The sequence below is a fragment of the Ascaphus truei genome, chromosome 5 (assembly GCF_040206685.1).
Source record: "Ascaphus truei isolate aAscTru1 chromosome 5, aAscTru1.hap1, whole genome shotgun sequence".
Lineage (NCBI taxonomy): Eukaryota > Metazoa > Chordata > Amphibia > Anura > Ascaphidae > Ascaphus > Ascaphus truei.
Genome location: NC_134487.1, coordinates 54,797,884 through 54,862,176, shown reverse-complemented (window position 1 = coordinate 54,862,176; position 64,293 = coordinate 54,797,884). Strand labels below are relative to the sequence as shown.

General features: G+C 43.7%; 1 protein-coding gene across 1 annotated transcript; it reads left to right on the top strand.

Moving 5' to 3' along the window:
• Window positions 1-17,517: 17,517 nt before the first annotated feature.
• On the top strand, window positions 17,518-36,838 carry LOC142494645 (uncharacterized). The gene is made up of 4 exons (XM_075599078.1): window positions 17,518-17,793; window positions 18,614-18,762; window positions 31,473-32,182; window positions 35,773-36,838. Exons 1-4 carry the CDS (start codon window positions 17,518-17,520, stop codon window positions 36,087-36,089), a joined length of 1,452 nt encoding a protein of 483 aa, XP_075455193.1. The 3' UTR covers window positions 36,090-36,838.
• The last annotated feature ends 27,455 nt before the right edge of the window (window positions 36,839-64,293 follow it).

The following is a 64,293-nucleotide window of genomic DNA, read 5'->3' as shown; positions in this document are numbered from 1 at the left end:
AATTCAATGACACACATATGTGTTTAATACATGTTCCATAGTACATGCATATGCAGAACTTCAATGATCGGCATATGCGTTCCATAAAGGTTCCATAATACTTGCACACGCAGTTTATTGGTAGTGCACTTCCACACAGTGTAATTTATGCATCTATGTCTTCTCGATTATTAATAAATAACAATCTCACAAATATTTTACAGGCAACTGTACAAAAGACATCCATACGATGTCAGTTGAAGACGATTATATTATTGTAAGAAGATTGAAGAAGATTGTATTTTTTTCACAGGTCTTTTTTATTTATCTCTAAACTGTAATTTACTGTAATCTAATTTAAAAAAATCATACTTTAAAAATGCTTTTTAGTCATCTGAAGTTTTTCTGGGAATATATGATGGGTTACTTTGAAATAAATGGGATATAATATCATATGAAATTAATGGGAATAAGTGATAGGTTACATTTGCATTTAGATTAAAGACACACCAGCACACTAGTACCACCAATAATTACTGCAGAGCACTATGGCGGCCGCTAAATTTCATTTCTGCACAATAGAATAGGAAGGGAAATACTTCCCCCGAACCGGTGCTCTAGAGCATACTGGTGATAACCATATGGTTGTTATAAAGCTCAAAAACAAAACAGAGTAAGTCCAGATGGCCAAATGGTGGAGCGGATATAAGCCAAAGTCAATAATACTCACAGTGTACGGAGAGAAACCCTTGAATAACAGTATAAAGAGGGGCTGTCAATAGAATGCCACAAGATATAAAAGAGGAAAAGTTGTGTTGAGCACTGCAAAGAATTCGGACTGCAGCCAGGTTTAAAAATGAACTATTTATTCGGTATTGTGCCTAAAGCCATACAAGTGATCCTGTGATGCGTTTCCATGCCCTGACGGCACTTCATCAAAGAGTAACCCCCTGCTCAGACATCACTTCTTAAATAGGCAACCAACTGACTGCAATGGCTTCATGTCTCCACCCCATCTCCAGCAATTAGCCCGATCACAGGTGAGGATCAACCAATGAAGATGACAACATGCAGTCAATAGGAATGCTGAAACAAGGAGTACAAAAACACTTAATACACGTCATTAAAATATAGGTATAAACACATAAGCACAACTAACTATAACATCTTGGGTGTCCCTAAAGAAACAACCTGCTTACTATAATTAATTTAGAGAGGACACACCATAATACCCATATATCAAGTATGTGTGTTAGGTAGCACTTCACAAAAAGAGAATACGAAAAATATAATAGAAAATGAATTTGGTGCAAGGGAACAGGAAGGAACCTAGACCCCCCCAAAAACTAAATCACAAATATATACAATGGCTCCCAGCACACAATCAGAGTCAGACAAGATGGCAATAACAAAAATAGCAAATTGTATTGAATATAGAAGCAAGTACAGTACAAAGCTAGCTTCAATGTGGGCCTGGAAGAAAATCCTCACGGAGCAGAACACTATGTAACAATAGAAAGGAGAGGGGAGGGGGGTGGAGGGGAGACAAGGGAAATTACAGAAATAAAAAGGGGGCGGAAGGAGGGTGAAAACGCATAAAACACGTAATGGATCAGGTGAAAAAAAGGCTAGCTTTGTACTTGCATCTATATTCAATACAATTTGCTATTTTTCTTATTGACATCTTGTCTGACTCTGATTGTGTGCTGGGAATCATAGTATATATTTATAATACCCATACATAATGCAGAGCTAAACTTAAGTCGCAACACACTGCAACTTTGCAACAAGATACAAAATAGTAATAGTTGAACCAATTTTAAAAAAAGTCTGAATTTACAATAAACAAACACACATGTACTGACAGGAAATATCTTAAATAGATACGCGTGTATCTAAATACAACATACACTGGCGACACACTTTATTCGAGCTCGGCTAGTCCCACGAATTCGGGTATACCCGGGTGTATTGAGGTTTGTGACTGTTTTCTGCCCGAGTGCATTGGGTTATTTTCCAGGCAGGGATTGAAGCATTTTATTCCCACTGGCTGCAATACTGCACAGTATATATATATATATATACTGCATTACAATTCATGAATTTATGCCATCTGGTAGACACGCGAAGCATTGCAGCCTATTAAATCCTAATCATTATCATTTAACAGATCAGCCGCCCGTCAGCCAGGCATGAACCATGGCTGGGAAGGCAAACGCAACGGGGCTTGTCAGAGGTGAGGAGCGGCGCATTCCAGGTATCTGCCAGGTACATACTGGGTATTTGCTCGAATAAAGTGTGTCGGTGCAGTATACAATTCTATTGATACAGCTAATAAATAACTGTATCCATAGAACCAGTAAATATAGAAAGAAAACCCTTTATCTATATGAGATATTCTATGGCGGAAATAGATAGATAATATAAGGTAAATATATAAATATCCACATAATCAAATTTCAGGATAGGCTTATAACAAGTAACTGAATATAAGTCCATATATAGCCGATAAAGAACGGACAGGACAGAGATCATACTCTATACAGCTCCCACAAATATATTCTAAGTTGTTAAGCTGACATGAACATACATTTATATATAAAACTACACTTTCAACTGGAATCTTGGATCCAAAATATGTTCACACTACATGATGTAACACTTGCGCGAGCCCACAAATGAGACCTGACCCCAGCACTGAGGTGGGAAGGACTATGTCATGCACCCACAGTAGTTGGGGCATGTCCAAAAGGTGGTTTATCAGCGTTGCTGGGTCTGGGTATGAGAGAAAGGATAAACTGATACTTGCCGGTGTCCGTGGGTTGGAGAGATACACATAGTAGATGTCCGTAAACCAAAGGTCTGGGATTGGAGAGATACACGTAGTTGGAGTCCGTAAGCCAAGAGTCAAGGAGTGGAGAGGTACACGTAGTTGAAGTCCGTAAGCCAGGGGTCAAGAGCCAGAGAGAGTCCACAACAAGCCGGTTCAGTACACAAATGGTTAACTGCAGGAAACTAGACAGGACAGGACAAGGCAAGGCAAGACAAGGCACACACAAGGCTACACTTCGTTATGTTTAGCAAGGTATGACAGGAAGAGGCAGTCCTTTATAGGAGACAGGAACCAGTAGAAGGGGCGGAGCGGAGCCGGGGCCTCTGCAGATGCCAAGGATAGGCTGCAGGAAACAAGGGCTCATTGCTAAACTTGCCACGCAGCTGGGGCTCATTGCGCGCCGTCATGCGCGTGTACAGCGTACAGCGGAGGTGCGGCGCATCCGAGGGGGCGGAGCTATGCTCCGTGACCGTGCATAGAAGGAGCGGGTGCGCGCGCTCTGTAACAGGAGCGGGGATGTGCACATCAGCGAGGGGCGAATCTTCTGCCGCTGCAGTACTATAGGCAAGCGAGGAGGGAACGCGCCGTAAGGGATGCGTTACCCGATTCCTCACACATGAACATCAATGTATAGCTTCATGGAGATCTATAGAGACGACTCTCCTATCCGGTATCTATGGTCCAGAAACCTATGGAGAATGAGAAGTACAAAGATGCATTTCTCCAAAACACTTAAATGTCACATATACATATAGTGTGAACACATAATTGTACGTGCAACTGATGATATATATCTCAAATGAGATTACAACACCGTTATCAATATAGGTGAAAATACACCTAATAAAGGTTCAATGTATACTGAGCACAACCCATATGTACTAAATATGGTAGTGATGTAGCACCTATGTACAGAGCTTCAAAGGGGGGAGGAAGAGGAATGGGGAAAACGGAGCGGGAAATCTCAGAACATGGCCCATCACACTAAAAAGTGTGTGAGCTCCCAATCTACACTCATACCTGCTGGGCATAATGTGTCCATACTATATATCCAGAGCATTTAACGTTTGTTGAGCATGTTCAATCTATCACCCCCGCAAGGGGGTGTGGGAACATGCTCAACACCCGTGACAAAAGGTTCTAGATTCCACCCAAATGACAATTCGTAAAATTTCTGGAGACTGGATGTAGCAAATCTCCCTTTTTAATCAGACGGACATGCTCCATAATTCGCTTTTTCAGGGGCCTAATTGTGCGTCTTATATAGTGCTTGCCACATCCACATCTCAAGACATATATAACATAACTTGTTTTACAGTTAATAAAAGTTTGTATCCTTTTTTGTCCTTTAGGTTTGACACGTTCAATTTTCTTCATGGGAAAGGCATATTTACACATCGTACAACATCCACATTAATGGAGCCCCTTCGAGATACCCCAAACCCCACTGAAACCAGATTTTGTAAATAAAATCATGAATCAAAACTAAAATAATTATGTGTGAGAAGAAATGTGATAGATTCCACCAAAAATGTGCACAGTGCAGGTGCCAAATTAGAATGATCCAAAAAGTGTTGGATAGCAATAATACCTTGTTCATATTTAATAATCGAATATAATGATACAATTGATGGACCCAACATCTGTCAACAAATCATTAGAATCCTTTAAATAAGATGGTGAAGCACACACTAGGGGCTGTAAGAATTTATCGATGTAACGTGAGAGACCATCTCCCAAAGATCCAATGCTTGACACAATAGGCCTACCCGGGTTATGTGTCATAGATTTATGGATCTTTGGGGGATGGTAGTAGATGGGCATGACTGGATGTAGCAGATACAGGAAGTCAACTCTTTTTTGTTAAGGACATACAGTACTTCCCCCATTTCCAAAAGGGCCATAAGTTCCTGCTGGAACACTTCAGAGGGATCTTTTTTCAATTTCTTGTAAGAATTGACATTACTTAGTTGTCTCAATGCCTCTAATCTATAGTCAGCGGCGGATTGTACAACAATCGCTCCCTCTTTGTCTGTATTTTTAATAACTATGGACTTGTTGTTTTTTTAGATTATAAAGTTCTTGTTGTTCAGTTGGAGTTATATTTTCTCCTTGGGAAGGACTGAAATGCCACAAGATGACAGACTTAGACCCATTCATAACATACAAAGTTCCTTCTCCTGGAGTTAGACTTAGAAAATAAAAATATATATCCAGTTACTCACGACTATGTAGTTTGGTGTCCAGAGGTAGCGTGCTCCCTGCTTGCAGTTGAAAACGGAATTGAAGTCCCGTGGGGGAAGAGATAAGTGGTGCACTGCTAAAGAATGATAAGGCTGGATCACTAAAAATGTATAAAAATATTATTTATTAGGCCAGTCGCTGGCAGCCGCACGTCATCCCCATACTCCCCTGTCCTGCGGATGCGGCGGCAGGGATCTTCGCTCCAGGGCTTGCCAAGCTACTACGAGCGCCGACATGGGAGCTTGTTTTTATGCGGGAGCTTTGAAAAAACTGAGTGAAGGTCTTCAACGACAAATCTCTGCCAACCAGCAATCACGGTTCCCCCGCTGTTTGGATTGGGGAAGGATAGACCGATCATGACAGATACCCCTCGCTGTACCTGTACTTACACTTAGCCGTGTAAGTATCGCTAGATATATATATTATCTCCCCTCCTCCCTTGTACCTGACCTCATTGTAGGTTAGGTATGTGTTTTCTTCGTGTGTAGAACTCTTTGTTATTGTTCCTTAAACCTTGCTCCCCTTGTTCTTTGTTTTACATATAAGGTACAGCATGTTAACAGACTGTTAAGTATATGCTAATGAGGAACTTAACGCCCATTGTTTTTGCATAAAATTAGCACTGCGGATCGACGTTAAGCTCAGGGAAACTAATGTCCGTTAACAATTTTGACCATTAGGAGCCCTGACTCAACAGACCTCTGTGGATCTGGGCCACAGATAGAGATAAACCCAGGGCTGTTATAACAGCATTATAGGCCCCCGGGCAAAGCAGAGCACTGGGCCCTGCCTACACAACCACTCACAGGAATAAAAATGAAAGCCGTTAATTGCCTCCTGCGAATCCGTTACAATATTCTGCTTCCATAACATTGCAAGCAATCAAAACGTAAACATTTCTCTCGCGAATGCAGACATGCCAACTCTCTGCTACAAGTTTTAATTTTTCTCCTTCTACCGAGTAAGCGGGAGATTTGAATGTTGAGGCGGGTGATCGGAAAATTTGTGTTAAATTCTGGTCTGTGCATAGATTAGCATGGGGCCCCTGTGTTAAGACGACACTGGATAGACCCATATTTCAGAATCTGGGCAAATAGAATGTTTAGGACGAATTTAATAATAGTGGCCACCAGCAGAATTGCATATATTCACACAGATTATTTAACAAAAAACACACAGACGGATATTCATCGGTGGTACGAATATTAACAAAAATGTGTCGAATATTTGGAGGCTGAAATACTGCTAAAACACACAAAACAAGCACGGTAAACCTCAGCTTATTTTCCACCACGTGGATTAATTATTTTCCTTCAACAAGATACAGTGATTATAAAAATGTTTTGTAACATGCTTATCTTCCCAATTAGTTCACACTAATATTTAAAAATATAAGGAAGTATGTTTTCCTGTAAGGAAAATGTATATGTCAAGGAAACGGTGTATGAGAAACAAGCAGCCATCTGTTTATACCATTCCTTCTCTCCTGTGATCATGTAAAGCTTCAGTATGACAATTCTATTTGTTCCCCTCAGGCATCAGAATCATTAGTAAGCCTTAGAAAATACATGTAAGTCAGCACAGAAGTGTTTAAATTGCAACAGTACTATTTAATCAATTACAAAACTGTGCTCTCTTTAAGGTGTTCATTCAATAAATCCCAAAGCAGCAGATCACACCACAATCGACCTAATACTTACATTCAAGTCAATGGGTGTTTATAGGCGATTACATTGCTTTGGGCTTGTTAAATATTGTACTGACTATTTTTTTAATCCATATAAATACATACATTTTGTGTGATAGTTTACTTTAATAGAATATTCGTTGGTGTTAAGTGTAAGCTGTGTTAAAAAAAACAAAAAAACAAACAAAAAAAAACACATTACTTGTAATTGTTAAAGGAATAAAAAATATACAGTAATGCGTTTAATGGGTCAAAAAAGTGTATTCTGAAAGCTGTCTTATGTCATAGCACATAGAAGCCATAGGCTAAGCACGGGCACCCTGACACATACAATGATATCCCCAGATTTGCATTTGCACAAACACATGAATACGGTATATACCAGTACAGTATATGCTATGTAAATAGAGTTGCCACCTTTTAAAAGTATTTGACCCGAAGATGAGATCGGGGAACGATGTTACTTCCCCCTGTAGGGGGAGCTACCCTAGGTGTGGCTCCCTAGCTCCCAGGAGGAAGGGGGAGGGTGATTACCTCACAGGAAATGTTTTTAAGTTGAGGCTATTTTGGGAGAAAAAAAATTTGGAGTACCTCCCTACTGTGTGCTGTTTTTTTTTTTTTTTAATTACATTTATTTAAAGTAGAACAGTACACAAAGATTAATATTGGAGAGGGTGAGCTAGGTTAAAGAAAAACTAATTTCTTGAAGATACTGTATTTCTTATTTGTTCCATAATGAAAAATAAAGTAAACAAGGCTTTGTTGAAAGACACTATACAGCTGAATAGTGTAACAGTATGATGTATTGAACCTGGTACACATGTATGGGAGGGGATGTTAGCGACGTATACCTTGCACAATAGTAGCACCCCTTTCTCTAAAAGAAAAAAAATCCCCCATTGGAAGTAGTCAGACCTCTTTCATCTGAGTTGTCAGAGTGAATTTGATGTGTGCAGCTTGTCATTCATTTTGCTTTTGAGGACATTTCTTGAGCATGAATTGTACTGATAATTTGATACACTTGCACACACTCAATCACAATACACACACAATCACAATAGACACACACTTAATCCCAACACACACATTCACTTTACACTCCTTTACTAGGGAGGAGAGGGCTGCTCCAGGCTTGTCTGTGTGTGAGCTGCTTCAGAATTGGGCAGGGAAACAGGCAGGGTGAGGAGGAAATGCCTGTGTACAGTGATTGTCCCGCTCCTGCAGAAAGGAGGCAGCAGCAGCAGCAGCAGCCCACGAAACAGACTGTTCCATGCCCTCTGTAGGCGGCCAGGAGAAATCATAATGAAAACCTGAGACTTCAGGTGGTAACTCTATAAGTAGACCTGAACATTTTAACTTTTATGGGTGCCACAGAATGCTATTGGCTTAAAACAAACAATACAATCAACAGTACAAAGAAACCAGTCTAGCACATTAATTTATTATAAAGTGTTAGGCCGGGGCCATGGTAAAAAATAGAGCGCTGAGCCGCGCTTAGCTAGGAAACTTACCTCCTGCATACGACATGTGTGGGTCTTTGGTAGAAGCTTCTGCACGCTTCCGCAGGTGTGTGGAGGCGTGTGGAATTGCAGCGGACAGATTAATTTAATTTTTCACGCTGAGGGAAGCGGAGGGTCGGTCACGTGACCGGCAAAATCCAATGGCACTCCGTGACGTCGGCGACGTGGCGCGCTAGCCCCGCATCCCACCCCCCACCCGCCTCGCTGACGTTCATGCTCTCTTGCTCAAGCAGGAGCTTTTTTGTGTCTTGGCTCAGCGCTGTATTTTTTACCATGGCTCGGCCTTAGATTTATTAAAGGACAAAAACACTACTTTGCTCAAAAAATTATGGTTTGCTCTAGCATTTTTTTTCTTCCCTACAATGCAAAATACTGTAGCTTTTTGAAATGGCAAACACTTTATTTTGCTCATGCAAAAGGTCATTTATTAAGCCCAGATCCACAGAGGTCCATTATTGACCTAATGAGGTGTTAACCTAAGTCAGAAAATTGTTTTGTGCTAACAGGAATCTTCAAAGCTCACTAACTCAGTTCAGCTCCTTGTAATGGGCCTTGTATTGACTTTAACATCTGTTAATGCTAATGATGGGCACACGAGTTCCATCTAAAAAGACTCATCCACAGAGGTCCAGTATAGTTACTGCAGGTAGTTAACATTATGTTATTTAGGTCATATCACTTCAAATACAACATGTGGAGAAATATAAACAGTACACACAAAGGGAGCACAACTGAGACTTATGTTCCCTTCTTCTGGGGAAAACCACGGGAATGCTACTGCTACATTCGCTGGCAACAGGGATTAATCCTGAGGGGGTTCAATAAGGAGACTATACCCTCTGCCGATGCCCGCAACTTTTACGTACCACAAAGCTGTAGGCTTTATTGTGCCATGGCTCCAGGGAAGGTACATCTGGCTTCGTGTATATACAGTATATGCCACTGGACTTGGATTAAGTGAAAACTCAGATGGGCAAGTTCAGAGAGTGGTGCAGAGGGAGGAGATTTGGATTCTGTGAATCCTTAACCACCCATCCTTATTAGTAGAAACGTAAAAGAAAGATTGGTTCTCTGTAAAAAAAAAAAACAACTAACAAAATGTTTAAATGATTTTCTTTCCTTATTATTAATAATTGCGTGATATTTTCAATGCCAAATATTCTCATACTGTAGAATAAACACAAAATAATCAAACATATTACTTGACACTGTCAGGGTGCTGCTAGGAAGTGGCAGTAGAGCATCTACCTAGAATCATTAAAGCATGCAGAAAGTCATACAACTGATGTTTGATGATCCTGATGAAGCCAGGAGGTAGAAACATGTAATCTTTCACGATGTTAGAAATAAAGACAGCAACGTTTATTTTGCAGAATGAATTATGTGCCCCATGATTTCCTTTGTGCCATTCTGTCCTTTGTGCCATCTTAGGTGAGTTTCCTTATTTTTCCAAAATAGAAATTTGATAATGGTCCGAATAATAAATGATTAGATTTCAGCAATTTATAAAATGTTATTAAAAATGATTTTTTTTTTTAGATGTTTATGACATTTAATCCCCAAAGAGTTTGGGATAGAGATTTCATCTGTACCGAAATGTTTGGATTCATTTAACCATCTACTGCAAAAACAGTGCAAAGAACCCTCATACACCATAATCATCATGTACTATGTTCTTCTTTAATGTTTTTTGGTAATTTGATGGGAATTTGCAAGACATCTGTATTTTTTTTATCCACAGTTGATTCAGGCATGTAATCCCTGATTTTTAATAAAAAAAAACCTCAAGGTAACTAATTGGTTCATAAAAATCAGACTGTTATTTTCTAAGGGTAAGAAGCTAATGTTTGTTGGGAATACCAAATCATTTTTGTCTATTTTTTCCAGAGTGGCAGACTTAAGAAAACGTTATCATTTATTTTTCTTTCGGTCTCTTAATGTGATTCTCACTGGTATACAGTATAAAACATACTGTATATTATTAAGTGAAGAAGGATATTCTTCATGAAACTTTGTGAAATATTTGCAATTAAATTGTTGATAGAGAAATTAAAAAAAAAGCCTGATGGGATGATACACACATCTTTCGGTGCCTATCAGAACGCTCACATTTTGTTTTTAATCTAGATTGTGACACTTGTGCCAGAGATCAGAAAGGAACGTTCCAATCAGGTCTGATGGACTGATTATTTTAATTGTGTTACATGAGATATCATAACACATGCAAGACTTCTCAACATTAGAGTTGTAGAGCTTAATAAAGTAAATTGTTTCAGTGTTGCAAATGCAAGCTGTCCCTCAGGGTATTAGGCTGCTACACTGAATGAAAGTAACAGAAATAAATGCATAATTACCGTAACGAAAAAGAAAAAAAGATTAAGGTCTATTGAAGCCTAGCAGAGGATTGGGTCCAGAATCTTGAACAGATGGTATGCGAGAGCCCACCATTCTCTTGGAAACTATTGCGTGGGGAGAAAAGGCAGATATGTAGCAATTAGAAGAAAGTGATAAAAAGACAACTGAGTATTCCCAAACATCTGTTTAAAGAATAACAAATGACTGCTTCTAACCATAAATTGTAGAAATCTAAAATTATATATTTTATTTTCAGATTGATACTTTGAATGTATTCATAGTTGAAGTTGATATATTTATTACATAAATTATGCAAGTAAAATTCTGTTTATAAAATTATTTTTTCTTTACCTTCAAAAACGGAGGATGTGTTATAAAAACCATCTGTTTTTCCTGCCTGAAAATCATATTTCGATTCTATTTTCAGAATACTGTACATTTCTTTGCATGTTTTTTTACATTTATTTTTTATCCAAAATATCAAGCAAAAAGGTTTTCACTTAAAATCATAACAATGTTGTACTAAATTAGGTGAAATGTTCCATTTGAAATGGTCGGGGAATGTTATATTGCAGGCTAATCCCTAATCCTCCTGGAAAGTAACAGATGGTAGGTGGCCTTTGACAAATGCATTGACATGTAGACACAAAAATTCTAATATGGACACACCTAATATAAAAATACAACATGAGAGCATCCCTGGTAAGTAACAAATTACAGAAACTATGTATTTATGATTGCGGGTGGCATACATTTACTTATGCACACATATATGTAGTATATATATGTATATATGTATATATGTAGAAAAGAAAAGAGGAGAGAGCGCACGCCCCATAGCGTAAAATGGTAACAATTTATTGGAAATGGGGAGGGGAGGAGGGAGGGATAAGAATCGCACTCACAAGATAACAAATAAAAATGCACAGTTGTGAAATCATATATCACCGCCAAACTGATATGTCCACCGCAGTCCAAAGAAGAAATCCACTGGAAAGATGGTAATCCGTGTTGGCAGGTAGTGAAGGGTTGCTGAATCGCAAGATGTAGCCCTTTTACAGATGCATGGCAGCTCGGCTAAGTGTCTCACAAGACTCAGGAAAACACACGGTCTATAGAAACGTCTTGCGCGACCCGACCTGATCGCGCACTTCCGTGATGATGTAGTGTCGTGACGTGATGGCGTAATGATGTCCCTGTATATGTATATATACATATATATGTAACGGTTTTTCTGGACCCTCCTGACCCACCCAATCTCAGATTGGCCCCTGTGGTCTAACCGGTCCACATTACATGGATGTGTCTGGTGGTGCACCTGTTGGCAACAGGACTCCTGAGTCTCCCGCATGATGGTGTATGGGGAATGTCAACCCAGACAGGCAGCTGAGGTAGTGTGCGTGAGTCCTACCTACATACAGTGCAGCGCCTCCACCTCATCAGGATCTCTACGTTCGCAAGGAGATGGTTTTGATGAGGAACTCCTCTATGGTGCCTTCCTCTGTGGAGTAACTTCACACTCACACATGGGGGTTCTTGTGAACAAGGGCATCTTTATTGATGGTATAGGCAGACTGCCCCTCGCAGCAAACAGCTTAGCCGCTCATCTTGTACAGCACTCTCCTTTCTGAAGATCTGCCCTCCCAATGGAGTTGGATCACCTCTCCCCTCAGGGAGATCACCACCTGTGCCAGGTCCCTGGACATAGTGTAGGCTCTGCCAGCCTTACTGCTGCAGGTCTGACTACTTGCTGTTGAACCACTCTCTGGAACTCTCAGTTAACACACTTGACCTTGAACATAGAGACACTCAGTTCCTACATACTTGACACACTAACTTTGGGCAGTGCTGTGTCTTATATAACAAAGGGAATAGCTCCACCTCCTGTGTCACTAACAATGGACACAAGCATGTTACCACTCCCCTGATGTTCATATGACACCTCACCAGGGTGTGAGGGCAAACCTCCATGATTGATGCTGGCAATCCTGTATACTTACCAGGTTTACGGCCAGCATGAGAGAGAACTGTATATCATTTTTAAAACATGGCTACATATATATATATATATATAAGTAATACGATACCGTTTGAGCGAATATCAGAGGCAGCACTCCACAAGGTTGTCAAAAAAAGTTTTGTATTTAGTGTGACATAGTGTGACTTTTTTTGACAACCTTGTGGAGTGCTGCCTCTGATATTCGCTCAAACGGTATCGTATTACTTATTTGATTTATTTAGGATTTGCACCACCTTTATCTACCTGACGGAGTGCCTTGTTCTCATCTATTCACTATATATATATATATAATATATATATTAATTAAACCAGAACAGATGGCACTCCAAGCAAAATAGGAAAATAGGGGCAAAGTTCAAGGTGCCTGCTTCATAATCACAATACATGTAACAGCTGCTATCACCAAAGTGAGAGCAAAGAAACAGCACTCTCAGGTATAAGGAAAATAATGTATTAGGCAATACAAAATGAACACAGAGACAAACCAATGTTTCGGTCCTCTAAGGACCTTCCACACTACCCTGAGGAAAGTCCTTAGAGGACTGAAACGTTTGTTGTCTCTGTGTTCATTTTGTATTGCCTAATACATTGTTTTTGTTATACCTGAGAGTACTGTTTCTTTGCTCTCACTTTGGTGATAGCAGCGCACACACACACACACACACACACACACACACACACACACACACACACACACACACACACACACACACACACACACACACACACACACACACACACACACACACACACACACACACACACACACGTAATGCAGTTCTGAAACAAGAAGATATAATTGCTTTATGTGAAGTGAACCATGTGTAGCTTATTGCCATTAGCCCATGAGGCTGAGCACACATCTTCCTCCCAGCAGGGAGGAGACGTCTCCAACACTCTCCCACCCCATGCAGGGGCAGGCTGGAAACCAACTGAAGGTCTCACCCCTAAGGGACTGAACTTCAATCTATAATTTAGGCACTTCCTTCCTGAAGCTCAAAGAGGGAGGGCCCAGTGTCTGTACCACCATTAGCTATCACAGATCCCTGTTTCATCTCCACTCCTGTCACTCAGGAAGTTAGCATGAAGGGGAAAAACCCATAGGATAGCCTGTCGCTGTCTACATCTTATTAAAACTTACGTGACAGGAAAGTTAGAGAGATAGCTGGACCAGCCATGACTATACATGGATCTGTGCTAAATGATAAAGAGGGCCATGAATCACTACAGAGCATTGGTTGTTAGTGCAACAGTGCAGTAACTTACATCCAATGCAATGTAACTTTCCCTGTCCTATTATTCCTTAAATCAGGGGTGTACAAACCTTTCTATACATGCCCCACCTGTCTGCTCTACTCCCCGGCTCCGCCCCCCCCCCCTTACCTGCTCTCTGGCTTCGGCGGTGTCATATGATGTCACAACATCATGTGACGTTGCGTTGCCATGGCAACACATTGCCATTTAACCCTGCAGTGTTATTTGATGCGACGTTGTCATGGCGACTCATCGCCGAAGAGCCTGCTAAGAGCAGGTAAGAGAAGTTACAGAGGTCTATGCCTCCCCCGGCATTTAATTGAAATGCCTTGGGGAAGAGCACGGGCCTCTGTAACTGCCATGCCCCCCCCCCCCCAAAGAAAATCCTGCCGTGCACCCCCCAGTTTGCGCACCCTTGTTCTAGGGGATGATCTGTCTAATTGCTCTGCTTCGGTCAGCCGAGTGGTAGTGTTTGTCATGTGATTACTGCTGAAGTGATTTTATGTCTGCAAATGCTGGAGGTTCAGTGGTACTCTGGTGGTACCAGACTTCTGGCACTGAAAAGGTACAATTTAAACATACAAACGAGACCACGACTATTCTAAAGTCTGCCTTAAACTAGCCCGGTTACATTCTGGGTATGTGCTGGGTGTAACCTGGCTAGTTTAAGGCAAGTTTAAGGCATTTCTGCATTGACTAATGACGCATAGGATTAACACAGCAGGGTCCCTGGCAGTCCCATTCAGTTCGAATGGGACTGCCAGGGACCCCCGCTGTTAATCTGATGGGCCATTAATCAATGCAGAAATGCTGGGTCTAGTTTAAGGCAAGATTAAGGCATGTTTCCTTCATGTACCTGGGTCTTTTTGGTGATTGCCACTGGTTTGTGTTAGAATAGACGCAGTCGCTGCTGTAAGCATTACCACTCGGTGTTAGAGGGACATGTAATATATTGCCAGGTACACTATATTCAAATATACAGGGGACTTTATATCAAGAGAATTTGGGAGAAAATGGTGTAAAATTATCAATGCACTTCACCTTACTATTAGTATTAATGGGGGAAGGGGTTAGGGAGGAGTTATATTGCACATACTGTACACCTACTGCAGTTTCAGTGTCTGCAGCCCCCTGTTAATTGGTTATTAAAAATCTCAGAAATTGTGCTACTACGTGGAGGGTATAGCATATAATATTACATATATAAAAAAATTGCAAGTTTTGCTAATATTTTAATAATATCATGAAGTATACATTTTTGGTTTCATGGTGGTTTAATGTCAATTCTCATAACTAAATCCAAAAACGATAAGTAGTGCAGGGGTTAAGAATGCTGAAGATTGTAAGTACTGCATGATACTCCTTGTGCATACAAAGATCTATGTACTGTATAGTGCTGCATGCATTGTCAGCACTATATAAGAAAATAAATATATTCTTAAGGAGTTTGTGTATCAATGTACCAAACAATTGTCTGACACACAGCAATTTTTTTTGCTAAATTTCTGCTTACAGCTGCATTAAATATATGTTTATTTTATTGGATACAGACCATTAGCAGTTTGTTTGTGCCACTTCAGACTTAGTTTAATTTTTTCTGCTAAGGAAATAAACACAGAAATTGCTCCAATCTATTATTTTAAAATAATATGCCACTTATCGCTTCCCTTTCTCTTTCGAAGTCCTATGAACAAGACAAAACAAGCTCTAACTGCATTGACACATGATTCCACACACAAAATCCTGCCACCTAAGAATTTTACCTAGGGGGGGAGGAGGGGGCATAGGTCCTGGCTGTGTTTGTGTGGGAGCTGCTGTTTCAGTAGGTGCTCGGCAATGCAGACGACAAACGCTAGGGACAACAGGCAGAGGGAGGAGAAAACAGGCAGAGTGCCACGGGAGACCGGGTTATTTACACCTTTTTACCAGGATCATTCAAAACAAGGCTGAGAAATAAATTGCAATTTATTCGGCATAAATTCGCTTACACACAATGAAACACAAAAATACAGATGAAGAGACACACTTACTTTGGGGATGGGGTTGAAAACTAGACTTTCCTAGGTGCAGGGGACTCTTTGGGAGAGTTTTACCCTGACCGGGACTTAGCATGGAATCTCCTGGAACCCAAATCGGCATAAAAATCCATACGCCATCGATACGTTCTTTTCTGAGATCTTGGTCCCTCCTTACCATGAGTTAGTCCAAATCTCCTGGAACTCAAATTAGCATAAAAACCCAGTGGCGTCCGCTACGTTCATTTCTGAGAACTTGGGCGCACAAATCGGGACTTAGTCTCTGGTGGGCAGGCTTTTCAGGCTTGAAATCGAAGCCGGTTGCTTTGCTATGACAAACAAAGCATCTTTGAAAAGCCCACCGCGCTCTTTCAGCTCAGACTCAAGGGGAACACACCATCTGATTGGCATACAGCTTCTTATAGTATTCTCTATTTCATTAACAAAAAGGAAGCAGATCGGACAGCCAATCAGCGCATGGGAACTTTCTCAAGCAGCCAATCAGAGACAAGCCAGGTAGAAAAGCCGGGTCAGCGGGAAATTTGAAATACATAAGGGACATGCACAAGCCTGCCACATCTCCCCCCAGCTATCCCAATGCCACCTGCTGGGCAGACGCCCCTAGGTCTGGCAGAACAAGTGGCATCCCGGGTGACTGCCATTGATCTCTAGACCTGGTACTCCGCCTTTCCCCGCTAACCAATTGCTGTTCGCACCACTGGGCATCCTCTGGCTGCTTTGAACTCTGATGTCCAGCAGACATACCGGCACCTATGGGTTTGCACGGGCTGCCTGTTTGGACATCGGTTCCGAATGTTTAAACATATTAAAACTATATTTTAATACACTCTTAGTCTCTGGGTACAGGGAACAGAAAGGAAAAACATTTTGTCATTTTATTTCTGTATGCCTTAGTCCTCACACACATTCCCTTGGACTCAGTTTGGACTTTGAGTCCCCCTCCCCCCCTAACCTTATATATGGTTGGGCTACAGCCTCAGCTGTATATATGGTTGGGCTACAGCCTCAGCTACAGGAATACATATTTATCCCTGTGCCTCATTCTCCCTTCTGGGCTGTGCTGATGCAGGGTACCCTAGTGGTGAGTCGCGCTTACGTTTTCAAGGGGACATATTGTTGGGACAATGTGCCTACATGTATTCAAGAATCAGGCATGATTTCCGAGTACATTTATTGGGAACCCGGTAACTCTGGACCCCAACCTCCTAGGCATATTCTGTCAACGGTGCCCGGAAAGGAAAAAACACAAAAAATGGTTTTATTACACAAAGTACAATGTGATCATACCATGTTACTGAGTCCAAGAGCTAACTCTCTGGGACCCTTATAAACGGAGCAGGGGTAACCAAACGGGCTTGACCTTTATTATAGAGCCTGGTTACCCCCTCCAGTCACACAGAGGGAGGTGGAATTGGCTGTGGTGACTGCCCTACCCTGGCATCAATCAGAACAGAAGCAGCTAATGTGCAACTTAGGCCTGACCTCTGTCTGTGACCAAGCTCAACTTCTAGAACCAGCTTGCAGGGCACCCCCGCCTTGCTGGGTTTAACAGCACAGTGGCTATGCCACTGCTTGGCCACATTGAGGCCATGGCAGAGCACATGGCGCAGTCCTCCTGGTGCATGGAGCTTACTTCATGGCGCATGGAGCAAGCAGGATGCCGCAGGGAGCTAGCAGCCCAGCGCAACCCCCATGTGACCATCCACACCATGTGGCAGCACAGCAGTGCAATTATAAACCGCATGGTCCTGATAGTCTCTTCCATTAATAGCCTTACATGCACAATACAGCAGTGCCTGGAGAGCATCCGCTCATCTTGCATGGTGACAACACCTGAAAAGAAGTGTGACACATCCCTTGAAGAAGTACGCGCATGCGTACGAAACGCGTCGGGAAGTTTCAAGTTTTTAGAGTGTTCCAGTGTGGTGAAGTTTGCAGTTCCAAAGGAGAAACTCTGCAGTCTCCAACTAGTGTTTTGAACCGAAGTACGGCGATATTGCGGCTGCTGATGAGGACTGGAGGACTGGAGTCCTGTGAGCCGGTGGAGAATACACAACGGGGGTGACGTCACGTCCGCCCAGAGGCCTCGTCATCTGAGTCATCTGCCTGGCTTCCTAGTCACGTGTGGACGCCAGCACAAGTGCTCCGGTCGCCATCTTGAGAGCCCAGCTGCATACAGCAGATCTGCCTGTACCTTTCCAGCATTTTGTGAGTAGGGTTGCAATTTTACCCCTCCGGATGCGGTTTATGCACATTTCCACATCAATAAATATGCTTTTTATTAATATTTAGGCCGTGCTTGTGTTATATGTTTGTATGTCTTGTTTGTTGTTTTTTGTCAATATCTGTGATCACCCCCCCCCCCCCTGTGTTGATTTACTGCACTATTATTTCTCTTTCTCTTTTTTCACATATGCACTGCTGAGGTGAGAATCATCACCATTCATCATCCCAAGGACTGTATTTGGACTGTCACAACAGGACTGGTATTTACCCTCTTTGGCGCCGGTTAACCCCTTTGTTTCATCTGTTTCCCTGACTGGTTGTACCACCAGTCATTCACCTGGCTGCCTGAACATTTATTCATCAGTATCCCTAGCGCTGTTTTGCACCTATTCCTTTTTTCTTTGTTTTTTTATGGTGACAACACCTGCTCACTCCATTGACTCCCTGCCCACATCATAGCTGTCAGCAATGGTGGAAACTCCATCTCCTTCTCATCCAGCAGCCCCTCAGATGGCCGCACTATTCACACCACGTGCGGACATTGAGGCTTGGAAGAGCTCGCACCAAATGAACCTGGCAGTGCACCTGCCAAAAAGAGGCACAGAAATGTATTTTTGGTTAATATTGTTATTTCCTTTTGTATATATTATTACATTTTTTTTGCCACACACAGTAAAGTAACTGTTTTCTAAAAATGTATTTTCCCAACTTCTGTCTCTTGGTAATTCTTGTTCGCATTTGTAGAATCATTATTATACGACAATACTACATTCATAGTAGGCCAAACAAACATACTGTATCTTAAATTCCCCCTAATCATTAAAAAAACATAGTATAGTTTATCACATGATGATAACACAATTTCAAATGGATCTGTTGATGTATTTCTGCCATTAATATGTTCCATCATATATATCTTGGTATGACACATGTAATGAAAGGGATAAGTATTACACTCAGTACAATCATGTGGGTACCACTTAAGCCCTTTTTCCTTGAAGGCTATTTTATGAAAAAACACACTGATAATCAGGTCTGGATGTGAATAACGGTATCTTTTGGAAGGATTTAAATATTCTGGCGTTATTTCCAATAACTGCCATTATTTGAAGTAAGGATGGAATTTATTTTCCCCCTTATGAGATATCATTAGATTATATTTCATTGGGGAGTTTGTTTGCCTTCCTCTGGATCAATATATTCTACGTACAAATATAGGATAAAGTATCTGTCGTCTAAATTTAGCACAGGTTGGACTTGATGGACGGAAGTCTTTTTTCAACCTCATCTTCTATGTAGCTATGTACAGTAACTATATTGTGAACAGTCATAGGAATACATTTTCAACTTCAAAGACACTATTAGAATCAAACCAATATATTAAAAAAAATTAACTATCAAATTAAAAACAACTGTTACAATCTATGTGTCCAAGTCTATGTGGCCATATCAGCAGGGGTTTAATATGTTTTCCTTGTTTTGTTTTAAACAATTATAAAAGATGACTTCCCTGAATACCAGCATATAGTTGTCATTCACCACCAGAGCATTTCGTTGTACATTTTTTGCAATGATGATTACCAAATGAATATAGGATTAATATATTTCAACTATAATAATATTGGTTTATGTAATTTTAAAAAGAATATAGCTTTGATAAAGTGTGTATGCCTGCATTACTGTTTATTATCTTTATGCACAAAACAGATGGTTAGGTTCATTTACACATCACAATTTGAAATAAATACCCCACTGAGCAGTGCTAGGAAGTATATGCTGGTGATGTGTATATCAAATAGCCATGGGAATTATTATTGAAATATGTGACAGCTAATATGTCATTTTGTCATTTTTACTCTAAATTCTGATGTTTCCAATGACAGTTTGTGGTGGTAATCCAATATATAAAAAGATGCCACATGCAGACTTCTAGGAAAAAAATCAAAGCCTTGTCATATTTTTATTATTTGACTGCATACAAGGTTTACTTTCCATACGTGAGAAGAGTTTAAGCATACTCGGTTATTTGTGAGGGAGAATGCTGGTAATATTTTGCTTGTGGAGCAGTTTTCAGTGCTGTCACTGCAACATGATAATACAATCTAGAACATAGTTCACAAAATAACCTTTCCTGTGTCATAATAATAATAAAAAATTATATACATTCACAGCAATCTGTTGTTGTGGCTTAACAATACGGGCAGTTTAAAAATGTCATTAACTAATTCATTGCAACAGAGGCCAGAAAGACATCAAACCATGTACAAGTCCTGGGGAAAGTTGAAAAAATACAACAAAGTGCTTCTTTACTACAAGAAGAGCAAAGGTCATAATCTAGCACTTTTTGTGTGGCAGGAAGCACATGCTACTGTAGGCTTTCAAATGCTACATGATATATACAGTATGCATCTCTTGACACTTTCAAGTAGATTGACGGCTCAATTACAGTAGATGAGCCTCCATCTTCAGTGTTAAAAGTTCATGGCTGCTGACACTAGGGCCCTTGTTTAGGAAACAGTTCTACAGTATGTCTTTACTCTATATTGCCCATTCAAATGAAATAGACCATAAGGTGTTTGATGGCATACAGTACCAACCCTGAGTGAATGTGGAAAGGCAGGGTGGGGGGGGGGGGGGGGGAGTAGTGTAGGCACTGACATGGATTAGCCATTCTTAAATGTCTCATATAACCATAAGGTTATATGCAATATCATTTAAAATATGTTTTAAATACTACATCATTCATGATTACATATACTGTATATGCCAGCAACACGGAGAGATGTAATGTGGGAAAATGTTGCACACCAAAAATCTAAATAAATCTGAGATACTAATACCGGTGCTCTCTAAGTCAATGAGGGAGGTCCCGCTGCAATCCAAGTACAGGATACACAATATTTATTGAAGACAAATAAAGTGTCCAACATTTCGACTGTCACAGCACCCGATGCCACTTCTTGACAAAGGCTGCCGTGGCAGCCGGAATGTTGGACACTTTATTTGGCTTCAATACATTATTGCATTTATAAAATCCATAGAGCCTCTACTCTTCCTTTCTTGAGCAACACAGAGAGACAGGGAAGAAGAAACAAATAGTGTGATCTTCAAAAGAAGAATACGAAGGAAGGACAAGTATATGACTTTAAAAAAAAGTGCAAGGAAGAGATTGAAGGATGCCTGCTCCAATACAACGTTTGACACCAGATCAAAGGGGATGACTGAAGGAAAAAAAAAAAGAGGAAAATGTTGATGAGTTTAAGAGCGTATAGCTCGTGAGAAGGAGATGCAATTCATGCCTGAAAAAAGAGTCACGCTGCAATAGAGAGAGTGGGTTATAGAAAAGTTAAGACTTTCAGTAGTGGGGTGGGAGCAGGTGGAAGGAGTAAAAGATAGAGTAAAGGAATTGAACAAGCGACTGGAGAAGAGAAGTGAGATATACCAAGAGTCCTTATTTAATGTTCCAAAATCAATACCTGCTAGTAGAAAAGCAAACGGCAGTGGATGGCAGCAAACGGCTTTCACCCTTTAGATGCCATCTTAGGCTGGTCCAGGGTACATTAGGAGAGTGATGCTTGAGATTGAAAGAGGAACAGCTGTACAAGAATTTAGCTCAAACATACAAAACACATTGGCTACTAGGCTGATGATTTCCTGACATGTTTCACTGCAGAGAGGGGACAGATCTTGGGGATCTCTTTTCTCAGGACTGCCACCTTAGGCAGGACCAGGGTGTATTAGGAGAGAAAGGATTATTAATAATAGATTTATTAACAACTTTCTCTATCTTCTTTGAGAAATGTCTCCTGTGTGTTCCTGGTAATACAGTAGAGGCAACTCTTATTAGAACAAAAACCAGTGGCAATTCCCCAAAAAACCCAGGAAACACCCAGGTACATTCTGAATACATGTCTTAAACTTTCCTTAAACTAGCCCCAGCATTTCTGCATTGATTAATGGCCTATCAGATTAACAGCGGGGGTCCCTGGCAGTCCCATTCAAACTGAATTGGAATGCCAGGGATCCCTGCTGTGTTAATCCTATGGGTCGTTAGTCAATGCAGAAATGCCTTAAACGTGCCTCAAACTAGCCCAGAACATACCCAGCACATACCCAGAATGTAACCCGGCTAGTTTACGGCAAATGTTAGAATAAACGTTGCCTCTACTGTAGCTTGCAGCTAGTGTAAAATTGAAAACCAGATGGGCAGAGTCTTGTCTTTGACTGACTATAGTTTCTGGTTACATTATAAATGACGTTCTTTGAAATCTCTCAACTAAAGTTGTGGATCGGAATAGGCCTATATTTATATAAATACTGTATATACTGTAGGGTGTATGATAGATTGCTGACATTTGCAAATAATTATATTAGTGTGTGTATATATATATATATATATATATATATATATATATATATATATATATATATATATATATATATATATATATATATATATATACAGTATATATATATATATATATATATATATATATATATATATATATATATACAGTATATATATATATATATATATATATATATATATATATATATATATATATATATATATATATATATATATATACAGTATATATACATATATATACTTACATACACACACAAAATAGTTCAGGGCACTCTAAATGGGAGAAGAAATAAAGGGCAAAAAACTTATCTTTCCAGTTGTGGTGCTTGCAGTGCAGCCAGGATCTGCATCCAGCAACAATATAATTTTTAGGGACTATTCTGAATCTACCAACGTTGATGTCTACAGGGGCTCCCTTGCTTTTCCTTGCTTTTCCCTGCTCCCCACATACCTGGCTCCTGTCCATGGGGTAGTTCTGATAGCACTACAGGGGTGCAGGTATATGCACTGTAAACACATACATTAGTACTTATTTAGAGACACAGCTTGTGGCAATATGTTAGCACCCTGTCCGTTTCCCCGTGTTACCACTTGCGTGCGCGTGCACATGCGCATTGGTTATGTGTAGCAGATATCTGGATATCAGTATATCCGCATATCTGGGTATCAGTAAGCAATAAATATGCTGCTATTTGCTTATGGTATACACTGTGGTCTATGGGAGAGAGTTATATACTCATTACTATGACTACGTATGCTCTAGCACTAGTCCGGAGCATGCGGAAGCGTAGGTCTTAGGAAATGTTTTAATTTGCGCGCTCACCGGAGCGCAGGGCCGGTCACGTGAGCGGTTCGCCCAATGAGGGCAAACCAGCTCTGTGACGTCACTGGCCCGTCCTCGAGATGAGGGGCACTTCTCTATTTAGATTAGGTTCAATGTGTCTTCCTAGAAAATATCTTTTTACTATTAGTTTTCTAAGGTACCGATTAGCATCGATATATAAATCAAAGCTACTGTGACCTTTCATGGGTGCATAAAGGATGAAAATGTGGAAAGTTTAATTACAAATGAATTCACTAAATTAGAAAGATTGATGATTAGAGATACAAAAAAATGGCTAGATGTCATATTTTTGCAACAATATAAAGACTGTGGAATAATTCCAATTTGAAATACAATCAGACAAAATCCAAAATAAATTCTTGGAGAAAAAATATAAAAAAGAACTAATTGACAAAGCGAAGGATAAGGTAGATAAATTAAACAGAAATGAACTATTAACAGTAAAACAAAAAAAATCTTACCATGAATAGAAAATTCGACTTCGCATTTCTCACAGGATATAATAGGGAGGCAGGAAAGATCGGGAACATAATTACTAAGCATTGGGACATTCTGAAGAATGACCCAATATTGGGTCAAAGTATACCAGACAGACCAAATGTCATCTTTAGAAAAGCCAACAACTTAAAGAAAAAACTGGCCCCAAGTGCCCTTAGAGAAATTAAATCAAAGGATAACAGTTGGCTAAATATGAAGGGATTCTTTGGATGTAAGAATTGCACAGCATGTCAGTTCAAATCACCAGACCACACTCATTTTTTCTCCAATGTTACAGGCGAAAGTTTCAATAGAGACTTTCATGACCTGCAGGACAGAATATGTAGTATATCTTCCGGAATGTTCCTGCAGGTTACAATACGTAGGGAAAACCATTAGGCCTGTGAGAACAAGGATTATTGAACATCTGAGTGGTATAAAAAGAAAACTGATGAATCACAATATACCTAAACACTTTGTGGAATTCCATGAGGGTGATCCGACATGCTTGCAATTCAAGGCCATTGAACATGTATTTCCACACTGGAGGGGAGGAGGTAGGGGATCGGAGTTGCTCAAAAGGGAGACATTCTGGATCCACCGTCTAAAGACACTTACCCCCAAAGGTTTAAATGCAGAAATAGATCTTGCACCTTTTTTGATATCAATATGTGACCATATCTAATGATGTTTGTTCTTCTGCTCTTTCCTGCTTCCTTTCCGTCCCAGCCTTCTGCGTCTCAAGATAAAAATCTGATTGATTATAGCACCTTGTCTGTGTAATTATATCTTTTAGTAAATGTCTTCGCTATGTTGAAGTAATATGTTGATTTCTTTCAATATATTATACCTGTAAATGAACATTAATGTAGAACTTCTAATATGATCATTACATAGTATATTTGAATTAATGTCTGATAAAGTGTTTGTATTTAAAAATATATGTAGTTAATAGGCAATTTGTGTTCAAATGTTTGCTGTTTTTGACGAATTCCCTAATTCAGTTGAAAATAAATGTCCAACAACACTTGATGTTTGATGTTTGTGTAAATGAAACGTCATTTTCCCCCAAAAAATTAATACACATATGATTAATTAAACACTTATACTCTTATACATTTATATACACTTATATATATTTATTTATATTTACACTTAATTGTTTAAAAGAATATACAATAGTGAGAATGTCTCACCCTACCAGCAATACTCGGATAATCTATTCCCTGCCAAGATCTACATTCATTATAGTATCTATCGAGGTCTCTATTTAAGATAAAACTAATACTGTTTATAATATTATAATCGTATGATTTTGCATAAATGGAGATATATCTTCCAAGCTCTCTTATTAACTTTTTCTCTGCCCCTAGAATTCCATAGCCATTTGTACCATATATAAATATATCTATAAATATTATATATAAATACATCTAAGATTCCCTCCTTATAAACTATAAGTATAATTGAGTAATAAGTATGAATAATCAATAGATTGATAGTCTATTGAGTTCTTTTAACCATAGTATGGAAAATATACATTTATTTGTCTAAATTATAAAACGTTACCATCCTCCTTAATCAATATATATACAATTTGGAATACTCTAAATGACGGTTCATAAATTCTGACTATGTAACTTGCACTTTGCAAGATGTTATCATATTGTATTTATGTTAGCTCTGTACAATGCTCATTGTTTACAGCTTTGCTCAATAGAAATAGAAATTCGCGCCATGAGGACTAATTAAATCATATTGTTTTAGATAATTGTTTAATTGATATATGAAGGTATATAGAGGATCCATTTACCTCAGTATACACACTCCTGATGAAGCCGGATACAGTCTATCTAGACTGGGCGAAACGCGTAGAGTGATAACTTTTTGAACCTGAAGGTGATCCGTAGTCCTCCAGCTGAGCAGCCGTGACGTCACACGCCCGGACGGACGCAGCGAGACGAGTTCCGACAACAGATTGCAGGCGAGGGAAACAGGGGAGGTGGTGAGATCTGCAATGACCCTTCGATTTTCACAAAATATGTGACAAATGCTTATTTTAATCTTGCACATTGTAAGTGCGAACTTTTATATCGTTTTTTATAAAGTTTATATGTATCAGCCTGATCGCGCTATGTAGTGCTTTCTCATCTCTTTTATATATATATTGTGGCAGGATGGTCGTGATAAGTGAGGAGACAACACGACTTTTCTGGTGAAATAGTGCTGGTGGATTTATTTGTCCAAAAAGGGTAACTAAAACAATGGGTACACTGTCCCTTTAAATTGAAACGTAAACAAAAACTTAACCCCGGTCGGGGCACTGACTAAACAAAAGTGCAGGCTAACTACCTGGCTAGCTAGCTAACCTAGTCCAGCCCAACAATGTTCAGCAAAAGCAGTTGGCTCCTTACCTGGGAGCTTTATTCTCCCCCTTGGGACAGGATCAATCTGAGCAGCTTGGCTCAGAGAACTGTGGGCAGTGAGCCTTAATATGTCCCATCTCCCCACACTCAAAACAAACAATTGGCCCAGTTCGTTCTTGAAACCCTTTCTGAGATTTAGAGCTTCTGTCCCTATCCGGGTTTCCTTCCACCCGCTCAAATCGTGCGAACGGTCGTGGGTCCTGGCGCCAGAGCTGGCCTCTACTGTTCGCGTTGGTACGTGGGTTGTGGTTTGTGCAAGTGGGGCGTTACAGTTCACGGGTAGCCAGAAACGGCTCCACTGCGCCTACCATGGCATCACAAGAGAGGGGATCTCCCTGCCCCACCCACTGTTGAAGGTCCTGGAGTAACGCTCGAATGAAGTGGTCAACACCACCATCTCAAGGATCCATGTCGGGCTATATTCCTCTGGTTTCAGCCACTTGGACGCTATGTGAATCAAATCCCATAACTGGGACCTGGGTGGCTTCTGTTCCTGGTATCTCCACGTATAGAACCTCTGCGCACAAACTGCGGGAGTCACTCCAATCCTTGCAAGGATTTCGCTTTTCAGACAGTCATAGTCTGCTGCAGCTTCTTCGTCAAGGTCACAATACGCTTTTTGGGCTTCCCCCAGTAAAAAGGGTGCGATAATCCCAGCCCACTTGGAGCGGGCCCAACTTTCCCGGGAAGCGATTCGCTCAAAGGACCTGAGGTATCCCTCGACGTCATCGTGCGGCGTCATTTTCTGCAGGTACACATTCGCCTGGACGGGCCGCGCCGGGGCCGTACTGGACGAGTCCATTTTAATCTGGGTCAGCTGCTCAATCAGCTGTTTCTGTGTGTCTGCAATAATGTCAAGCTGGGCTGCAAGTATCCGGTTTGTCTCGCGTTGTGCAGCCTTGCTTTCCTGCTGAATAGCGGTGCTGTGCACTAAGGCCTTTACAACGTCCTCCATACTGATAGTTACCGTGTGGACAGGTCCCACCAGTCGCAATCGGTAGCTCCGCCCCTTTTACAGGGTGTTCAACATCCCACTTCTGACACCACGTGTGGCAGGATGGTCATGGTAAGTGAGGAGACAACACGACTTTTCTGGTGAAATAGTGCTGGTGGATTTATTTGTCCAAAAAGGGTAACTAAAACAATGGGTACACTGTCCCTTTAAATTGAAACGTAAACAAAAGCCTAACCCCGGTCGGGGCACTGACTAAACAAAAGTGCAGGCTATCTACCTGGCTGGCTAGCTAACCTAGTCCAGCCCAACAAAGTTCAGCAATAGCAGTTGGCTCCTTACCTGGGAGCTTTATTCTCCCCCCTTGGGACAGGATCAATCTGAGCAGCTTGTGTCTGTCTGTCAACACTCCTCTGTCTTCTCTCTGCACCTCAGAGAGAGAGACTGCCGCCCCAGAGGCATTTCCTCTTCCTGTTTTAAAGCAGGTGAACTAGCTTAATTTGAATCACCTGTGGACTGCTTAACAAGCTGGGTTAACCCCTCGTCTACTGGAAAGCATGCATACTGCCATCTCCTACTAACATATACTGAGTCAATGACCCTGTCACATATCCCCCTTCCCAGCATAACGTTACCGAGTGGAGCAGCCAGTGCACCGAGACTGTGCACCCTAGAGAGTGCATCAGCATTACCGTGCAGTATGCCTGGCAGATGTTGGACCGTGAAGTTGAAAGGTTGCAACGACAAAAACCAACAGGTAACTCTCGAGTTCTTTTCTTTATTTCTATGCATCCACTGTAGGGGTGCGTGATCTGTAATGAGCGTAAAAGGTAACAGGTAATATTTCAATGTGTCTGTTGCCCACTTTACGGCCAAACACTCTTTTTCTACTGTGGCATATCTTTGTTCGCGGGGACACAATTTGCGACTTAAATAGAGGACCGGGTGTTCATCTTCTCCTACAAACTGGGACAGTACTGCTCCGAGACCTACTTCGGAGGCGTCCGTTTGCAGAAAAAGCTCCTTAGTAAAATCCGGGGCTACCAAGACTGGGTGATTACAGAGCGCTGTATGTAGGTCTAAAAATGGGGTCTCCGCATTACTGTTCCATTTTACAACATCAGGTGCCTTTGCCTTTACTAGATCTGAAAGCTGTGCTGCCCGGGTTGCAAAATGGGGTATAAATCGCCTGTAGTAACCTACAATGCCTAGAAATGTCCTAACCTGTTTTTTTTAAGGGGACACGGCCAACTCTAAATGGCTTCAACTTTATTGAGCTGGGGTTTTACTGTCCCCCTTCCCACAACATAGCCAAGATATTTTGCTTCTGCTAGGCCGACTGAACATTTAGCTGGGTTGGCTGTAAGACCCGCCTCCCGAAAGGTTCTCAACACTGCCTCAACCTTTTGTAGATGTGAGTCCCAATCTGGACTATGAATTACCACATCGTCTAAGTACGCTGAGGCATAGTTCGAGTGTGGGTGTAACAATTTATTCATCAACCTTTGGAAGGTTGCAGGCGCCCCATGAAGACCAAATGGTAAGACAGTATACTGAAAAAGACCATCAGAGAAGGCCGTTTTCTCTTTTGCTGAACTTGTTAAGGGGATTTGCCAATAACCCTTTGTAAGATCTAAAGTGGTTAGAAAACGAGCCCTCGCCAACCTCTCAATTAACTCGTCTACCCGTGGCATAGGATAGGCATCAAACTTCGAGACTTCATTTACTTTTCTAAAGTCATTACAGAACCGTATTGACCCATCTGGCATAGGTACCAAGACAATAGGGCTGGACCATTGACTATGGGACTCCTCAATTACGCCTAAATCTAGCATCTTCTTTACCTCTGACTGAATAGCCCCTCTTCTGGCTTCTGGGATTCTATAGGGTCTTATCTTAATGGCTACGCCGGGCTTGGTGACGGTATCATGGGAAATCACCCTAGTTTCCCCTGGTACGCTGGAAAATACATCCCTGTTCCTTTTTACCAAGTCCACAGCTTCTCTGTATGGTTCAGGGGTGAGTTCTGCCGATATTTGAACAAGTGGTTCCTCCCCTTTCCCGGATTTATTAGCTACTACCGTCAGACATACCTCTCTATCCTTCCAGGATTTTAATAGATTTATGTGATAGATTTGCTCTACCTTCCTTCGATCTGGCTGTCGAATTTTATTATTCACCGGGCCGACCTGTTCTAGAACCTCATATGGTCCCTGCCAATGTGATAACAGCTTGCTTTCGGCCATGGGAACAAGCACCATTACTCGGTCCCCTGGTCGGAAGTTGCGAACCGTAGCCTGTCTGTTGTAAAGGTTCTGTTGGGCCCTCTGTGCCTCTTCTAAATGTTGTCTGACTATGGGGGTAATATGCGCAATACGTTCTTTCAAATCTTCCACAAATTGGACGACATTTTTCCCTGGAACAGCTTGTTGCTCCCACTCTTCTTTGAGGCTATCCAGAATCCCTCTTGGGCGTCTCCCATACAGGAGTTCAAATGGGGAAAACCCTGAAGAGGCCTTTGGCACCTCTCGGATAGCAAACAAGAGATAAGGCAACAAGGTGTCCCAGTTTTTCCTATCATTAGCAACCACCTTTCTCAACATCATCTTCAGAGTTTTATTAAATCGTTCTACCAGTCCGTCCGTTTGCGGATGGTAAACAGAGGTTCTTAGGGACTGTATTTTTAGCTCTACACATAAGTCTCGCATAAGCTTAGATGTAAACGGGGTACCCTGATCTGTCAGAATTTCCTTCGGTATCCCGAGTCGGGAGAATACCTGTAACAATTCCTTAGCTATAGCTTTGGAGGAAGTATTGTTATGGATTACAGGTATTTTCTGGCATATAACGCATAATGATTACAGGTCACAGGTACTTATATACGTAGTATCATAGTAAGGCCTAGTATAGCTTAGAGTATATTGTTAAATTCCTGGTTTTCTTGTCTTAGAAATAATAGCTTGTTTTGCTCAGAAGTGGCAGGATATTGGGACAGGTTACAAAGACATAAAAAGGGGAACTTATAACGGTAAACACGCCGTGGTTTGAACAGTAACTTATGAAATATCCTAGGTTACTAAATGCAAGTCCTAAGATCGTAAACATCATACGTCACAAACCACAGAGTATGGACACATGACACGTGACACACGTACGCAGTAACTAATACACTCTATATTAGGTTGGCCCGACTCCATGTTAGATCAGAGAGAGAAAGAGAACCGAACTTAAGTGTGAAGTCACACAGATGAGACTGGGACTGGCTGACCTGACATAATATCTTTTGGTTTGTGAGTATTGACAATGCATATCTAGTTATAATCTCTGCATAGTTAGGAATGGATTGGTAACATACTGTAACTGTTAGCCATTGGCTTATAAGAAGCTTGTTCTGATATTTCTGATATTTCTGAATATTGTTGTAACACAATAAATGATAAACCTTTTCTTATACAAACTCTGAGTACCCTTTCTTTATAAATAATAATCTCACAATACCCTCCATATATCATAATATGTGAGGGTGTGGCCGAGGCTTTTTCAAGTGCAACATTTTTGGTTTGTGTTCTCTGCTTAGAGCAGGATATAACTCACCATAAGGCGACACTTGATAAAGAGAGGTAGGATTGAACCCAGATTATGGCGCTCCAACGTGGTTAATTACTCATGAGTTGTATAATAAATCTGACGTTACCCATTTAATCTTGAAAGTACACGTGTATGCTATATTTCCTCTTTATAAAAGAGAAGGTACAATTTTCATTATATATATATATATAGTATATCATGGCTGTTACGGATTTTGCACGAGTTGCAGATCTGAATGTTTTAATGAGGAATCAGTATCAGAGAAATCTGATTGACGGTGAAACTCTGGCATTTGAAATTCAATTTGGCCCGTGGGGACCTGGGGCAAGATACTGCTATCTAACAATAGACACCACAACTGATCCAAACACATATCAGTACGTACAACAGGCATATGATCCGTTAATACACACGATCATTAATTTGACACATAATGCAGCGACTGTCATTTTGGGACAACAGCCTGTGATTGCTACAGGCGTGGACAGACATGGTCCTATTAATTCTGGTGCGAAATATGGGGAGAATCGCACACACTTATTTACACCAGTTACATTACCTGAGTTAACACCAGCAGCACGAGACATTCTGACAGAGCGCGCAAATGCAACTGCAGAAATCACGCTGTTAAGAGAAATTGTTAATGCCCTCTTCGCAATTAGAGGAGCTGCTCCAGCGTTAATTGATGTACCAGCTCGGGTACAAGTTTGTATTCCCATGGCGAACATTAAGGCTACTATTGGAAAGTTGCCAACTAATCCAAAAGACATTGCATTATGGCTTAATGAGAGAACGCATTGTTTAGATGGGGTGTATCCTACACCAACCGCAAATCAGAAACTTGCTTTGGTAAATTCCCTGCTACCAGCGGGTTTGTCAATCACATTAGCTGAAGCACGAGACTGGGATTCAGTCATCAGCAATGTGTATGAGAAAACCCATGGAAAAGTTACTATCTCATCACTGGCAGATACGCTAGGACAAGTTAATAAGACTAGTGGGATTGTAGCAGCTTATATTCTAGGGTTACGCTTTACACAAGGCAACCATGAGATTGTGTGGGGTTGTCTGAAGGCTTTGATTAAGGGACAGGGTTTGCTGTTAGACCTTGAAAGACAAATTCAAGGTGTACCAGTGGAACAAAAACCAATTATGGTTCCTGAGATTCTGAAAAATACTTACACTCTTGTTGGCAGATCACTCACTGGGGATCCGATTGGATTAACTAAGCCACAAGCCAGTGACAGGAAACCTGAGAGAACAAACGCAGAAAAGAGGGGAAATTTTCTTGTCCAAGAGAGAAAGTGGAGACCTCCGTTCACCCAGTATCAGACTCCAGTTTATCCTAGAGACGAGCAGTGGGACAGAAGAGGTAATTTTCAAAGAGATAATAGAAGTTTTCAGACTCCTACACAGAGACAAAACACTCCTACACCACAGACTACACAACAAAATACACGCTTTGAACAGCAAGCTCGTAATGAGGGTGCAGTGTCCAGATATAATCTGAGACAATACATTAAAACTCCTGACAGATATGGGCAAGGCAAGGCTAGCGAAATTAAATTTCGTGACAAGCGTACAGGTTTTGCTACGCAGACTTCAGGATTAACGAACAGCCAACGTGAGCATAAACAGGCTGCAGCATCGACGACACCGGCGAGCACAGAGAAATTTGTTGGGAAGATAACTCACTTCCCTACAGACCTCCTCTTTGAGGAATGACAAACTTAACGTTACACATTCACTACAAGGGAAAAAATTATACTGGCCTATTAGATACACAAGCCGACATATCCCTTGTAAGAACTGATATTTTAATAGATGAAAATTATGTACACGACATCACGATACAAACAATTGAAGGAAATGGCACTTATCCTTCATATTATTTAGACTTAAAAATTAATGACAGGAGAGTTTCTATTGAATTAGTTGAACATGACAGATTAGGTTGTGACTTTCTTATAGCATACAAAGATGTGGCTTCCTTCTTTACAATAAAAGAGGAAGTTACAGAAAACCGCAAGCAGACGGAATTGACTGTGAAATTTGACTTGGAAAAAATTATCACAGATCAATGCAATGAAAGTGCTTTTAATGATAAAACAAAATTGTATAATTGGTTAATGACACACAAATATATTTTTCAACATTGGGAAAATCAGGTCGGATTTAGAAAACAAATAGTACACAATATTAATACATGTTCTACACTTCCAAAGAAACAGGCACAATATAAAATTAATCATGCCGCCTTACCAAGCATACAAATTGTAATCAATGATTTGCTTAAACAAGGAGTACTGCTTGAACAGTATAGCCAAATGAATACTGCAGTATATCCAGTGCCTAAAAAAGATGGTTCATGGCGAATGGTGTTAGATTATAGGGAAGTGAACAGAGTCACACCTTCAGTGGCAGCACAGAACACACATTCACCTTCAATCTTAAGCGGATTACAGCGTAAACGCTTTAAAACTACATATGACTTAAGCAACGGGTATTTTTCCCACCCAATCACGCCTGAGAGTTATTGGCTAACCGTATTTACCTGGCAAGGTAAACAATTGGTTTTTACACGCTTACCACAAGGTTTTGTAAATAGTCCAGCTTTATTCACTGCAGACGTAGTCTCACTATTGTCTAAATTTGCTAATACAGAAATTTATGTTGATGACGTTTATTTATCACATGACACAGAAGAAGAGCATTTTAAAGCTATGACAGAAGTGTTAATTACATTGACAGAAGCAGGTTACCTTGTTTCCCTAAAGAAATCTCAGCTTGCAAGAGAAACTGTGACATTTTTAGGCTTTGAAATAGCTGAAAATGGCAGAGGCCTCTCTACTAATTACAGAGAAAAAGTTTCCAACATCAGTGTTCCTAAATCACTAAAACAGTTAAGAAGCATTATTGGGTTACTGAATTTTTCAATGATGTTTATCCCAGATTTTAATGTACTGATTGAACCATTACATCACGCAACATCACGCGAGATTAAGTCAGAGCAGACTAGACCGAAAACACCTTTTAAATGGTTAACAGTTGAGGATGAGGCATTGCGAAAGTTATTAGCAGCAGTTAATGATGCTTCCTACTTAGCGCAGCGCGACCCGACAAAACCATTGTCAGCTTATGTCAACATTTCACCACTAGCTGCATACATTAGAATTTACAATGCTATGGAAACAGTACCAATTACATTATTATCTTATGTATTTACAAACACAGAGAAGAGATATTTGCCGCTTGAAAAACTATTATCAGCGATTACACTCACAGTGCTAAAATCACGTGATTTGGCACAGGGACTGGATATCTATATATAAACTTCAGTAGCTTCACTAGCAACATTGCAGAAACAGACCATTCCGGATAGGAAGGCGTTAAGAAGCCGCTGGTTAAAATGGTATACAATTATAGAAGATCCCCAAATACATTTTGTGCATGATAAAACTTTAACTACATTAGATGACCTCCCATCACCTTTTGAAGGGGTGACATGGGAAAATCAAACACACCCAAATGACTTTTACACATGCATTTTCTACACAGATGGTTCAGCTGTAGACTCCAGCAAAGAAGGAGTGAATAAATCTGCAGGTTCAGGAATTGCAAAATATGACGCACATATGAATTTGTTGCATAGTTGGCAATTACCTGTTGGAGACCACTCTGCACAGTTTGCAGAGATTCATGCATTAGCTTTTGCTATGAAAGAAGCACTTACAGTTAAGGGACATGTACTTATAGTTACAGATTCCGCTTATTTAGCACGTTCAGCATTGCAGGACCTACCAATTTGGAGATCAAATGGATTTTTAAATGCCAAAAGGAAACCACTAACGCATATAGCTAAGTGGAAGGCCATTGCGGCCTATCTTGATCAAAAGCCTGATATTGAAATTGTACACGAGCCAGCGCACAGAACGCTTGGTTCATCGGTTCATACTATGGGTAACCAGTTTGCAGATAGTCTCGCGCAAACTGTAAGTCAGAAATTTGCCGTTAACAAAGTGTTAACAAGGGCACAGTCAAAGTCAGCCAGTCTCGATGCAGAGTTGTATGCTTGTCTGGATGCCACCAGGCCTAATCCACCTGGGTATCCTAAGAAATACTCATTTAAACAAGTCAACAATGATTGCATGGTTGTAATTGATGCTAATGAATTCATTCTTCCCCCTGTAGCAAGCAGGATGCAGATCGCTACGCAAGCACACGACAGTGTGGGACACCCTCACCTAGGGAGAGAAAATGTTTTGTTGACACTGAAACACAAATACTGGTGGCCGAACATGAGGAAAACAGTTAAGACAGTTCTAAGCAACTGTAAACCATGTCGGTTGGTGAACGCTCCTAATCATCAGACCCCACCATTTATTATTAATGCAATACCGAACAAACCGTTTGATTTAATATATTTGGACCATATTGGACCTTTGCCAGCATCACATTCCTACAAACATGTTTTGGTTTGTGTTGATGCTTGTACAAGGTTTACGTGGTTATACCCCGTTCGTAGTACGACATCTAGCTCTACGCTTAAATGTCTCAACACCTTAGTAAGTGTGGCTAAGCCCAAGGCCTTTCATTCCGATGGTGGACCTGCTTTCACAGCAGCAGAAACCAAGGAATGGGCCGCAACATTAGGTGTTGATTGGGCCTTCAGCTCACCGTGGCATCCGGAAAGCACTGGAATCGCTGAGCGTAGAAATTACGAGGTAAAACGACTTTTAACCAAAATGCTATCTAATCGTCCTACACAGTGGTATCCACTCTTAGTTACGGTTCAAATTGGCCTAAATAATATTCCTAACTCAGTAACTGGTAAAACACCCCATGAACTGTTATATGGTACTCCTATGAATACACCGTTTACTAATGATTCTATTTCTGTCCCAGGGAGACTTGAACAAATATTAATTTTACAAGAATTGAGGGATTCTTTTTCCCATACAGCCCACACACCACGTAATCCTGCAGCTTGGACGCCGCAGATTGGACATTCGGTCCAGGAGAGGGTTGCTAAGGTAAAGCCGTTGCGGCCTAAGTGGAAGAAACCTACCACGATACTGAAAAAGATAAATGAAAGAACCTTTATCATCCAAGATACAAAAGGAAGAGAAAGAAAAGTGAGTATCGATAATCTTAAGCCTACAGCACATTGCAGTAATGTCACTGTTCAAGATGGAGGAGACACCGTATCTGCGACAGACTTCGATCGAGCTGCAGCCTCTCGAAGCACAGATTGCAAGACAACAGGATGTGGAAACTAATCACGCAGGTGAGGTCCTACAAGCTGAAGCTGACTTCCCTGACAGTGACCAAAGACATATATATGTGTTACCTGCCATACCGGATCAACGCAATATTTACCAGAAGGCCTATCAAACAGTGGCTAAGGTGATCACAAAGAAAAGACTGTTAAAGACTATTTTGTGTCTCTCAATCTGTTTTGCTTTTCTAGCAATATCGGCCAGCGTTATTTTCAGGTTACAATGGCATTTTGTGACTCAGCAAGAAGGAGAGATCATCGACTGGAAACGTACAGCAGCACACGGTATTACCACACCAGACTCCGGCATCGTGAAACGAGGACTACATTACGATTTGAAACCGGTGGACATACAGTCGGTAGGTATACCTCAAGGTGTGTATTGGAAGCCGTTTCCTAAACCTATCATCCAGAAACGAAAGACTTTGGGGATTTCACAGGTTGTGCTGTTTGATTCTACTGTGCTAGCTAAAGAAGCTGGTATAACTACGCCAGAAGGAAGGAAGCTGGTGACACAACATCTGAATGCACAGATGCAACAGCTGCAATCTACAAGCCTGAAATATGATTTACCCCTTCATGACCATTGGAAGCAGCAAAGCTACCGTGAACAACGTTGTCATGCTGAATTTGGACATTGTTATTTCATTGACTTTCAAGGAACACGTAAATGGCCAACGAAGGAGCTGAAAGCTGATCATTGCCCTCGGCCTGGTGTGACCATGGACAATATAAGGTATAAGCAATACCCTATTTTTTATCTGAATACAGGTCAAATTACTCAGAACGGATTCGTTCCCAATGGACAGACTGATCCAAGAGTGGCATTCTGGGAAGGTGCTGAAGAAGAAGAGTACAGAATACCTGGGGGGGTAAGACCTTATATATCTGCTGTTTTTTGTACTGACAGTATTTACTCAGGATGGTGGAACTCATCAATAACCGCTGAGAACCTGTTACACAAACTTCAAGATGTGATGGAAGATGCTAAAACTGGACAGCTAAGGACAGCAGCACTTCCGAAAGAATGGAATACAAAAGGTGATGGTATGTTGTTTCGTGAACCTACAGCATGGGACACTTGCACTCAACCACGCTTTGCTACATTTACCAATACGACATACTACAGCCATTCATGTAAAGGTTTCAAGAATGCGTGTGGTATCACATTGGAGAAATTGATTAATGAAGGAATCTGTGATAAGGACACTACAGTATTCAAGTACGGTTGTAAACCGTGTTCCTTTTATTACAATCTCACGCAAGGCTATTTTAACTGGCAACCGAAAATGATTGATCAAGGATTTTTACATTTTTCTGGGTTACGAGGTTTTTGGTGTGTGGAGCGAATAGTGATTATGAAACCTAATTACAAAGTCTACTCCCTGTTCCAGAAATGTCTCAATGATAGTTTGCATATGAATGTTGACACGGTAATCAGGGCAATGAGCGATTTGATGAATGTACAAATAGCTCCAGATGATAAACCCTGTGAGTATGACACGTGCACCACACGTAATATTGTTAACATGCCCTACTCAGAGGCAATGTGGGGTACGAATGCAACGATTAATGCCATAGTGTATTATGAAAATGACACAGAGTTCATGAATGAATGTAAAGTTTCAAGTAAAACATCTGCAAGAAAATTGCTTACTAACGATGATATTCTTATAACCACAGGACACCTGCTAAGTGATTCTGTTTCTGTTATAAGTCAAATCTCTGACTCAAATGATGAAGAATTAAGGAGAGGTATTTTGGTGTTAAGAGATCACATGATAAAATTTGCTTCCTACACAATTTCAGATATAACAGTGTTATCTGAAGAAATTAAAGCTTTGGTTATTCTTAATCACATTACTTCTATCAGGTTAACATTGCAAAGTAAAAAGGTTGACATATCACTTTTAAATCTCACTTTGATCACACAGACTCTCAATTTAAGTCCGAAAGAATCTGAAATCCTGGCATATGTTTCACAAACCACAGTTTATGACATACGAGAAAGAAACCACAGACGGGTTCATAACCCTGATGACTCATTATGGGAAGTTTTTATATACTATGAATTATTTATTCCAGGAGACGTGTATACAACAAATTGGGAACTGCTTAATTTTGGACACATAACACACACAGGTTCTTATTTCGCAAGGATGTAGGTTGCGCAACCATTTCAATACATGTCTGTGAAATGTGATCGTAAATTTTTCATCAGCACTATAAGATGTGTTGATAGAGGTTACTTGATTTGTGATGACATTATACAGCACATGCCTTGCAATGATCAAATGCAAGGTAGCAACTGCCCGATAACTGTAATGCCTATTCAAACCCCTTTTACATTAATTCACAGCCTAGATAATGGGAGTTACATAGTGTTATCTACAGAAAAGGATTGCGATATTCCTCCTTTTCAGGCATCACTTGTCACGGTTAATGGGAGTATACAGTGTTATGGTACTACACTTATTCCACCTCTGTTACATCAGAAATTCACATCTGGAGTACATTTCCAGGTACCAGCTATCACACTGATCCTTCCTCACATGACAGCCTATTTGGCACATTTAAAGAAAATGAAGGTTACTATAGGGTTCACACATGATATAGTACATACCCTTTTACAGAGAGTTCACAGTGAATTACTACGTGTTGATTTGCACCCAGGTGATTTTCCCCAGTGGTTAACTACACTAGGTGAGTCATTGAAAACTTTTTGGCCAATGACAGGTAATTTTATGACAAAGATAGGCACTAGCCTACAATCTACTGGTAAAAGTATCTTTAGTGGACTGGGAAATGCGTTTGGAATCCTAGGTTATTTAAAACCAATATTGTTTTTTATTTTAGGGATAATAATCCTTGTTATTTTGCTTCGTATTTTCTCATTTCTTCCGAAGATGAAGATGAAGAGGCGTTCAGCTTAATCACATTTTGCTTTATAGCATATATTCTTATATTTTTACCTAGATACTAATATACTGTTTTAAGTGTAACGGTATTTCTGGCCCGGCCTGACCCACCCAATCTCACATTGGCCCCTGTGGTCTAACCGGACCCCATTACAGTGTGAATATGCCTGATGGTGCACCTGCTGGCTACAGGACTCCTGAGTCTCCCGCATGATGGTGTGTGGGGAGGACCCGTCAGACAGGCAGCTGAGGTAGTGTGCTGAGTCTCACCAAGTTCCAGTGCAGCGCCTCCACCTCACCAGGGTCCCTGCGTCCGCAAGGGGATGATCCTGGCGAGGAACTCCTCCGTGGTGCTCCTCTCTGTACACTCATTCCAGATAGATACACGAGAGGAGCACCACGGAGGAGTTCCTCGCCAGGATCATCCCCTTGCGGACGCAGGGACCCTGGTGAGGTGGAGGCGCTGCACTGGAACTAGGTGAGACTCAACACACTACCTCAGCTGCCTGTCTGACGGGTCCTCCCCACGCACCATCATGCGGGAGACTCAGGAGTCCTGTAGCCAGCAGGTGCACCATCAGGCATATTCACACTGTAATGGGGTCCGGTTAGACCACAGGGGCCAATGTGAGATTGGGTGGGTCAGGCCGGGCCAGAAATACCGTTACATTTGGAGGCGAGCTGCTGAGATCAGATCCATCAACAGGACAGGCTTTTAGCTAGGTCACTTGGAAACAGGGAGAGTGTCTGCTGCCACTTTGTGCTGAGTAGGGACGGACCTAGGGGTAGTCAGGGGGCTGACGGGATATTGTCAGTTCGCAAGGACAACCTAGGGGCCTGAAGGGAGTGAGGGGTCTGGAGCGGGCTATAGCTGACCGAGTCACCTTGAGGCAGTGCTAGTTGGTAGGATGCCAGAAGGGACAGTCTGTTAACTTGGTCAGGAGTCCTGGAGAGGGTCTGCGCTAGGCTGACCAAGACAGGTAGACGCCCCAAGTACTGCATGGCAGAGCCAGCCAGAGTACCTAGCCATTCCAGACACTCACCGTAGGGAGCACAGACTGGGAGGAAGGAGTCACAGCAGACACTGAGAGAGTGAGCCTAGCCTGAGGTAGTGCAACACTGGGTCACACCTAGATAAGGTACACATGTGGTGGTGCATCTGAGCTAATCTTTATTGTACCGGTGTGGTGGCTGCCCCGCAGAGTGGAGCCTCATGTACGACAACTGTTATGAGAGAGTGGAGGATCCGCGTGGCACGGAGAACGTAAAATGGCGGACAGAGGCTGATGGGGAGGGCACCCGTGGCGTGCAACCCACTGAAGAGCAGACTGTCGCTGAATTGTCCTTAACGAGTTTGCTCTGGAGCGGAGCAAAGGCTATGGCTGCCCCGTTTTTATCCTGTATGGGACAGCGAGGGGCCACCCTTGAAGAGTGTGAAGAAATTGTTATAATTGGGGGAGAACCCCGTGAGGAGAGCGAACGAATGGACTTTTTGGGTGCCAAAACCAATCAAAATGGCGGTTCCCGCTTGCTAGGGAAACCGCATGGGCCAGGCGCAGAAAAAATGGCTGCTGCAGGACTTGCACAGAGCTGGCCGGGAATGGCGCGAACAGCAGAGCCCCGCCCTGATGGGGGGCATGGCGCGAAAGCTATGGCTGCGCCGGGATGGACAGTGACTAATTCAGCCCCTGTGCTGAGTCAACCGTTGAGTTTATGGGACCCTCCCCTGATTTCTACCAGGGGGAGTGACTTTCAATTATGGCCTGTGGGGATGCACCCACTGGGCCCAGGGACTGATATCCAGACGGCGCCACTACAAAAAGTAGTTCCGGCCGTGGAGGTGATTTGCAAGCAAAGGTACCTTGTGCAAAAAGCTGCTGCAAGGAGAAGGCGGGAACTAGCCGCGGGAGAGGACTCCAGCTCTGGGGAGGAAATTGGCGCGAAAACGCAGACCGCGCCCACCAGGACTGAGAGAGGTGCGGCCTTAATTAAGGGGCATGATATTCCCCTGTGGGACCCGCCCATTATTGCAACCCCTGGGGGCGGGTTCCAACTCTGTCAGAGAAGGGAGGAGCCGAAGCAGGGAGTGGCGGATCCAGCAACTTCCACCAGTCAGTTGCGAGGAACCACAGAGAAGGAGAGACCTGTACAGGAAGTGACTCCTGTACAAAGAATGGCCTGCTCCTCCACTGTGGGCACTATGGTCTCCACCCAGCCCTACTCAGTGCCCGGCGGGGTGCTGGTGGTGAGGGTGGCCAATACTGAGACGGTGGTCGGGCTCTGCCTACAATGCGGGCTGCCCGGAGGTACTGTGAATACGATGGCACGTTGCCCTCATTGCGGGACTTTGTATCTGTGGCCTATGCCCACATTCGTCCCAATACAGCCTGCTGACCCCCCGGTGGATGTGACACGGCGCTCTGCTGAGTCCCCGGGCGCGCTGTGGATCAACCGCGCGAGTCCCGGAGACAGGGGACTGGAGCCGATCAAGTCGGCTGGGTCACTGGCCATTGAGGCGGCTGGATTAAACCCCGCGACAGGGGCAAAGAGACTTTCACCCCGCCCCGCGACCCCTAGGTCGGGGCGAGGGGACTACTCTGATGAGGACCTTCGTGAGCTGGCGGTAGCAAAAACGGAGCGGAAAAGACAGACGGGAAGAACGACGCCCCGTGGGGTGAGTGACCGGACGTCCCCCGCAGATCGGCGATCCGACCGACGGAGTCCCACCATCCCAGGACCTGGCGGAGATGGGAGAGAGACGCCTACACCCCTGCGGACGGGTAAGCCAAAAAGCCCTATCTCTTACCTGGTCACAACAGACGGCGAAGCGCTGGAAGGGCCGCGCCAGGCCCAACGCGCACGTGGAGGAACGGCATCACTTCCGGTGGCGACGGCGGAGCAACCGGATGTCGTCGTGGAAGAAGAGATCCCGCATGGGGGTCCAACGCGAGATGGCGACGCTTCCGGTTCCGGGGAGGACGTCACTTCCGGTGGCGACGGCGGAACCCAGGAAGGGGAAGCAGCGACGCTTCGGCGATTGGGGGAAGGTCCCCGACCGCTCGTATTGCCCAGAAAATGGAGAGACGGTTTCAGGACTGAGGAGGGTGAGACATCATCCTTGGACCAGTCTACGGACAGCCAGGAGCGGGTCGTAACCCCGTGGGGTCCCGTTCCGTGCCCCTATGCCCAAACCCCCGCCATAGTTAATGTCCCTACCCCTATCACACGGTCACCGGGTTCACCGCCCAGCTTGGAACTTGTGGACATACCTTTGGGGGGGGAGGAAAAACGGACTGGGGAGAGGCAGCTCAGTGGAGCTACGGAAGGTGATTCACGGGGAGGAGGGGAATTGAGGGTGGCGGATACAGCACCCCAACCGGCAGTAAAGGCTCCGGGGTCCTCGAGGTGGTTCAACTCGCGATCCACAAGGTCGTCAGGGGTATTTTCATTTGATGACGACCGGGAACCAGGGCCTAATCCCTTTAAGGAGACCCGGTGGTGGGCTCCACTATTTGAGGGGTACTCCGCATGGATGGACCGTACTCGGTTCCTCATCCGGCGGGAGGACGTGGTAGATTTCTGGTGGAGAGAGGGAGAGTTTACACCCGAGCAGAGGGACAGGGAATTACAGGAGAGGTGGTTCCAGCTGGAGCGTAGAGACATAGCGCCCATGGGTCCCGACACACTATCAGATCCAGTCGATCCTGATGAGCCCCTATCATGGGTGTTACCTGGGAGGGCAGGTAATGCTGATCTGACCAGGGTCAGTAGGGCGGAGAGGGCTATAATAGTCAAATATAAAAAATCCCATGGGTTGGAGTATCCCTATGTTCCGGAGCCCCTGATGGATGAAATTGAGGACAATAGGGAAACGTGGCTCCAAGAAACTATAGAGCTGTATTTAGCCAATAGGGGGAGTGACATTGTAGGTAAGAAGGCGGAAGAAAGGATAGACACCCTGATGCGAGTGTGGAGCATAGGGAGAAATGTTCACAAACATAGGGTGACCTATGTGCCAGAGAGAGGATCACCTAGGCATTATTATGTTACGGTCCTGGATATGGGTAACCGGGAAGTGAGGAAACCTGACCCAGATCACTATTATTAAGGGGGTACTGAGACATTACGCGGGTTCGTGGCTGCTGGTCGGGGCGGGCTTGGCGGATGACTGTATTCATGTGTACTGTATTATGAGGAAATTTGTGTGATGTTAATTATGTTTTGTGTTGCAGTGCTTCCTGGAAAGAGGTATGCAAATTTAGGTCCCAGCGAGTACGATGGGATTCACCAGGGGGAGAATGTAGCGGTCATGTAAAATGCCTACAGTCATCTCTCCTGCTGGCAGTAAGGCCTGGTAAGTGTGGGCATGCCAGCAGTAATCATGGAGGTTTTCCCTCACACCCTGGTGGGGTGCTCTGTGTATGGCTGGGACTGGTCACATGCTCTGACTCCATGGTTAGTGATGTCAGAGATGTGTCAGCCTCAGAAGCTTACATAAGGCACAGCACTGTGTTCTAAAGTTAGTGTTGCTGTGGAGTTGCTGGAAAGTTCTACCTGAGTTGCTGTCTAGTTCAAGTCCAGTTGAGGAGGAGTTCTGTCAGTTATGGTATAGTAACTCCATGGGAGGCTGTGTCCAGGGACCTGGCACAGGACAGTGATTCCTGCGGGAATAGTGAATCCCTGATCTAGGTGATATACCTATCAAAAGGGAGCACTGGCGAGATGAGCGGCTGAAGATACTCCTTGTGGAGGGCAGTTGCCCTGCCGTGTCAATAAAGATGAGTTCAGCCAGAAACCCTCTCGTGTATCTATCTGGAATGAGTGTACAGAGAGGAGCACCACGGAGGAGTTCCTCGCCAGGATCATCCCCTTGCGGACGCAGGGACCCTGGTGAGGTGGAGGCGCTGCACTGGAACTAGGTGAGACTCAGCACACTACCTCAGCTGCCTGTCTGACGGGTCCTCCCCACACACCATCATGCGGGAGACTCAGGAGTCCTGTAGCCAGCAGGTGCACCATCAGGCATATTCACACTGTAATGGGGTCTGGTTAGACCACAGGGGCCAATGTGAGATTGGGTGGGTCAGGCCGGGCCAGAAATACCGTTACATAAGCACACAGGTCAAATCTAACCTGCTGCAGTATGCTTTGTTGCAAGGACACAGACGAAAAGAAAGATACTTCACAAATCTTGCGTCTACCACGTTCCTATCAGACCTCCATGAGGATGTACTTAGATGAACTGGTTTTGCCACATCGGAAACCTCGCAAAGTGCATGCAGTTCACGATACGATGAGAGACTTTATGTATCAGGACTCTCTTGCTTCCTCTGGACCGTTTTCTGTTTTAACACCTAATGGGACATTGCTACCGCGTAGCTTGCTAATGTTATGTAATTTTTGGCAAGTGAAATCTTTGCTATCTCTTGGTGATCAACCTAACTTCAAGTGTAGAGACATTCACCGTCAAATATTTCAAATGTCTTTTTATACAATTGAAGAAGGTCATATTAGCATTGTCAGCCACGGGTCATATAATTGTACCACTTTGTTTGCATGTTCAGGTAATAAACATCAACATTGTTTTGGTGCCCGTTGGAATACTACGCTCTTGAGTGTGTATGAAAGCCAACATCAACCCGCTTTACAATTGGGCGATTTTTACAAATTGATACCTTCCCATCGTGGAATAACTTGTGCACATATGCGCAGTTGTGGGTGTTTTGGCGATCAGTCACATACTCCTATGAGTTCAAGCTCATCAACATCAGAGAGCTGTGACACTGTCTTCCAATAGTACACATAATGAATATTTTCTGCTTTGATAGTTTTTCCTGCATTTGCAAAAATATGATAATTATGTGTAGGAGAGGGTGTTATGGATTACAGGTATTTTCTGGCATATAACGCATAATGAATACAGGTCACAGGTACTTATATACGTAGTATCATAGTAAGGCCTAGTATAGCTTAGAGTATATTGTTAAATTCCTGGTTTTCTTGTCTTAGAAATAATAGCTTGTTTTGCTCAGAAGTGGCAGGATATTGGGACAGGTTACAAAGACATAAAAAGGGGAACTTATAACGGTAAACACGCCGTGGTTTGAACAGTAACTTATGAAATATCCTAGGTTACTAAATGCAAGTCCTAAGATCGTAAACATCATACGTCACAAACCACAGAGTATGGACACATGACACGTGACACACGTACGCAGTAACTAATACACTCTATATTAGGTTGGCCCGACTCCATGTTAGATCAGAGAGAGAAAGAGAACCGAACTTAAGTGTGAAGTCACACAGATGAGACTGGGACTGGCTGACCTGACATAATATCTTTTGGTTTGTGAGTATTGACAATGCATATCTAGTTATAATCTCTGCATAGTTAGGAATGGATTGGTAACATACTGTAACTGTTAGCCATTGGCTTATAAGAAGCTTGTTCTGATATTTCTGATATTTCTGAATATTGTTGTAACACAATAAATGATAAACCTTTTCTTATACAAACTCTGAGTACCCTTTCTTTATAAATAATAATCTCACAATACCCTCCATATATCATAATATGTGAGGGTGTGGCCGAGGCTTTTTCAAGTGCAACATTTTTGGTTTGTGTTCTCTGCTTAGAGCAGGATATAACTCACCATAAGGCGACACTTGATAAAGAGAGGTAGGATTGAACCCAGATTAGTATTACGTAACGGCAACGCCTCTGGATAGCGAGTGGCATAGTCTATGAACACTAGGATGTATTGATGACCCTTGGCAGATTTCTCCAAGGGACCCACTATATCTATGGCGATCCTCTCAAATGGGATCTCAATAATAGGCATAGGGATCAATGGGGCCCTCAAACTTGGTCGGAGGCTGTCAACTGACACTCTGGATAAGAGGCACAGAATCTCTTTACTGCATTATATATCCCTGGCCAGTAAAACCTTTTTAGGATTCTTTGCTGTGTCTTCTCTACTCCCAGATGACCCCCCAATAAGTGAGAGTGTGCTAGCTCCAGGACCTTCCTTACTAATGAACTGGGTACTAGCAATTTTTCTATCTCTTGGCCCTCCTCTTGGCTCACATGGTATAACAAGTCATTTTTAATACAAAACTAGGGATAGGATTCCTTGGTTGTCCCTTCTACCGGGACTCCATTAACTTCTACTGCCTGGCTAAACCCATTTTTCAACTGGGGATCATTAGCCTGCTCCCTACCAAAGTTAGTCAGGGAAAGTTCTACACTTTCAAAACCTTCTCATCTGGAGTTTGGCCGGTTACCTCCACGGGTGAATCGGACACCTGAGCATCAACAGGTCCTGTCTCGGACAACTCTTCTCCCTCTGGTCCCCCTCCGTCAGGAGTAGTGGCCAGTGCTAACAGGGGTGGGGGTGTACCTCTTTTTTTTTTCCTTCCAACGTTCTCGTTTCGACTTAGGAGTTTTAGACACCTCGGAGACTAATTCGGGGTCTGTAAATGGAAAAAGCTCATCTGGAGTAGGATTGTTTAAGGTGAGCTGTCCTCTGATCAGGGTGTCAAAACCCGGGAAATTACAGCCTAACACTAGGGAATGGGGTAACTTTGGTACAATTGCTGCCGTAGTTTGGATGACTTGCCCCTCGATTTTTACTTTTATCAGAGTCGTGGTGTATGGAAGCGTACACCCATGCACACATAATACCCGCAACTTCTCACCCTGGTGTAACCAGAGAGTCTTAACCAACTTCCCTGATACCAAGCTAATATTACTCCCTGAGTCCACCAGGGCGGAGACTGGTTTACCATTTAAAATCACCGTGGTGAGGAAGTTGTGGGTACATTTTCCCTCGAGGGTCATACCTACCACTCCACAAAATTCAGACTTCACAGAGCCATACGCACACTCCATTGGCTCAGACAACTGTGGGCAGTGAGCCTTAATATGTCTCGCCTCCCCACACTCAAAACAAACAATTGGCCCAGTTCGTTCTTGAAACCCTTTCTGAGATTTAGAGCTCCTGTCCCTTTTTAGAATTTAGAGCTTCTGTTTCCTTCCACCCGCTCAAATCGTGCGAACGGTCTTGGGTCCTGGCGCCAGCGCTGGCCTCTACTCTTCGAGTTGGTACGTGGGTTGTGGTTTGTGCGAGTGGGGCGTTACAGTTCACGGGTAGCCAGAAACTTCTCCACTGCGCCTACCATGGCATCACAAGAGAGGGGATCTCCCTGCCCCACCCACTGTTGAAGGTCCTGGGGTAACGCTCGAATGAAGCGGTCCAACACCACCATCTCAAGGATCCGTGTCGGGCTATATTCCTCTGGTTTCAGCCACTTGGACGCTATGTGAATCAAATCCCATAACTGGGACCTGGGTGGCTTCTGTTCCTGGTATCTCCACATATAGAACCTCTGCGCACAAACTGCGGGAGTCACTCCAATCCTTGCAAGGATTTCGCTTTTCAGACAGTCATAGTCTGCTGCAGCTTCTTCGTCAAGGTCACAATACGCTTTTTGGGCTTCCCCCAGTAAAAAGGGTGCGATAATCCCAGCCCACTTGGAGCGGGCCCAACTTTCCCGGGAAGCGATTTGCTCAAAGGACCTGAGGTATCCATCGACGTCATCGTGCGGCGTCATTTTCTGCAGGTACACATTCGCCTGGACGGGCCGCGCCGGGGCCGTACTGGACGAGTCCATTTTAATCTGGGTCAGCTGCTCAATCAGCTGTTTCTGTGTGTCTGCAATAATGTCAAGCTGGGCTGCAAGTATCCGGTTTGTCTCGCGTTGTGCAGCCGTGCTTTCCTGCTGAATAGCGGTGCTGTGCACTAAGGCCTTTACAACGTCCTCCATAATGATAGTTACCGTGTGGACAGGTCCCACCAGTCGCAATCGGTAGCTCCGCCCCTTTTACAGGGTGTTCGACATCCCACTTCTGACACCACGTGTGGCAGGATGGTCGTGGTAAGTGAGGAGACAACACGACTTTTCTGGTGAAATAGTGCTGGTGGATTTATTTGTCCAAAAAGGGTAACTAAAACAATGGGTACACTGTCCCTTTAAATTGAAACGTAAATAAAAGCCTAACCCCGGTCGGGGCACTGACTAAACAAAAGTGCAGGCTATCTACCTGGCTGGCTAGCTAACCTAGTCCAGCCCAACAAGGTTCAGCAATAGCAGTTGGCTCCTTACCTGGGAGCTTTATTCTCCCCCCTTGGGACAGGATCAATCTGAGCAGCTTGTGTCTGTCTGTCAACACTCCTCTGTCTTCTCTCTGCACCTCAGAGAGAGAGACTGCCGCCCCAGAGGCATTTCCTCTTCCTGTTTTAAAGCAGGTGAACTAGCTTAATTTGAATCACCTGTGGACTGCTTAACAAGCTGGGTTAACCCCTCGTCTACTGGAAAGCATGCATACTGCCATCTCCTACTAACATATACTGAGTCAATGACCCTGTCACATATCCCCCTTCCCAGCGTAACTTTACCGAGTGTAGCGGCCCGTGCACCGAGACTGTGCACCCTAGAGAGTGCATCAGCATTACCGTGCAGTATGCCTGGCCGATGTTGAACAGTGAAGTTGAAAGGGTGCAACGACAAAAACCAACGGGTAACTCTCGAGTTCTTTTCTTTATTTCTATGCATCCACTGTAGGGGTGCGTGATCTGTAATGAGCGTAAAAGACCTGCCTAACAGGTAATATTTCAATGTGTCTGTTGCCCACTTTACGGCCAAACACTCTTTTTCTACTGTGGCATATCTTTGTTCGCGGGGACACAATTTGCGACTTAAATAGAGGACCGGGTGTTCATCTTCTCCTACAAACTGGGACAGTGCTGCTCCGAGACCTACTTCGGAGGCGTCCGTTTGCAGAAAAAACTCCTTAGTAAAATCCGGGGCTACCAAGACTGGGTGACTACAGAGCGCTGTACGTAGGTCTAAAAATGCGGTCTCCGCATTACTGTTCCATTTTACAACATCAGGTGCCTTTGCCTTTACTAGATCTGAAAGCTGTGCTGCCCGGGTTGCAAAATGGGGTATAAATCGCCTGTAGTAACCTACAATGCCAAGAAATGTCCTAACCTGTTTTTTTTAAGGGGACGGGGCCAACTCTCAATGGCTTCAACTTTATTGAGCTGGGGTTTTACTGTACCCCTTCCCACAACATAGCCAAGATATTTTGCTTCTGCTAGGCCGACTGAACATTTAGCTGGGTTGGCTGTAAGACCCGCCTCCCGAAAGGTTCTCAACACTGCCTCAACCTTTTGTAGATGTGAGTCCCAATCTGGACTATGAATTACCACATCGTCTAAGTACGCTGAGGCATAGTTCGAGTGTGGGTGTAACAATTTATTCATCAACCTTTGGAAGGTTGCAGGCGCCCCATGAAGACCAAAGGGTAAGACAGTATACTGAAAAAGACCATCAGGTGTGGAGAAGGCCGTTTTCTCTTTTGCTGAACTTGTTAAGGGGATTTGCCAATAACCCTTTGTAAGATCTAAAGTGGTTAGAAAACGAGCCCTCGCCAACCTCTCAATTAACTCGTCTACCCGTGGCATAGGATAGGCATCAAACTTCGAGACTTCATTTACTTTTCTAAAGTCATTACAGAACCGTATTGACCCATCTGGCATAGGTACCAAGACAATAGGGCTGGACCATTGACTATGGGACTCCTCAATTACGCCTAAATCTAGCATCTTCTTTACCTCTGACTGAATAGCCCCTCTTCTGGCTTCTGGGATTCTATAGGGTCTTATCTTAATGGCTACGCCGGGCTTGGTGACGATATCATGGGAAATCACCCTAGTTTTCCCTGGTACGCTGGAAAATACATCCCTGTTCCTTTTTACCAAGTCCACAGCTTCTCTGTATGGTTCAGGGGTGAGTTCTGCCGATATTTGAACAAGTGGTTCCTCCCCTTTCCCGGATTTATTAGCTACTACCGTCAGACATACCTCTCTATCCTTCCAGGATTTTAATAGATTTATGTGATAGATTTGCTCTACCTTCCTTCGATCTGGCCGTCAAATTTTATAATTCACCGGGCCGACCTGTTCTAGAACCTCATATGGTCCCTGCCAATGTGATAACAGCTTGCTTTTGGCCGTGGGAACAAGCACGATTACTCGGTCCCCTGGTCGGAAGTTGCGAACCGTAGCCTGTCTGTTGTAAAAGTTCTGTTGGGCCCTCTGTGCCTCTTCTAAATGTTGTCTGACTATGGGGGTAATATGCGCAATACGTTCTTTCAAATCTTCCACAAATTGGACGGCATTTTTCCCTGGAACAGCTTGTTGCTCCCACTCTTCTTTGAGGCTATCCAGAATCCCTTTTGGGCATCTCCCATACAGGAGTTCAAATGGGGAAAACCCTGAAGAGACCTTTGGCACCTCTCGGATAGCAAACAAGAGATAAGGCAACAAGGTGTCCCAGTTTTTCCCATCACTAGCAACCACCTTTCTCAACATCATCTTCAGAGTTTTATTAAATCGTTCTACCAGTCCGTCCGTTTGCGGATGGTAAACAGAGGTTCTTAGGGACTGTATTTTTAGCTCTACACATAAGTCTCGCATAAGCTTAGATGTAAACGGGGTACCCTGATCTGTCAGAATTTCCTTCGGTATCCCGAGTCGGGAGAATACCTGTAACAATTCCTTAGCAATAGCTTTGGAGGAAGTATTACGTAACGGCAACGCTTCTGGTTAGCGAGTGGCATAGTCTAGGATCACTAGGATGTATTGATGACCCTTGGCAGATTTCTCCAAGGGACCCACTATATCTATGGCGATCCTCTCAAATGGGATCTCAATAATAGGCATAGGGATCAATGGGGCCCTCAAACTTGGTCGGGGGCTGTCAACTGACACTCTGGATAAGAGGCACAGAATCTCTTTACTGCATTATATATCCCTGGCCAGTAAAATCTTTTTAGGATTCTTTGCTGTGTGTTCTCTACTCCCAGATGACCCCCCAATAAGTGAGAGTGTGCTAGCTCCAGGACCTTCCTTACTAATGAACTGGGTACTAGCAATTTTTCTAGCTCTTGGCCCTCCTCTTGGCTCAATTGGTATAACAAGTCATTTTTAATACAAAACTAGCGATAGGATTCCTTGGTTGTCCCTTCTACCGGGACTCCATTAACTTCTACTGCCTGGCTAAACCCATTTTTCAACTGGGGATCATTAGCCTGCTCCCTACCAAGTTAGTCAGGGAAAGTTCTACACTTTCAAAACCTTCCTCATCTGGAGTTTGGCCGGTTACCTCCACGGGTGACTCGGACACCTGAGCATCAACAGGTCCTGTCTCGGACAACTCTTCTCCCTCTGGTCCCCCTCCGTCAGGAGTAGTGGCCAGTGCTAACTAGGGTTGGGGCGTACCTCTTTTTTTTTTCCTTCCTACGTTCTCGTTTCGACTTAGGAGTTTTAGACACCTCGGAGACTAATTCGGGGTCTGTAAATGGAAAAAGCTCATCTGGAGTAGGATTGTTTAAGGTGAGCTGTCCTCTGATCAGGGTGTCAAAACCCGGGAAATTACAGCCTAACACTAGGGAATAGGGTAACTTTGGTACAATTGCTGCCGTAGTTTGGATGACTTGCCCCTCGATTTTTACTTTTATCAGAGTCGTGGTGTACGGAAGCGTACACCCATGCACACATAATACCCGCAACTTCTCACCCTGGTGTAACCGGAGAGGCTTAACCAACTTCCCTGATACCAAGCTAATATCACTCCCTGACTCCACCAGGGCGGAGACTGGCTTACCATTTAAAATCACGTGGTGAGGAAGTGTTGGGTACGTTTTCCCTTTAGGGTCATACCTACCACTCCACAAAATTCAGACTTCACAGAGCCATACGCACTCTCCATATGCTCAGACAACTGTGGGCAGTGAGCCTTAATATGTCCCATCTCCCCACACTCAAAACAAACAATTGGCCCAGTTCGTTCTTGAAACCCTTTCTGAGATTTAGAGCTTCTGTCCCTATCCGGGTTTCCTTCCACCCGCTCAAATCGTGCGAACGTTCGTGGGTCCTGGCGCCAGCGCTGGCCTCTACTGTTCGAGTTGGTACGTGGGTTGTGGTTTGTGCGAGTGGGGCGTTACAGTTCACGGGTAGCCAGAATCTGCTCCACTGCGCCTACCGTGGCATCACAAGAGAGGGGATCTCCCTGCCCCACCCACTGTTGAAGGTCCTGGGGTAACGCTCGAATGAAGCGGTCCAACACCACCATCTCAAGGATCCGTGTCGGGCTATATTCCTCTGGTTTCAGCCACTTGGACGCTATGTGAATCAAATCCCATAACTGGGACCTGGGTGGCTTCTGTTCCTGGTATCTCCACGTATAGAACCTCTGCGCACAAACTGCGGGAGTCACTCCAATCCTTGCAAGGATTTCGCTTTTCAGACAGTCATAGTCTGCTGCAGCTTCTTCGTCAAGGTCACAATACGCTTTTTGGGCTTCCCCCAGTAAAAAGGGTGCTATAATCCCAGCCCACTTGGAGCGGGCCCAACTTTCCCGGGAAGCGATTCGCTCAAAGGACCTGAGGTATCCCTCGACGTCATCGTGCGGCGTCATTTTCTGCAGGTACACATTCGCCTGGATGGCCCGCGCCGGGGCCGTATTGGACGAGTCCATTTTAATCTGGGTCAGCTGCTCAATCAGCTGTTTCTGTGTGTCTGCAATAATGTCAAGCTGGGCTGCAAGTATCCGGTTCGTCTCGCGTTGTGCAGCCGTGCTTTCCTGCTGAACAGCGGTGCTGTGCACTAAGGCCTTTACAACGTCCTCCATAATGATAGTTACCGTGTGGACAGGTCCCACCAGTCGCAATCGGTAGCTCCGCCCCTTTTACAGGGTGTTCGACATCCCACTTCTGACACTACATGTGGCAGGATGGTCGTGGTAAGTGATGAGACAACACGACTTTTCTGGTGAAATAGTGCTGGTGGATTTATTTGTCCAAAAAGGGTAACTAAAACAATGGGTACACTGTCCCTTTAAATTGAAACGTAAACCGACGAGTCCCTTTAAATTGAAACATAAACCGACGAGCCTAACCCCGGTCGGGGCAATGACTAAACAAAAGTGCAGGCTATCTACCTGGCTGGCTAGCTAACCTAGTCCAGCCCAACAAGGTTCAGCAATAGCAGTTGGCTCCTTACCTGGGAGCTTTATTCTCCCCCCTTGGGACAGGATCAATCTGAGCAGCTTGTGTCTGTCTGTCAACACTCCTCTGTCTTCTCTCTGCACCTCAGAGAGAGAGACTGCCGCCCCAGAGGCATTTCCTCTTCCTGTTTTAAAGCAGATGAACTAGCTTAATTTGAATCACCTGTGGACTGCTTAACAAGCTGGGTTAACCCCTCGTCTACTGGAAAGCATGCATACTGCCAACTCCTACTAACATATACTGAGTCAATGACCCTGTCACAATATATATACCATCCTACCGTTGAATGTGCCTTTGAGGAAGATCCAAACTGCATTTATTCCACACGGGTAGCAGCCCTATCTGCTAATTGCACTCTATTCATCTACATCTCTTGAGTAGGCTGAACATCCGAGCCAAGATTACATCATATATTAGTCCTCATTGTTCATACATCTGCATTTAAATTGTGTATTTTTCTCTTTATCCCATATATGCTCCTCCTGGATTGTTTGAAATCTGTCATACTTCTTGGAACCCGTGAAACAGGTCCCACCAGAGGGTTTGAGCTGGGTTATTTTATTAAATTGGCACTTATTGAAACTGCACTTATCACTTTCTCACATTTATTATTTTATATATTATTTTATACACTTGATTAATTTGTTATCACTTTGACGTTGTTTGCGCCTTTTTTCACTATTTTACACAATACAAAGGGAATATGGGTTACACACATATATATACATATATATATATATATATATATATAAATATATATATATATATATATATATTATATATATATATATATATATCCTTTATTTATCCCTACAACATCCCAAATTGGAAATTAATTTAAAAAAAAGAGGAGGAGCTGGGTGTGCTCAAATGGAACAACAGGATGTGAGGAGCCAAATACACGTGTACTTCAACAGCCAAAGACGTGCATACAGAGCTGCCTTACCTCCTTCAAAATGGAAGCTACCTCCGAGGATCTTGACCGTGCTTATTACTTGCCTGATAATGGTTGTCAACTATGAGGATGGGACATACCAGATGCTGGGGGTGTGCGTGCTATGTGGTGCTTCGGGCGGAGAGCTGCAGATATCGGAGCAGTGTGCTGACTGTAACGTACCCTACCTCCAGCCCAGTCCCAAGCGACCCTCTGATACTGCTGTCCCTACGTGTGCTGGAGAAATGCAACAAGGCACCACCATCTTACCGCCTGGTACTCTGTGCTCCATTGGTGCTTACTGGTACTTAGAGAAAGAGGCCAAGAGAAGTGTTCGCAGTCGAGTCTACCGGGAAGACCGTGAGCCTACCAGAGGTCTCCACCGAGACCCCCTCGGTACCCAAGGCAGACATCAGACTGCTGATTCCAGTGACCAACCCATGATCAGCGAGGAAGATCCTGGATGTCGATCTCCAGAGGGTGCAATTTCTGCTGGGGATGTGTTGATACAGAACCGGGAGATGTGCATGGACTGCGCTCACGTTGCTTACTACATCCAGGAACAAAAGGGAGATCGGCAGGGTAATGCTGGCCAGTGCTACTGCCTGCTGTTCCATTCCAGCACCAACCCAGATGACCGCACAGCGATGCTATTTACAGATCCACCACCAGGAGAAAAGAAGGCTGCAAAGCCGTCCGGCCGGATGGGATTACTTGCTACCGCTGCCACTCCAGTGAGTGACAGGTCTGCTGTGGACCCCTTCCTCCTTCGTTGCAAGGAGCAGAAAGAAGCAAGGACATTCTCGATGCTGCAGCCATGGCAGAGGCAAGATTTCTCAAGGCTAGAGTCCGTGGTCAACTAAGCCTTGCTGGGACTGTGGACATTTCTGTCGCTCCTCCTGGGGAGACCCCTTAAAATGTCTTCTTTAGAGATGTTAGATTGTCCCCAGCTGCCCATTCTGTCCCACCTTCCACTACCGACCCAGGCCCTAGTGTAAAACCCCTGACTTCTAGACCCTTTTCCTGGTGAGTCCCGTGGCCCCAAGCAGAAATGTCAATTATGATAACATGCCTGTTATGTCTGTATCAGCTATGGGGAAAGCTGTACCATGGAGGGATAGGGTGGAACAGGAGGATACATCTCAGTCAGAACTAGCACACATGGGGTCAGCTAAAATTAGCCTCAGGGTCCATGCTCAGAATATTTCCAATCAAGGAAGAGCGCATAGAAACACCATTATGGGAAGGATCAATTTTCTGGGTGTTACCTGGCACAGCCAGAGAAAAGGGCCTCATGAAATTCAGCTGGGCTGAGAGAGTGCTAGTGCAAAGATTCCGCAAGATGGGGTATGAGTATCCATATTTCCCGAGAATCTTATGAGGTGTGGAGGAACACAGGATGGAGTGGGTGGAGGAAGCTATAATAACCCATCTAGCTAACACTACCAGGGGCTCCAAGTTCTTTGATTTCGATAGGGCAAAACAACTACTCAAGTTATGGGTAATGGTTGCAATATACACCAAGACAGAGTAGAGAATATCTCTGAGTCTGGGACAAGGCGGTGCTACTCTGTCAAAGTACCTGACGGTCAGGGCAATATGATCAAGAAGCCTGATATGGCCGACTACTACTGAGGAAGCCTAGTACCACTCATGTTAGATCCAGGTATCAACCGGGGATGGATATGTATGGTACCATTTTGTGAAATGTATTAATGTATGCATATGTTAATGCATGTGGTGTTTAATAAACCAATTTACAGGTTGTTGTAGTAAGCATGTGTAGCCCTGGTAAGAAATGGGGCTATATGTCTTTCCTCCTCCTGGTATAAGCCCTGGTAAGGGCAGGCTACCAGGAGTTGTCATGGGTTTCCCCCACCTCAAGCGCTGCCCTGAATGGTGGAGGTAGGTCATCTGACCCTGTGTGGAAGGCATAGACACAGGGGCGGTACCTGCTGATGCCATGAAGGGCAGGGCTGTCTCTATTTAGTGTGTCAGTTCCTGTCAGTGACAGGCCAGTTAGAGTTAGAGTTAGAGTGTCAGAGAGAGAAGTGCATGAAGTGCACAGCTGGAGGAGGAGAACTGGCAGGCCCTGATTAGAGCTGCTAGAAATATAGTGAGCTATAAGTGGACCAATACCTCTCACCCTGAGGGAAGATCTAGCCCCACCCTGGGTGCCTGAGGCCTGGGGTGGTGGCAGGGAACAAAGATACCATCCTGAGGGAGGGCAGTCTGGAGGAAGGAAGACCCTGTACCTGACTGATAGCTGAATTGCTGTTGTTGCTGCTATTCTGCTGTGCTGCACTGAATAAAGAGCTGCTGCTACTTTTAAGTAAAGACTGTGTGAGACTGGAATCTCTCGTCCCTGAGTGGGAACTCTCTGGAAGGATTCAACCCTACATTCCTGGGGCTTACCAGAGATGGAGGCGTTGCACCATTGAATGAGACGGAGGCACTCACCATCGCGGGTGTCTCAGGCCCTCCTGTTGCCAGCAGGTATGCACCACATACATACACGTAGCCAGACCCTAGTACAGAGGGGGGGGCCCAATCTGCGATTGGCCCCGGGAAGATAGCTACACATGTCAAACTCAAAGGCTAACACAGGCTAAATAAACAAGGTTTAAGTTTATGTGGGCCGCAAGAAAACCAAAACTTCAATTTTCATAGAAACGTACTGTAGGTTTATTTCGAAAAGTACAGTATAAAAAAAGAACAACGATAAAATTAATGTTTTCTTCCTGACACTTGGCATCTCTTCTCTGCTACTTATTTACAATTAGTCCTTGTTACATGTGTGTGTATGTGTGTGTAAATATCGGATCTGGAAAAAAAAGCCAGATGTGAATGACTAGTTCCCTGAACCCCTTAACCAGTGCCTGGATGCCCCCGCTTCACAATATGTAAAGCAGCAATCCCGCCTGGGATCTTACCTGATCCACAGTCCCTCAATGTCCAGGTACCCTCATTCCCGCAATGTTATATGTTTGAGGGGAGGTGTTCCCTACCTGTCTTCTTGGTTAGGGGGGATTCCTATGTCTCCCGTGTGAAGCTTGAGTCAGATCTGGAAGAAAGCAGTATAGGTTATTTTGGTGTAGGTATAGGGCAGTTAATATATACAGGGTAAATAAAATATCCAGAGTGTGAGACAGAGAGTGTGGGTGAGAGAGTGTGAGACAGAGAGTGTGGGTGAGAGAGTGTGAGACAGAGTGTGGATGAGAGAGTGTGAGACAGAGAGTGTGAGACAGAGGTGAGAGACAGGGGGTGACAGAGAGAGGGTGAGAGACAGGGGGTGAGTGGGTGTGGGGGTAAGTGGGTGAGAGGGTGAGGGGGTGACTGGGGGAGGGGGTGATTGGGGGGGTGGGTGACTGGGGGAGGGGGTGTTTGGGGGGTGGGTGACAGGGTGAGGCCGGGTGGGTGACAGGGTGAGGCCGGGTGAGTGACAGGGTGAGGACGGGTGAGTGACAGGGTGAGGCCGGGTGGGTGACAGGGTAAGGCAGGGTGGGTGACAGAGTAAGGCAGGGTGGGTGACAGGAGGGGCCCCTGGAGACATGGGGAGTTCAGGAGACAGCATGGTGAGGCATTAGTGGCGGCATGGTGAGGCAGATGTGGTGCGGGAGGGGCGCTGGAGCCAAGGGGAGTGCAGAAAGCGACATGGTGAGGGAGTGCAGGAGGCAGCATGGTGAGGCAAATGGGGTGCGGGGAGCCGCTGGAGCCATGGGGAGTGCAGGGGGCGGCATGGTGAGGCAGATGGGGTGCGGGGGGGGGGCGCTGGAGCCATGGGGATTGCGGGCGACAGAAGGAGCATCTACTTCTTCATGGAAGATCACCAGGGGAAATGGCCGATCGTGATGCGCATGGTGCTCATATGGAGCCTGGCTGCACGTACACAAAAAATCCTGTAGCGCGCGCCAATCACAAAGCAGGTAAGGGGACTTTTTTTTTTTTAGCGCAAGCAGGAAAAAAACAAAAACAGCATGTGCTGCTTGGGGCGGCCAAATCCAGTCCCCCAGAGCCAAATCCAGTCGCCCTGGGCCTGTGTTCGACTGGATTTGTCGAACACTGATTATATTGGCTGGGCCGCAAAGATATTCGTTGTGGGCCGCAAGCGGCCCGCGGGCCACGAGTTTGACATGCTTGTTGTGTGTGATGTTACGCATACTGTAGTCCAAGTTCGGACATTGGAATTTCACCAGGGGGAGATTATAGCCTAGTCTCCGGCCGCTAATTATTTCCCTGGGCCCTACCAGTGTAAGGAGAAGATGGGGAATGGGAGTAGCAGCTATAGAAGCACAGAATTACCAGCTTCCAATCCCAGCACCGTGTGTATCTAACGGCGAAACGCAAAGAGTGTCCAGTCAGCCACCATTCAGAAGAGAAGACCAAGAACGCATCCCTATTATCGAGCGCCTGAGGTTCCAGACGCACCGGAAGTGATGTGAGCCCCCGGCAGAGGTGCGGAAGTGTGCAGAAGCAGCGGAGATCTACACGGTACACAGAGAGATCGCGGCCTACTGTGCACCTGCTATCCGTTGCTGATCACGTTGTTTTACTTCTACCTAAGTGTAAGCCTCCATTTGTACTTTGCCTTGTTAATATATATTTTTCAGTCTACACTATATGGTCTTTTTCTTTTCTTGGAGATTGTCTGCTGGCAGTTGCTGCATCTATCAGAGGGAACATCCACCCCATAAGTTGGATGACCGCTCAGTTTGGCTGCTTATATGCGAGTAGCCATTTGTGAGCCTAACATTATCACTATTTTCAATTTTTAAACATTGCTGTACTATGTGATGTTTTTTTATTTACATGGCTGCAAGCTGCGCTCCTCTGGTCCTTTTTGGAAAGAATTGAACATACCCTACCAGTGTAAGCCCTGTTAGGTATAGCAGGGGAAGGGTTAATTCCTCCTTAAGGCCTTGTTTGCTATTGCAGCCTTAGATGCAGTAGCTGTATCTAAGAGCGGGCCTAGCAACAGCCAGAGATTGTCAGCCTGGGGGAGGTACTGGCTGGGTATCATGCTGGATTGTCAATATCAGACCTGCTCTGTTATGGAGCAGGGTTACAAACCCAACCACAGGGTATAAATACTGGCTGTCTCTTTCCTCCATTTGTGGAGGGAGCAACAACTTCCCTGTGTCCCAGAAGGGGTCATCATAAGGAGCACCATGCAGGAGGAAGCTTGGATGGGCCTCAAGCCTTGAAGTGACCTTCTTAGGGGAAGCAAGGAACATGATGTACCTGCTGTGTAAGTTCCTAAACACTCTATTGTCATTAGTTGGTCTGATTTATTTATTATGGGAACTGTGCTATCATTAATAATTTGGTCGTCTGAACTATGCCTACATTTTACAGTTGACCAGATTTGAACCAGATTTGTCAAGGCCTATTCCTAGATGTTTTATATTACAGTATATGTAACGATTTGTTTCTCTAATCAGTGTACATTTGCATAATACTGGTATTTGATTTATATTAAGATACATTCATTGATTATTCAGTTTATTAACACAGCAAGTGTAACCATAAGAACACTCAAATGAAAGATCGTGTATTTCCTTATGTTAAATCATGAGGAGCAAAAGATTTATTTAATAAGTAATGTTTTTGGCTTTAGGTTTTGCCCAGTTTTGTTTTTTAAGGAACATCCTGCATGCAAACTAATCTTCAAAGCATTTTACAATGAAGGTACTGTTGTCAAGTACGAAGAGACCAGACTAGGAGTCTCTGGCAGCCGATTCAAAATAAATTCTGGCCCCTTGAATAAGAAGAATCTCTCATTTTCTTTTGTTTACATTTACATGTAACAGTACAGCACAGTTAGGCACTTTGCCCAGGAGTGAGGGGATTCCCATTCCTTTGGGATGCCTTGTAGACACTACGTCTCCATTCAAACCTCATTATGACGCTAATTTGTTGGAAAAAAACACGTATGTGGTTATACTAATAGGTCCTTTACAAAGGTATCCTTTGCAAATGTAACTTAATATGAGGGGCTTCAAAGTTTTACAAATTCTTAATTTTTACCTAAAGTGAACCAATGTTTGCAATGGAAAAAGGACACTATGTTTCTGCTAGAAATGAACGAATAAGTCACATTACCTACAGTATTTTACTGTGTTTAATTCATCAGTAATATAAGCTTATTTCCAGCATAAGCTTTATTTTTATGTGGCTTTCTTTGTTTAGTTTCCTCTCAGCTGCCAATTTAAAAAAATAATCCTTTGAATCTGCATACTCGTACTTTTGAAGCACATGGTGTTCGGATCCAAAAATAAAAGCACTTCACGGTCTAGTGTGGACTGGAGTGCAACACATTGAAGGTTTCAAGCAGTTGGTTAAGAAGTAAACAAACAAAAAGCTTTGAATGCACAATTAGTGCAGACATACAGTACTGTATTATATGTAGACACTTTAAAATGCATGTTTTGAGTATAGCAATTCACATACAAATAAATGTACTGTATGTGGAATCCAAAGATTATATAGAAAATTGCAGCCTTGATGATTGCTTTGCAGAATGGCAGTGGGAAGGTTGGCTGTGTTTAGTTATTACCTAAATGCAACAGCAACTTGACACCGGCTTCCATATCCTAGTGTGCCTGGAAAACAACTAGTCCACCCTGTGGCCGCACAACTCCTGATGAAGGCACCCCCCCCCACTCAATACCAGAGCACAACTGATGAGCTACGAGGACCCCTCATTTCTGGTAAGATATATATGTATATCTATATTTATATGTATATATATGTATATTTAGATATATCTATATAAAGAGAGAAATAAGTAGCGCCACTAGTGAACTAGTGATAGTGTTGAAATGCAAGTAATCTGTGCAATATGCAAATAGATATAAATACAGTAGATGATTGACAAAAGCCTATATAAGCCTATATAAGAGCTAAAGTAAAGGAAAAATAGAATAAAAGTGTAGTGTATAAATACCAAACAAACTAAAAATGACACTAAATTACATGAAAAAAAGAATGTACATGCATAAATAAAAAATCAATATGAAAATCATATGTAAGAGTCCAAACCCTAGAATGAGTCCTGATGGGTGAATGAGAGCAAAAAATGTACAAAATTCAGGGGTCCACGGCTGCTCTCAAATGGAAGAAACAGTTCCAGTGTAGATTCTATAGAAAAAAGAACAGTTCTGAATCCTGTGTGCTTCCTTTATAATTGCTATAATTTTGATACCTTTGGATCTAGCTTTGAGACGTTGGGATTAACGGAAGATGAGAAACAGTGAGAGAATACCTTATCAAGACATTTGTGAGTAACAGAGTGCCATTTTCTCTATATTATTTACTTTCAACACTGTTGATCATCCCCTTCTACTGAACATTCTCCACTCCATTGGCCTCTATGATGCAGCCTTCTCCTGGCTCACATCCTACCTATCCAACCACTCTTCCAGTGTTTCCTTCTCTGGTATCTCCTCATCTTTACTTCTCTCTTTTGAGGCCACACAAGGATCTGTCTTTGCCCTATGCTTTTTTCACTCTTCACCTCTTCTCTTGGTCAAATAGTAACATTTTATCTTTCAGTATCATCTCCAATTTGGTGACCCCCAAATCGACCTCTCATTCCCTGACTTTTCCCCATTTCTCTTATTCTGTGTCGCTGTCACGCCTGTATGCCCGCAGACCAAGCTAGACCCCAGTACTGAGGTGGGAACGGTATGATACCACACACGCACAGCAGTGGGAGCAAGCCCGGAGTGTGGTATAGCGTTGCTGGGCCTGTAGAAAGAGTTGTTAGTATATACTTGCAACGCTTGGGAGTGTCCGTGAGAATAGTCGTGTCCGTTAGCCAATGTTCAGGGGATCCAGAGAGTAGAGTCGTCAGTGAGCAAGCCAGGTCCTAGGAAGCCAGAGGTCAGCGAAGTCGTATGCGTAGCAGGGTTCAAGGGGTTACCAGAGAGCAGAGTAGTCCAGGGAGAGCAGGGGTCAAAGCCAGGGAAATCCAAATTAACACAGGAGCAGGTATTCACAGGAGCACAGAGGGAGCACAGCATAGGACAGGTAACACACAGGGAAACAGGAACTATCAAGAGTGAGGAAGAGGTGGACAGACAGGGATTATAAAGGGAGGTGCACCAATGGTAGATAGGGGAGGAGTAGAGAGAGAAGTGGGAGAAGCAAGAGATAGGTCAGGGAGAGAAGAGGAGGAGACAGAAGGGGCAGTCCTGGGAATGACCTGAACAGCTTGGGAGGCGGAGACAGGGAAATCCTGATAAGGAGAGTCCGTGCGCACGGCCCCTGTAAGCTGGGGATGCGCGCGCACAGACTGCAACACAGGTGCGGCCCGCACGGAGCAGGGAAAGGCAGCAGAAGGGGGACGGAGCCAAGCAGAGGGAAATGCGGGCGAGAACTGCGCCCGCGCGATGGCCAGTAAGGGCAGAGATGAGCATGCACGCGCGTCCCCCATGGGCAGAGGCGGCGCGTGACCGGATGCATCACTAGGCGCGCGGAACGCCGCGCTGCGGGCACCACAGGCGGAGGAGGCAACGGGACGGATGGCACCAGAGGGGAAGGTAAGGGAGCTACCACGGGGGATAAGGAGCGGGGAGGATTATGGCAGGGACTGTAGGAACGCGTGGGTACGCGAGACCTGCGGGGAACGCGTTGCGGCAAGGGGGGAGAGGTAGATGGTGAAGGAGAGGAGTGAGAAGGGGCAGGAAGGATAATGGGAGATGGGAGAGAGGGAGAGGAAGAGGAAGGAATCTCCTGAGTCATCACAGTCGCCAACTGTCTCTCTGAAAACTCCTCCTGGATATCCCACTTTTACTTGAGTCTTAAGATCACAACACACAACATAACTAATGATCCAGAGAGAAGGTGCACTCACGACTAACAGCTAACTGTCAGTGTGTGCTCAGTTGCATCATATGGGGCTTTGCACAAACATAGCCGAGGTCTATAGTAGAAAGATGAATAAAGAGTGTCACTCCAATGGTCTTTGTTAATAAAAAGTGAGTTTATTGATGCTCAATACATGAACTTTTTATTAAGAAAGATCATTAGAGTGCTGCTCCTTATTCATCTGGGTAATCAACAGAACTAATACTATTTTCTCTTTCCATTTCCACCCCTAAAGTCAAACTTTCCCTAGCAGTAAATAGCACAACAATCTCATCAACACCCCAAATTCACTGTCTAGGGGCTCATCTTTGACTAAATCCTGCCATCTCCACCTCAAAATATTGCCAGGATACAGCTTTTTCTCACTCATGATGCCACTAAAATCCTAATTCACTCATCTTGTCCTGCCTTGACTACTGCAACATTCTCCTAGTTATTATTCCCCTTGTCTGCCTATCCCAATTCCAATCTATCCAAAATGCTGCTGCCAGACCTATCTACCTCACTCACTTCTCCACTTCTGCTACTGCACTATGCAAATCCCTACACTAGCTTTCCATAACTGCTAGAATCAAATTTAAAACCCTAGCTCTGACTAGCAAAGCTTTCAATGATGCTGCCCCCCTTACATCTGAGCCGTCATGCCTACATATATCCCTAAAACACCCCCTACATTCTTCCCATGACACCTGCCTTTCCTGCCTTATTACCTCTCTCAATCCCGCCTACAGGACTTCTCATGTACTGCACCACCTCCCTATAATGTCCTACCACATACCATCAGACCCTTCCCCAGCTTTCAGACAAGATAAACTGCCTAAAAGGCTTCCTTGAAAGGGGGAGTTATCTTGCATGCCTCCAGCATCCAACTCCTGCCCCCAACCTCCTTGTGACCCGCTGCGCAAATGGAACAATCTCCATGCTATCTAACACCCCCTAACATTCATATCCTCAAACCTTAAATGGGATCAGCTGTGTGGCTGGAACTTACTCCAACTTACTCCATCCTTGGGCATACTTCCTCCCACAATGAGCAGCCACTTTGCCTTTTGTTTCAACTGGGTAATCAACAGAACTAAAACTCATTCTCTCTAGATTGTAATCTCTCACGAGCAGAGCGCTCATTACATTTTGTATCTGTTTGTTCAAGTTATCATTATTTGGTATGTAGCTCTGTCTATGTAAGTCACATCTCTGTGTACCACCATAGTATCAAATGTTGGCGCTTTACAAAAAAACGATAATAAAATATCTTTTGAATAGAGAAAATGATTATTATCTCACTGTAGAAATGGGTGTAAAAACCTTGATACATCTTCCTAAACTGTATAGTACAATGAGGGAGATG

What these genes read in the sequence shown, in the direction of transcription:
- LOC142494645 (XM_075599078.1), top strand. Translation starts at nt 17,518, where the DNA reads ATGGCAGAGCACATGGCGCAGTCCTCCTGGTGCATGGAGCTTACTTCA. An exon ending in CCAAAAAGAGGCACAGAAAT is followed by an intron (nt 18,763 to 31,472) that starts GTATTTTTGGTT and finishes CTTCGCAATTAG; the next exon opens with AGGAGCTGCTCCAGCGTTAA. An exon ending in CGAGCAGTGGGACAGAAGAG is followed by an intron (nt 32,183 to 35,772) that starts GTAATTTTCAAA and finishes TTTCCCATACAG; the next exon opens with CCCACACACCACGTAATCCT.